The following is a 72,089-nucleotide window of genomic DNA, read 5'->3' on the forward strand; positions in this document are numbered from 1 at the left end:
AAAGATGACTTTTATTTATACTAACATGTTTGATGGAAGTGGTGTGCTTTTACTCTGGCTACTAGAAATACATACAGGTAAATGACTATTCTGCCAGCTTTCAGCTTTGTTTCTGATAGGCTAATAAATACTGATGGCTCAAAGGGGTCTCTTGTAGAAATTGCTTATGATCAATAAAGCAAGAGGAAATTTCACCACTAGCTGCTCCAAAGGGTGTGGATATAATGGGGAAGATCAAAGTACAGTCACAACATTCATTTAGATAAATTGCTTTTGTTTTAAAATAAAATCCAGTAAATGAGTAATGAAATAACTCAGAGTCAGATAAAGGAAATAATATGTGTTGTAGACATTTCATGTCAGGATTGGCTCATGTCAAACTTCATGAGCTAAATAGAGTTGAGCCTGGCTTTTGTCTGGTGTTTGACCTCCCAAGGAACATACACAATCGAAAGTGTTGTTACTGATTTATTGAATTAAACTTTTCTCACTGAATTCTAATGGATCCCCAGAGCAGGCAAAGGCAACTGTGAGGGGGCATCTGCTGCATGATGAAGTTACAGAGCATTTTTGCTGTTAGAAAACACTAGTGTCCATTTCTCACATTCCCATCCTGATATGGCCACGCAATATCCTAAGCAATTGTAGCGTTGTGTTGTAATCCAGCAGCAGCTCAGCACAACACAGCCATTTGTTCACTTCACCCCAGCAAATGGGATGAGGGAGAGAATGGAAAACAAAATAGAACTCATGGGTTGAGATAAAAACTATTTATTAAGGCAGAAAAGGAAAATGGAAACAAAAATGTGATTATATTTGTATCAGCAATATGGCTGCACCACTGACCGATGCCCAGCTGACAATACAACTGCTTACTGATTTACATCCTTCTAACAACACAACATCTCACCACCTGCCAAATGATGCCCAGACAACCTCCAAGCAGTGGCTGCCCATGGCCAACTCCCTGCAGCAGTATGGCCTTCCTCATGATGTCAGGTGGCATGGGACAATGCCTGGGGAGGAATATTTTATACAGGTATGTACCAGAAGTATGAAGGGAAATTATTTAAAACTGGAAGAGGGTAGATTTAGACTACAGTAGGAAGAAATTCTTTACTGTGAGTGTGGTGAGATACTGGAACAGGTTGCCCAGCAAGGTTGTGGATGTCTCCTCCGTGGATGTGTTCAAGGCCCAGCTGGATGGTGCTTTGCGCAACCTGGTCTAGCGGGAGCTGTCCCTGCCTACAGTAAAAAGATTGGAACTAGATAATCTTACAGATCCCTTCCAAACCAAAGTGTTCTATGCTTCCCAGGAAGTCAGCTTTTGTGTCCAGCAGGCGCAGGGTATACACACAACCAGTAAACCCAGATCATTTTAGTTACAGGTACAGACATGTTCACCTGTTTCATGGATTGTTGGTTTTGTTTGTTTGTTTGTTCATTTTTTGTTGCCCCTGGCTGTTTTCAGATAGTCATAAATTTGTTGCTTTTTTCCTCTTTCAGATTGTTGCTTAGACCTTGACATTACAAAAATGCAGCCACAAGTAGACTGAGGTGGCTTACAAGTGGATGAGGTGATTGCCATTCCACCTGATGCTGCCCATGATTTCTTTATACCCTTTCAACTGTCTGTACCTACTGTCTGCCTTTAGTCTAAATCTGCTAGCACTTCAGTGTAGGATCTATCCTTTTAGTTCTTTATTTTTATTGGCAGTAGGGCAGGAAGAATCCCTATTCATGGCTGAGGTATTGGCAGGAATTCACAAAAGATGAATCAACTGAATCCAGAAACACAAGAATTGAAATGGCCTATGAGAGCAATAGCATATAAATGGCCCATGAGTTCATTTAGTCTGGAAAGGAATAGAACTTATAATCTTAGCAGAGAGACTCTGGAACAGCCTCCAGGCCAAGTAATGAGGTAAAAAGGAGGAAGCTGTATGTTTTTTTAAATGAGGTTTTCGATGCTAGCAATGAGAGTCAGAACTTATCAGTTTCTACCAGATATACATTCCTACTCCTTGAATTCTATGTGTCTTAAAGACCTAAGAAAATTACATCTCCTAGTTTACATTCTCTTGCTGCAGATTGTAGCTATTTCTAAAATCAGACCTGAACTCCTGTGCTGGATCTACAAATACTAAAGGCTCTGATGTGAAAATGGTGTACTGGGAACTGCATGTGAGGTAACAAGCCTTGTTGAGAGGCAGGTTATATTAGCCAGGGCACTGACTCTGCATGAAGTTAACTATAAAGCTTCCAGTCTGGAACTGGCTTACATCTGGCCAACCTGAAGCGTGGGCAGGGTAGCTCTTGTCTGTCTTCACCCATTCCCACATCCACATTGGTAATGCAGACACAGCTTCCCTTTCCGCTGTGCTGCCAGTGGGGCATTCATTTTTATAAATAATGTTACACATCAAGTTCAATCTCTCTTTTCCATCAGTTCATGTTACAGAGCTTGGAAATCAACCAGATCCTGCTCTATTGTCTGAGGCCCCATATATAAAAGGGCTGTTGTTAGGAGGGGGGCTTTCTTCAGGACCATGTTTTTTGGTTAATGGAAACCATCAAAGTGAAAATGCTCATAAGCTTATTTCTGTTGAAAAGAACAAATTGCTCTTAATGGTTTTCAGCTTTTGATCAACTTATGAGGCATTTTTCAAATTAACCCCGTATGGCAAGGATTCGGTGCGCAGAGATCTAGTTCTCTGGCATGTTGTCTGAGTGAAAGAGTCATGAGACAGTTAGGAGTCACAGGTGGACAGCATTGAGACTTTCCAGATGTCTTTGAATATAATGACTCCTGAGAAATGAAGAAGTGATGTAAATTCACAGCTTAGTAGGGGTTCATTAGAATGTCACATTCATGTGGCAGATATGCTACAAACGCTTAGCATGGCAAAGCAGAGGAAGAGAAAATACTTAATTTTGATCCTTGGAGTGCTCAGAAAGACAATTAACCATTCTTAATGGCTTTGCTTAATTAGAACACTTCTCTCATGCCTGGCAGCTGAGGAACTTCAAATAGAGAGTTTTCTTTCCAAGGATTAATGTAATGATTATTGTCTTCTTTTTGCAGAACAGTTTGCATTACCAATCAAGTAGAGAAAGTCTTCACCACATAGGCATTACAACATGAAATACAAATGATACCTCTAGATTTTATTATAGCTTTTCCTATCTGGGTAACATTTTGAGCTGAAATATCTAGAATATTGGTCTCAAATATTGCTACTTTGTATTTATTAATAATCTATTAAGGTCTCATTCTTCCTGTGTAAGTATATGGAAAGCAGGTTTACTCTGCATCATTATGTACACAACCCATGACAAAACAACCACAAGAATTTTAAGGAATGTCAGAGTATTTGGTAGGAATTATTGTGTTGTACAATTTTATGAAAGAATATAAAAGATTCAGATGGTTTCTGAAAATTCAGAGATGCAAAACAGGAAATGAAGAAGTAAATTATTTCCTCCTTATAGTGCCAAATGAACATCACGTCTTTTCAAGAAACAGAGCTTGCAGACAGGGAAGCTAAAATACTCGGACTGTGTGAGATGGAACTGAAATTTATTCTGTTATTCCAGGAAATGAAAAGTGCTTTTTGTTTTATAAAGGGGAAAAAAACCTATGGATTTAGACTTCGAACTTTAAACAAAAAGATAGCAGACAAGTAGTCCTGAAAATTAGTGTTTATGAGGTGGCTTTATTCATCCACTTATGAATAATTACCTTTTTTATCCATATGTTGTCTCAGCTAACATTAGGCTTGAGTGTCAACAGTGACATTATAGGAAGCAATTTTGAACTGCTTCTAACCCAACCCATCTGAACAATAGGCTCAATGACCAATGACGATTATGAAATCTTCAAATGTTAATAAAAACAAACAGTTACTGTCTGCTTTGTGATCCAGACAACTCTGTTGTCACAATTCCTATGTCAGATGTTCGTACTTACTATATTTGATGGCTGTACTGAAAGTAATGCCTCCTATTTAATTATGCTGGCATAAGATAAATCATAGACAGGTGTTGGTGGTGTGGCAGTAGAGGCTGAACATTCCCTCCAATACTGTGTTCTGTTTTATTGCCGTGTGACAGATGGCACAAGAAGGGCAGCCCGACAAAATGGTGTCTGATGTGGAAATGCATATGAAGCAAAGGTGTGGAACTGAATTCCTCCACGTGCAAAGCTGGCACCCATTGACATTCATTGATCGTTCCTTGCTGAGCATTTATGGAATCCAAAGAGTGGATGTAAGCACAGTGAGGTGGTGGGTGGTGCCTTGCAGTGGTGGTGACATAAGTGTGAAAGACAAGCCAAGTTCTGGATGGCCATGCAGATTTTGTAAGCACTCATTTCATTGCAAAGCTAATGGTGGTGCATGTGTTGAAACCTAGTGTTTTGTAGTTGAGAATAGGCTCTAGCAAGTGGTGTTGTTTTGTTTTTATCTAAGTTTCCATGGAAATAAACAGAAGGCATTACTTTTGGATCAATCTATGTAGCGTCAGTATACTATGCTTTTTTCCCTAAGTAGTGCCACATTTACTTGTTAGCATGCACTGATCACTACTGACATGGACTCAGAGCACAGAAAAATCATTCTGAAGAACTGCTCTTGAAGTACTACTGTCATGGAACCTAATGATGATGAGAAGAGCACATTGCAGTCACAGTAAGCTTGCAATTAGACAGATAATACAGGAAAAGATAAAACAGAAGGAGAAGTCTTCTCACCTTGCGTAAGAAGAACAGCAAAGTTCTCAATGGGCTACATCTTATCCAGAGGATTTGCTCCCTTTGTTTTATTTCATCACACTTTGTATTTTCTGTGGGGTCAGAAGCTCAGTGTATTAGTAAGTAGTACCAATTGTCTGAAGGGTATAACCCCTGGATTATGAGGTGCATAACTTGATATGCAGGCAGAAGCTACATCTAGAGCATAGAAATGAATGAAAACAAAAAAGCAGTAGTGGGCACTGCAACTACAGCTGGAGCAGCTGCTCCAGTAGAACAAACAGAAAAGCTGGCTTTCCTATCCACCGCTTGAAATGTCAGTGCACCTGCTGTTATTTTTACCTCTAAGATTTCATTTTCACTAGGGAGAAAGAGTGCATTTTTAAATGAAGGGAAAGGACTCAGCATACAAAGATGAGGTAAAATCCTGAGGAAAATAGTTTAATTCAGGTAGATGTCAGCAGAGCTGATTAAAGCCTTGGGCAGCCCCAGGGTATGCTTTGACCCACTAACCTCTGTGAAAGCTATCAACTACTTTGTCTTCATTAGAGCTAAGCGTTGTGGTAGCTAATTCAAGTAAAAAATATATCCTTTCACCTAAGGAAGATACAAGCCTAAAATCTCTGATTACTTTTGATTTATAACTCCTTTGCCATCAAACGCTGCTGCCTGTCCGTTGGGGATCACCCCAATAACTGTGCTCAGTGAGGATTAGGAAAAAAAAAAAAAAAAAAAGTATAAATTCCACACACATTACAAGTAATTTGTTTTAGGTTAAAGCAAAAAACTGGATTCAAGAATAGCTGAGGCTTTGGATTTTCTTTTGGTCCCTTTTGTGTCTCCAGTTTTTCTGTTTGCTTCTTGGTGGTAGAAGTATGGTATGAGCAGAGAAAAGCTTGCAGCAAACAGAGATTACAGCAAAAAGAGTAAGGGAATCATCATCAATACAAAATTGAATTAATGTTTTTAATCATCTAACCATGAGCAATCCAAACCTTTTAGCAATATATCATCCTCATAGAAGGTTTTGTTTGTTTCTTTAATTTTTAATGTTCAGTATCCTGGGAAGCCGGCATTTGCAACACTGCAAGACAAGAAAGAAATTCAACACAGCAGAAAACAGTAATTTTCATTAAGATATGTACTGCTAAATTCCAGTTTTTCAGATGAAATCCAATGAAGAAACCTTTGGTCAGTTTTCAGAGCAGCAGGGGCAGTACCTGGTATGCAATCTTTCCTAAATGAAGTAGGTAAAAATGTCTTCAGGGAAGAAAAGAAGCGTAAGTTTTTGTTATCATTTAAATCTCAGTTTGCCTCAAATTAATTGTTCAAGAGGGACTAAAGGGGTCACTGGCAATCTGCTGTCCATTTGCCATTGATAAGCATTGTGTCCTTCCAGGAGCAAAATAAACACGTAGCATTTCTTTTTTGTGGTGCATCGAATCCCATTTTTCACCTCTGATTTTCCATGGGAAACATCTAGCAACCACTGCTCAGTGATGCTAATAAAAGGTGAAGCTGGAATCAGTCAGAGCTTCATGGTGCCAGTGTCAGAAGCAACTTGCTGCTGGAAACCATTTAGGAAACAGAAGCCCATTCCATACAGTCTGTCAGTCTCATTCGTTATCTCATTTGCTGGCTTCCTCACTTTCCCACAGTGGCATTTTGCAGCACAATTACAGGTCAGTGGTTAGGTTTACAAGTAGGACATTGATTTGTGTTTATACAACTGGAAAAAAAAAGTTGCTTTCTGGGTCTAGAAGAAAGCAGAACAGTTGTTGCCACCTTCCAGCTTCTTTGTTCTTTAGGACAGAAGCTGGGTAAGCAGAGCTGTTAAATGAAATCCCCAACCAGAAAAGTGTGAGGTTGGGAGCACAAGCTGACAGTGTTTGGCTGTGTGTTTGTCAGAGTTCTGCCTGTCTGTAAATTCACTGACCACCACAGGCTTCTCTTTATGCACCAGGTGCTTCATCAAGGAGCCTTCCCATGAGACAAGAACATTCTCTCTTCTGTTAAGGAAGGTGAATACTGAAGTAGTGGTGGGGTATGAGTGTTCTTTGCCTATAGTGCAATAACTGCAGATTGCAGCTTTCCTTATGCTAAACCACTTGAGGATCTATACACAGTTTTATTTGAAATGCCTAAAATAAGGAGGGAGGGAGCTCCAATAGATCATTGTGTACAGATGGCTTCAAGCTAGAGTTCACAATTTCTTGGCAAATAACTTTAAAAAATGATTTTCCTATGCCTGTGAAAGGTTGGACAGCCATGCTGTCACTGGGGAAGTTTGCTCTACAGAAGGCACACACTCCTATGGATATTTGTTCAGGGATCTGCAAACAGGGAAAGGCGGAAAACAGGTGATTAGTTCCTTCCCCTGCCCTGAGGTTAAGAGGAATGGTATCAACAGATGCAGATGGATGTTTACCAAACTCCGAGTATTGTGCATTGAAAAATGGCATGCAGCATGAAGAGGATGTGTTGTGTCTTTTTATTTCTTCAGCGAGCCAAAAAGATACGTAGGAACAGTTTACATAGGAATAAAATCTGTCACCAAAGTGACAAATAAACGAAAAAGGTGTGTAAAGTGCAATGACAGAAATCGTGACATGACCTCTGCTAATACTTTCATGAAAGAAGAGTTGCCATTCCACTGTGTGAAGCAATGAGCTGAAGCATTAACCTTTCCCCTATAGAGCAGTTACCCAGTACAGTGACCAACCTACCGAGCTGTGCACATGTAGACTTGAGAGCCTTATGGATGTTGGAGTCATCAGCAAGCTTGGGCAAAGGATAGAGGAAGGGTAACACACAGCTCCTTGTCTCAGGGACTCCTGCCCTTGCAGGCTGGATTTCTTGAAGCAAACAGACTCCTTCTACTCCCTGTTTTGGCAAACAAACCCGGATGAGAGATTAGCTGTGCAGTTCTTGTCTGGAGCTTGTATAGTCTGGTGATCATTGGAGAGCAGTGCTCCAGTGACCTGTCAGTCTTTTCCAGCCCACTGAATGACTTTAGAACATCTATTCTCCCTCTCCATGTAATAGGTGAAGGGGAATTAACTTCTGTTATTAAATTAGTTTGATTATCTACTACGAAGTGTGGATAAAATCTAGTATCATTACACAAAGTCTTCTGCTTAAAGTAAGTAGAATTTCACTAATTTAGTCCTTCTTAAATGATTATTTTCAGCCTGTGCATGAAAAATAGCCTTCATTTCTTCCTTTGTGTTTAGAAAAGGGTAAAACCTTCCTGCTCCCTAGCACAGGAAAACAAACAAAACTTCCAGTGTGATTGATTGGAAAAACTCAATTAGCTGTCATGGCTATAATTACTACATAAACACAGTCCTGTTGCAGAGACCAAGTGTGCTGGAGACCCCTTCACAAGGCCTCAGTAAACTGGGGCAGCCTCTATAGCCCACTCAGTAAGTGATAAATGCTGAAGTGCTAATGCATGGGTGCCCCTTTCTGTGAGGTCTACAGGCCATGCGACACAGCATGGGCTCCATAGGAAGAAGTTTAATCCTGAGGCCAGAGAAGGAAAGAAAACTGAGAGCCATTGCTAAAGGCAGTTTTTTTTTTTTTTTTTCCTCTGAGCGAATCCCTCTTCACTTTTCAGATCTCAGCAATGTTCCTGAAAAAGACTGTTTCTACCAGGCTTCAGCACATTATAAAACACAAATTAGGTTCTTATGAGCTTTTAATGTATAAAAAAATCTAAGGCTTTTTTAAAACAAAAACAAAAACCTTTGAGAACCAGTCTTTCCTTTTCCATTTCCATTTTTTCCTATTTTCCTTTTCATTTTCTTTTCTCTTTCTCTTTCTCTTTCTTTTTCTTGTTTTCTTTTTCTTTTCATGGAATAAGCTGCTAAAAAGATATTGGAAGAGGCTTGAAAGAATTTTATTATTATTTCATGGCCAAATCAATAAACTCATAGTGCAGCACTGTCACATGAGGAGGGGTGGTAAGATGTTCCAGAACACGTACGTGGGAGAGGGGCTGCAATGCTGGTTTGCAGAGGGCACCCTGTGAAGTCTTCTGAAACACGCAAGTGTGCTGAACTGGTGAGATGGATGGTTGCTCTGCAAACACCTGCTGTAAGTTAAGTTCAATGCCGAGCGCATGAGATTTCTTGCATTGGCAGCACCATCAGTAATTCAACAAATGCACAGTACACAAGATTACCCTGATTGATATAACAGAGGAGTAACTTCCTTGTAACTGAGACGTAACTTACTGTAGTATATCGGAAAGCACCAAAATAACAAACACAGCTGCACTCAAGCCTTAGCTGTTTCCAAGGCTACAATGAAGCCACAGATGATTAAATTTTGTTTATTTTTCAGTTCAGACTCTCCAAATGCAGGTTAACTTTGAATTTCCAGATGTATAATGTGGTAAAAAAAATGCCACGTATCTTCATCTTCTAGCATGCAGCTGTGTAGTGAGCACAGACCTGATGTTAGAAAACTCATTCTCAGGCGGAACTGTTAACTGGTGACAAATGATACCCTTTAGCTACCTGCTAATCAGCTGGTCCACTGAAGTGTTCACTAGCTAAAAGGACATCTTCCTTTATGATTTAGAAAGCTACAAACAGAGCATCTCCAAATAGAACTCTGAAGTTCAAATCTCACTCACCCTTGAAAGAAACCATTTTTGTTCTATGCTCGGCCAATACGACGTGCAATTGCCAATGTGTCAGTTGTCAACAATGGTTATGTGTGAGCTGTTCAGCATGACTACTTTGCGAGTTGTCTCAGGATGCTGATGTACGGATGGTGAGTTTATATGCTGTATGTTTATATGCTGGGGAGGGAAATGTGTCTGCCACTGCCTACATTTCCCAGAGAACTTAAGATACTGCTGGAGTCCTGGGAGCTGGGAAGTTCTCCCAGGAGTCAAGATGAGACACAGAGAGGTTAGATGAAGACAGCAGAAGGCTCATGATGGCCCACGCCTCACCTTCTCCAATGAGTACTTTGCAACAAAATTTCAACACAGTATGGATATATTAAAGAATAGATTAGCTATTGTAGTACCCAGTCCCTTCTCAGTCTGGTCAATGCATTCCTCATCTGGCTCAAATAAAATTGCTCCCTTTTATTCTGATAATGCTGATTTAAACTCCAGTGTCTTGACCCAAAGTGCATACACTGCACCTCTTTCACCTCCTTCAGGTACTGTCTACACTCTAGAATACCCCTAAATTTCTACTTTCATTGCCACATTTGACAGATGAAAATCACTATGCGTTTAGAAAATTTCCTAATACTTCTAAATTGTTAACATAGAAAATTCACACCCCCTTGAAAATACTGAGAACAGGAGGGAATTAATGAAGCCTTTCCAGTTTTCATACCGAACAAATCGCTCGCATGTCCAAAAGCCTGTCCACATCTTTACAGCTGTTTTAGCTGGACTAATAAAAGATATTCTTTTTCCTTGCAAACCCTGAGAACACAACTGCTGTTAGGGTTATTGGGGAAAGAATATTTGCTTTTGCAGTTCATTTTGTTTATTTGCTCTATGGTCCCTAGTTAAAGTAAACTGAAGCAGGAAAAGCCGGGGAGTTCTTTTTTATTCCTTGTTTTAAACTCCAGCGTGTGCCAACTCTTTTAACTCATTACAATTTTTGGAATGAAGAGTTTAAGGCCAGGTCTTGAGGATATAATTCCTCTTCCACTGAAACTGGTGTAATTAGTGGCTTTAGATGAGGTATTAGTAATGCTTACTGCTGTATGCTGGAAGATACTCAGCAATGAGGGTCAACGTTTCTAAAAATGCCTAGTTATTTCAGTTGTTGTCAGTTTTTGCACTCAATTGATAACTTCTAAAATTTTAGAGACTTTCAGAAAACAGCAGCATGTGTGCTTCTCTTTCCATTTATAAAGTATTTAAGGTTTGATGCTGAAAAACTGGAGAAGGTTAGTGAAGATTTGCAAGAATTATTCAAGGAGTAAGCACTGGGTTACAAACAAGACTCAAGGACTTCTGTTGATGTGATTGAACAGAATGCCACTGAATGAATTGGTTCAGGAGCACTCCATGCTTAGGAATCAAGGCAAAATCACTGGAAAACCACATTAAGCTTAGGTCTCCCTTACTGGATGCCTAGAGAAGTAACTGGCATTTTTCTGTTGGATGTGGTGTATTATATTCATACCCATGGAGTCTGTATGAAATAAATTGAGAAAGTTACGCGAAGTGTGACACTGTGTACATAAGTGGCTATTGGACTGGATGATCTTGTGCGTCTTTTCCAACCTTGGTGATTCTATGATAAGTGATTATCACAGAGTGCATCACAAGTTCGTACCATTTGTATGCCACTGCAACTGATTAATCTGTTTTTATCTTTTTAAGACATAGCACAAAAAGAGAAGATTAAACACTGCTGAATTGTATCAGTGTGATACTAAGAGAAGTACTCTGGTACTTAGGCTATTGTTTATTATTTAGTATATGGTTATTATTTACATAGGTAAGAGTCTTTGAGTGTTGTATTGCTGAAGTGGCAATAGAGAATGGAAAAGCCACATAAAAGAGCTGGGAGTGGTTTGGGACTTGGAGGAAAAAACACAGTTAGTTGTTTTCCAGCCTGGATTCCCCCAGTGAAATTGCTAATGTTGCAAACAAGCATTTATCCAAATCCAACTAAAACACCTTGGCAGTTGTAGAGAGTAAACAACATTTTTATCACCCTTATGAAAATGATGTTATTTAAGTAACTCTTGGCAAAGTTTTTATGGTCTGCCATGGGACAGCAGGAAGCAGAACAGAACTAAGTTAATTTTGCACGAATTAAGAGAATGAAGAACATCGTGTGACTTTTTAAGCGCAGCAGGGAGACCCCACTAGATTTCTCTTATTTGGCTTATAACAAAAACTACACATTTTTTGACTAGCAGGTGTCCTTGACCTTTATCAGCCTTAATTTGTAAATATCCTTTCTGCAGCTGTGTCAGCTTTGAAGTATTTAACTTCTTATCGCCATCCAAGAGATGGCTTCAGAGCTTTCCTCTGTTCATCTTTTCCAGCAGCCTGGAAGTGCCAGTCAAATTCTGTATTTTTGATTTGAGATCCTCACCACTGGACCTGCGCTGCAAAAAAGAGGAGGGGTTATTCAGGGAATTCACATTTCCAAGGGAGCATAGATGAGATGATATATTTACATTTGCTCTGGTGTGTGAAGTGAAAATGGTTTCTTAATTTATGAATTTGCTAATCTTTTCTTTGTTTAGAGGTGCTCAAGTAATACTGACCTGCAGTCCCCTTCATCACAGTTTCAGAAGGATAATCAATGGTTTTCTTTTTCACATCTTTTAAACCACCCAAGGTAACACTAGTATATTCCAAGTTCTCCTTTTATTCCAAAATTCAGTCAACTGAGAGTGAATAAGTATTACAGTCCCAACTCTTTCAATTTCTTTAGAATTAAGGATATAAAACAGCAGGAGCTTCATGACTGCACTGTGTGACACCAGCGTGCCCTCCCCATGATGTGGAATTTATTTAGAGGCACATATTTTGTTGTACATTATCTGTGCCATTCAATGGCTGGATCATCAGAAACGTGGGCAGGGACAAAGATATGAAGATGGTCAACCAAGTCAGCAGACATCTAACAAGGATAAATTCATTTCCTAACGTGCACACATTACAGCAGGCCATAGGGTGGTTACTGAATTAAAAATAACCTAATTTATACAGCTGGCATGTTCTTGTCTAAATCTGTGGCTTCCAGGAGCCAGCTGCCATAGAGCTCATGGATCATCTCTCTACTCCAGAAATAAGGCATTTTAAGTGTCCAATCTCATTGATTCTACAGTCTAAGGGAAAGTGAGGGAAATTTTTGTGGCCTCTGAAACAAAGGAACTGAGTAATTAGAACTGCTTTATCACTTCTCTTAAGAAGCCAACCTTTTGCTATGTTGAAGGCAATGATGCACTTGAATTTCAGATATCCTTCAGGAAGCATAAGCTCAGTGGAAATTAGTATTGTTAATTTTCTCTCTATCATTTTTTGATCTGTCTTGGTGGTAAATAATAACGTTTTCATCATGTGTTTTGCCAGAACTGTGTTGCATAGCAACCAGAAAATGGCCTGGGCTATCTAAAATGATAGATTATACAATATCTGTAATATACGAATTTGTCACATTGTGGCAAGAAGAGATTTGGCCTGGCTCAGAATAATTCACTGCTAAAATTATGGGTGGTTACCAGATCAGATGGTAGAAACTGCCACCACCAAACTCAGCTCTTATCAGTGCTGTGCCCTAGCCCAAGAGCTGACCCAGATACATTTAATTTAATAGAAATTTCCTCTTTCTCCCTCCCAGCCTGTTTGGAAACAGAAGGAGATATCCAGACTGTGGATTGGAAATTGACAGCTGCACTTATCCTGTCCCAGGTGATGGTTTCTCACCTCTGGTCCCTGGACTAGTTGACATCTGTCAGCTGACATCTGACTAGAATACCACTGTTTCTCTAATAGAAAATAAATCTGTTAAGGAATACTATACATAGAATTCTTTGGAAAGGAAATTTAGGAGTTAAGTGCCAGGGGATACATTTTGAAATGGATAAATATGTAGCTTTATTGATGTGTTTTTTTGTTTGTTTGGTTTTTTTCCCAATTTGTGTTATTTCACATTTTTGGATGTTAATCCAGTGCACAAGAAACCTAAGATGCCCACACCCACTTATATCTCAAATCAGTTAAGTGTGCAAAATGCCTAGAGACATGTATTTTCATGCAGTAAGTCAAGTATGAATCTAAATGATACAACACATTTTTCATGATGAAGTTCCTTAACATATTGAAGCAAAAATTCTTATGTGGGACTGCCTGGTATGTAAATGTAAAGTTTTAGTAGTCTGATACACATTTGAGATTGAAAATATTTAAATGTATTTGTTTTGTTGCATTCGTGTATCCAAATTCTGAACAATTCTTTAATGTATTTCAGATGCAATGTCAGCAAATACAGTAACGGATATTAACATGAAGAGCTGAATGAGAGAAAGAAAAACTGTAAGCTGCTATAGTGTTATGAAGGTTCATTATGAAGGTTCACTGTTCAGTTCATGTATGTTCTGTGGGAAAGCAAGTCTGTAAGCACAAAGAACATACATTTCAAAGCATATGTTCCAGAAAATACATGTTAGAATTTGTTAATAATTCTGACAGAAACTATGATATCATCCCTGCTGGGCAAAGCAATAGTAACCTTTCTACATAGACTGTCCCTGGAGGTTCTATTTTCCACATGAACTAATTTGTGCAAAGAAGATTATACTAAGTTCATCTTTTTTCCCTTCTGGGATCGGATGGAATATGCCCATTTCAGTGAAAAGCAGTTAGGAAATTAGTCATTGAGATTTTTTCCAAATTTTCCATCAGTCCTGAATGTGGTCATTAATAATTAAGATGATTTATAATGTCTTTGATGAAATCAAACATTCCATTTCATGAGATTCATCAGCTAACTGGACTGAATTTGATTCTCACTTTGCATTGAATAAAGACCACTGAAGTTTTGTTTGTGATACAGCCCCATCTATCCTTGTTCTGTGTAACAAGAAGTTTGTACTCATATGAACCTGGAACCAAAGGGCTCCTGTGGAGATTGTTCCCAGCAGGTACACTTGACCAGTTTCATTCACACAGGAGTTTATCTACTCTAAGCTTTTGCTACAGCCAGTGGAGACAAAGCGCTTCCTTTAGAGAGTATTTAATACAATTGTAAATTAGATGTAAGAAATAACCTGAGTGCATCTCATTCTGGATGTATTTCTCTACACATTGTGGTGTGAAGTGAGTCTAGAGGGCTAGCTTTATGCGTGCATCCACACATAGGTCAGAAGAAAGTCTGAAGGTCTGAAGATCAGATTGCAGTCTTGCAACTATGGCCAACATAGCTTGCTCTGTCATTGGCTAAGTACCAAACAGTATGTTTGATATATGCAGCTATATACTTGCTGCAACACATGAAATACTTCTATTTCAGCTGCCTTTCTGTTTGTGACTTGTCCCAAAATTTGTTGAATACAAGCTGCTAGTTGTGCCGAATTCTTATCCCACTGTGACCTGTCCTTGATCTTCATTCTTCCTCCATACGTGAACTCAGATGTGCCTAGGCACTGTAAGTACAATACAGATTCTGCTTTGATGGTAGCCTTCATATGTAATCCACCTTGAACCATATCTGATCCTGAGCACTAAGTTGCTTTATAACATGAGCTGTAACATATGCAGAAATATGGCATATAAATATAGAAAGGGTTCTCAGGTTCTAGTCAAATCCTAAGATGGTGCATCATGGTTGATTAGTGTAAGCCTTGCATTTACATCATCTTGACAACATGTTCTTACTTATTATGCTGGAATGAAAGGGTAGATCCAGCATTCACATATGGAGTGCATATGCTATAAAAAGAGCAATTTTGCTGAATCGGCTTCATTGAGTAAATTACTAAGGCATGACGCTGATTATCTAAACATGAATGCTAGCCTGAAAATTAATAATTTAACTTTACAGGCTCATTTGCTGCCCAGGTGAATTTAACTACAGGGGCTTCAAGCAGTGAAAGTACATATGCACATGATATATAAAATGCACCTGTTGAAATAATGTTTATTTTCCTAGATGTTATACTGTGTAGGCATGGACTAATTTCACTTTTAAAAATTCTACCATAAGTTAAATGCCTTTTCTTCCCCTGCTCTCCTGTTGATCTTAATAAAAATCTCTTCATCCAGAGGTCTGGTTATTAGGGGAACAAATAAACTGCGCATAGTCAGGAGTATATATATGGCCCTTTTCATCCATACACCTCACAACAGTTTACAGTAAGAGGGCATATATCTCACTTTGCACGTGGTGAAACAAGAAATACAGAGACTCAGAAGAAAGTCAGAAGAGAAGATGTAAAATATAATATTGCTTTTTCTCAAACATTGCTTTTATGCAGGAGGTGTGCATAAATGCAATCACGTAAGCAGAGTCTACTTAAGTTGTGATATGTACAACTAGTTCTGGAAGGAGTTAGGAAATCAGGAGAGAGTCAATGACTTTTCCTTAAATTTTGATTACTGTGAGTTTGGGGACAAAATCCATTCCTTCCTTCTTCAATTCCTTTTCGTGACTCTCGCACAAGACTTTAAGAACAAGCAGATCTCTGTCAGCAGCCCATAGAAATGAAAGGGTAGCAGGACAAATTATTTTTCCACTTGATCTTTGAAAATAATTAATGCTAAAATTTTATTGCAACATGTACAGTCTTTGCTGGAAATTGTAATGCGTCACATATGGTTCAAACAACAGATGTTGGCTCTATCATATTAACATTTTAATTGGTTTCTCCTCAGGGCTGACACTGAAAGGATTACCTCCATGTGCAGAAAAGGCTCCATCTCACCACCAATCCCAGGCTGGTAAAACACCAAGCACGTGTTAGTGGATTTGGCTGTGGGAGGGCAGGTGGAGAGCAATGGGAAGTCTCTGCTTGTTCGTGCACAGTGATTTGCTTCAGTCACCAAGCTCTGTTAAATAAACAGCCTGTGAACCAAGTAGGAATTTCACATGTACAAGGAGGCTTTTTTCTGAACCTTTCCAGGTGGGAATGTTTTCTAGTACACGATTCTTATTTAACATCCACACTGCCCAAGGGCCATAGTCAGTACCTCTGTGCAAACATCAGAAGATGTCTGCCATAAACACCTCACAGTCTGAGCATGCAGAAGGCCTGGAATGATGCTGACAGGTGCCACCGAAGTGACAAGTGCTTGTCTTTCCAGGTCCAGTCACTTTCCTTAATAATTCAGTGAACTTGTCTGTTTAGTTTGGGTCTATGGTGTCTGGCAGAGAAACAGCTGGAGGTAAGGGAACAGCAGGGTATGTTCCCTGAGGACAGCAGGGAGGAGAGCACTGATGATAGAAAGATAGTAAGGACAAACAGAAGAGATGAAATTGCTGCAGAAACCCTTCTGCCAGGAAAAAATACCCTTTTAGATTCCTAGTTTCCACCACTCCTTTTCAGATTCTGTGACATTCATTGGAGCAGAGACAAAGGCGATGAATGAAGGTTCATTCTCATCCTGAGCTATCTTTGGAGATGACTTTATTTCCATCTTCTTGGAGATCTGAGGTTTTAGGTCTTTTGGAAAGGCTGCAAGAGCTAAAAGAGAGCCCCAAAGAACAAGGTAGCTGAATCCATCCAGCACTGGAGGTATTAGGACACCTGCAGACACACAGAAGCATAGAAACAGAAGCACAGAATGGTATAGTTCAGGAGGAACTTTAAGATCATCTAGTTCCAGCCTCCCTCTAGACCAGATTGCTCAAAGTCCCATCCAGCCTGGCCTTGAATGCATGCAGGGAGAGGTCATCCACAACCTTGCTGGGTAATTTGTTTCACCACCCTCACAGTCAAGAATTTCTTCCTACTATCTACTCTAAACCTACCTTCTTCCAGTTTAAAACCATTTTCCCTCATCCAGTTGCTACCTGCCCTTCTAAAAAGTCCCTCTCCAGCTTTCCTGTAGGCTTTCAGGTACTAGATAGCCAGCTCATGTTGAGTCTTTCGTCAACTAACACACCCAAATCCTTCTCAGAGCTACCCTCAAGCCATTCTTCACCCAACCTGTATTTGTGGTTGGGATCACCCCAATCCTGGCGCAGGACCTTGTACTTGGCTTTACCACATTTCAGGAGACTGGCATGGGCCCACCTCTCAAGCCTGTCCAGATCCTTTTTGATGGCATCCCTTACGTCTAGTGTTTTAACTGCAACACTCAGGTTTGTGTTGTCCATAAGCTTGCTAATGGTGCACTGATCCCACAGTCTATGTTGCCAACAAAGATATTAAATAATACCAGTCCCTGAGCTAATGAGGATGTTTTATTTCCAGTTTGTAGGAATAGCTAACATATTTATGTTTACACATAAAGGACATCGTACATCTTCTTGAAAATGATATTTTTCAATATACCTTTTGTGCGAGGTGCCACTCAGTGATTTGGGCGTAAAGCAAAACAAAAAAAATAAGGAGAGCTAAGGCAAGGAAGTGTCTCAGAACTGAGGTAAATTCTGAAGGCAAGTTGCCAGCTCTGACTATTTTAAATGGATAACTCATCTACAGATTCTGTCTCCAGGGCTATCATGGGCACTAGGTCATGGAGCCAGTTAGGGACAGCCACAGCCACATGGATATGTGGTAGGCATGGCAGCCCAGCCCCCTGTTAGCTAGTCAGCTTTGCACTGAAATTTGTGAGATCTGGTTATAGAATCATAGAATTGTAGAGTCATTGAAGTTGGAAAAGACCACTAAGATCATCTAGGCCAACCATCCATCTAGCACCAATACTGCCCACTAGACTATGTCCCTCAGTGGTACATCTCCATGTTTCTTGAACACCTCCAGGGATGGTGACTCCACCACCTTCTTGGGCAGCCTGTTCCAATACCTCACCACTCTTTCTAAGAAATTTATGCTAATATCCAACCTGGATCTCTCCTTGTGAAACCATTACTTCTCCTCTTATTGCTAGTTACCTGGGAGAAGAGACCAATTCCCATCTTTCTGGTGGTCCACACCAGTTCTCCATTCTGATCTGCATATCTTGAGGGTGGTCTTTGCTTGTATCTGCACAGCTCTGAAGTACCCAGTAGAGCCCAACTTGGGATCATCTGCTCCAAACAGACAGAGCTGAGTGGGATTCAGCCTGGGAACTCCATTCACCTCTCCACCTTTCCATTTTTCCTTCCTTTTCTCTCTTCTGAGGTAGGATTTATATTGGAAGCAAGAGGTGAAGGAAAGGAGTGAGGACTGTCTCATATAGGGAGCCCCATTCATTACTGTATTGCTGAAAAATTTTAGTGAAGTGGCCAGCTCCAGAGGGTATACAAGGATAAGGATCTTAGCTGGAAGAGTGATTCCTTACGAATTCCCAGAAATTAACAGAATATAGGGAGTAATCAAGTACATTCAGTACCTTATGTCAGAGCACAGCTTGCACAGCAAAGGGGAGATTGTTGTGCTTTCTGCTGCAGTGTCAGAAGCACTTCAGTTCAACGCCTCTCTTTGCTTATTCACATCACATCAGAGAAAGACCAAGCTGCTACGTCAGCCTGAGGCCAAAAGTTGTTGGCACTGATTTGAGTGCAGTCCTTTTATGTGGGGAGGGTGGGGCAGTCTATTGGAAAAGCACTGGACAAGCCTTGCAGACCTGAGTTCAGCCTTTCAACACATACACCACTTTCCCTCTACCCTTTCTCCCCATCTGACTCAAGCATAGGAGAGTACCTGGAGTAAAGCAGTGGCTGCCCAGGTGCTGCCTGTAGCCTGTCCTGCAGCGTTGCCTTCTGAACTGGCTGATGTTGCTTGATGGGTCACCTGGGCTCTGTTAGAGCTTTGACTCATGTTGTGCAGAACATTTTTTACAAATGCTAAGCTGTCTCCTCATAGTAATATCCATCTTTTACTTCTTTGACATTTGTTAAGCTGCCACAGAAGATGTTTTGTCAGGAAATTTCAAGCATTGAATGGAATGGGAGCTTTAATTAGACTCTTCTTTGCTAGATGCTGGGATCATATCTGGGTTATGCCGTAGCTGGACAGCGTTGGCTGCTTTTTGTGGGAGACTGTATTATGTTACACAACCAACAAAAACTGTGCAGAATCTGTGTGAAACTGGTTTAAGGTACACCTCAAACAGGCTGAATTCATCATGCCCAGGAAGAAGAGACTGAAGGTACAGATGGTCCAAAGATGAAATCTGGATGCTCCTTAGACTTCTTTTGGCAACTAATTCTTAAAAGTGAAATCAGGTTTTACTTTAAGGGTGACTTGTATCCAGAGGAAAACAACACCTACATAAGTTCTGTTAGATACTTCCCCTTCAGGAAACAATCTCTGAACCTCAGGTTGTAATGCTTAGATTCCCCAGGGCATTTGGTTGTTCAGGGTACCATCCCCTCCACCTTGCACTTGACTCTTGGTCTCTTGCAGGCTCCATGTAGTTTCTCCTAAAACAAGAGTATGATTTTTATTATTATTATTTTTTTTTTAATTTTCCTTTTTTTTTTTTTTTTTCTTTTTTCTTTTTTCACCTTGTTGAATTTTCCATAACAATGAGAGACATCCTGGAACTTGCCAAAAATATATATGGGATGTAAAAAAGAGTTTGTGCTGCATTCCCTACAGTGTCACATGAAAGTACACGACCAGCTGAGAAGCATTGCAGGACTAACGGGTTGCCTGAAGAAGCTGTGGTTGCCCCATGCCTGCAGTGTTCAAGGCCGGGTTGGATGGGATCCTGGGCAGCCTGAGCTGGTGGGTTTCAGCCCTGGCCACAGCAGAGGTTTGGAGCTCAGTGGGTCTGTAAGATCTCTTCCAATCCAAGCCATTCTATTATTGTCTGAGAACAGGGCATGGGAAATGAACTTCCTGAAGCCTCATCCATCATTCTGACTGGGAAGGGTTACTAGTTCCAAACATCTCCATATTTACAACCCTCATGCTTTTTTCTGTCTGTTTCACTGCAAAAAAGAACAGAGGATGAAACAATAACTTACGAAGTTTGAATAATCAGTGGCTAGGTGTCTAAGAAAGAAGCGGGGAGTTCTCCTGCTTGCTCTTAAGAGCTATGCAGAGTGAGCACGGATGCCTCCATCTTGTGCTCCAGGCAGTAAATCAGAGCTCCTGCAAGTGAGAACTAGTTTCAGTTGTCACATTCACCATGCAACAGCACACATCCCCACCAAAGCGGTGTCAGCAGCAGATCTCGTGGCTCAGCCTTGCTGCTGTGGAAACCCAGTTTCTGCAGTCAGCAACGGCTCTGGATAGAGCATCACTCAGGCATTCCCTCAGACAGACAGAACTCAGTTTAACCAGTGGTCAAGACTCAGTATAAGAACAAAAAAACTAGATACACTGAGCCACAGAAAACAACAGTCTAGTTCAGTTTTTTATTTTGGATGGTGGCAAAAGTACACAGCTAAGAAATTATACAAAACAGGGAAAAATAAATATATTACTTCAAATGTTCTTCCAGTCTTCAACAGTTCACAGCTCATGGTCCCTCCAAGCCAGAGGTATTGTCTGTATATTTAGTTGCCTTTGATTCTTAATCTCCTTAATCTCTTAAACTCCTTACAAGAACGTGATCATCAGTGACACCCATGGGAAGCTGATCCAGAGACTGAACATCTCCTAGTATGAGGAATAATGTTCTTCACTTGATCTGAAACTGCTTTCCACTCATTTCATGTACTCTATGTCTTGCAACAGGCAGTGTGTACTCAGCTCTCATTCATGCTCTTCCTGATTTTCTAGGATGCCATTATATCTCCCCTTATCTTTCTTTTTTCCAGGATGATGCCTCCCACCTCACATTGTCAGTGTTCATAAAGAAGCTGTTCTGTGTTGCCCAAACATCTTTTACTATCATGTTATTATTTTCTGTACCTTTTCCAGTCTACTATATACTTCTATGGCTGGGATGTCAGGAGACCATATTACACAACATTCCTTCCACAGATGTGCAGGCACATACAGTGGCATAAAGATGGGCTCTAGTTTGGTTTTTCTCAGTAATCCCTAAAACTTAATTTTCTCCTAGCCTGTGGCACCAAGATCATATTTTCATGGAACTTCCAAATATATCAGAAAGCTGCTGTCTGCTCTCAAGAATTAAGAAACTTCTGCTATCAACTCTAATTTAAATGCCCATTGCAAAAATGTTATTTTGACACAGAAAATACAAGATAACTCGTTAGTAAATTCATATATATATATATATATATATATTCTATAACAGAACCAGATGACTCAGGTAGAAAAGAAAATGTCCAGTCAACCATGAATGCAAAACTACAAATTGCTGTAGTGTAGATACCTTATAACTGAGGTTAATCAAGCAGCAATTAATCAAGACAGATTTCCTTGATCGTATTTCTCTCATCTTCTTCTAGGAATATAAACTTTTGAAATTATTTAACTTGAACAGGAGTGGTCTCCCGAGTGTTTAGATGTCAACTTATGACACATGATTTTCCAACAAAGGCTCTTTATTTTAAACAGATGTACTGAAACTAACAGAAAGTAAACTCACAGACCCTGTTTGTGGATGTGCTCAAAATTCTGATGTGGTTCCTTCGAACAGCTTTACAATTGCTTTTCAGATGTTCTGCTCTTGAAGCCTCATTTCAGCTCTTCCCTCCTTCTGCACACCTACCACAGCAGGCCAGTTGAAGATACCTAACCCTGGGCTGTATTTTTCTAAATTTTGAAGAATCTTTATTTTCTTAGTAATGGGAACACTGTGCATGTTTGATGACAACAAGCTGACAGTCGAGTATGCCTGTGCTGCTCCATTTGTGTCAAGAATGAAGACAGAAATCTTTTAGAGGTTAACCATGATACAGCGGCTTTTCTTTGCACTCAGCGGGGCGGATATAGCAGAGCTACATCTAGTTGGCCAACTGAAATGCACATTGTAGTTTTGCAAGCTTCAGTAATAGTCTCACAATATACCTCAGGGTGTTTGCCAGCAGGAAGTTGAGCAGTCACACATTAACAGTGTGCTCAACCTGAAGCAATACAGCCATGCTGAGAAATAAGGTATAATAACTAGAGGCCAGCATTAGGATAATTCTGTAGGGCTTCTGGACCACAGCTGGCTAGTATCCAGCTGGCTCACAGTGTGCACAGAGGTGCACACAGCTGCTACCTTTCTTTACACATCACTTGTTTAAAAGGAAAATCTCAAAAAGCTAAAGCTCAAATTAGCTAAAGCTCATAGTAAAGGCTCTAATCAGAGCTAGTTATAGTCTGGCTTTGTATGAACCCTGCTAGTTTTAGCTCATAATCTCTGAGTACTAAATTCCCCATCTGTTCAGACATTTTCCACCTTTCCCAAGGGTATAGGGTCCTTTAGTTTTAATACACAGGACACAGCTCTGCTGAGAGTGTTTCTTCCCCTTTATGAGTTGCTTCTGTAGGTGGGTTAAGCCCAGGGGCATCTGCTTTGCATCATCAGCCTGTTTGATAGGAGCTTTGCTCTGTTTCCTTAAGGATACCATCTCCAGTGCAGGAACAGGTAAACTGAAGTAGGAAGGAGAGAACGATTGGGTGATTTCCAAAAGGAATTAGTATTCTGGCACTCTTGAAAAATCTCTTCATGTTGTCTTCAATTCTATTGATTTTCTCCAGAAAGCTTGAGTTGAGGGCTCAGAAATTCTGGTAGCATTCAAAATCATTTGCCATATTTGAAAGATAATCTTGATGATGTTTTGGCTCTGGATATATATCAAGCAGTGCCAAGCCTGGAAGAGCCCTCCCATGCCATCAAAAGGTTGCCTTTCTGTATGGGATATGTTCTGTAAGGTGTGATCATCTTTTTTTTTTTTTTTTTTTTTTTTTTCCTTACTTGAAAGCTGGTTTTCTGAGGAAAAGGGACTTAGAGGTATATATTACCTGGTTCTTCTGTCCCTCTCCTCCCCTGGTACCATCCAGTCCCTCATTTTCATGAAGTGATTGCCCTGGCTGGCTTCTCCCTGCTCTGGGGACAGGGCCACATCACACCAGCCCAGAGCTGGCACTCCTGCCATGCTCACTTTCAAGGGAACTTCACCTCCAGGATTTTCATGTGTATGTGCATTCAGCCTCATTTCTTCATCCTATGCAAACTTTTAATGAGGAGAAACTACTAAAGGTGGCACTTAGGGGACACTGATGGAGATGTGCCAAATGCAGGTCATTCTGCTAGAAAGCATCAACTAGCTTGGCTGTGTCCCACCTTCCTGGAGATCAGCTAATGCTCACCGGGTGTCTTGGGCAGGAAACCTCTCCCCAGACTAATGCTTATGACTGAAAGGGATTGTGTTGAGCATGTTTGTAATTGATTCAGGACTGTTGTGTGACAAAACACAATAGCTTTGTACGAGGCTTTAATATAAATCTCTTGCACCAGCAGAGTGCAGTAATTGAATCAATATACAAGCAAGGCTGGAGAAGAACTATGAAAAAGTTTGGTTCCAGGTTAAATGTGAAACAGATGTTCCCTGACCCTCTCCCCTTCCCACCCTGTCACCTCCCCCTTTGTTCCTGCCAATTGCAGGCAGATATGCTCCTCATTTAAAATGAGAGGGGGAAAGGGAAAAATAAAAAGCAATTGCACGATTCTTTGGCAGTGTTAGCAATGAGCTGCTGATAGTTGAGAGTAAAGCATCACATGTGTTAGGGCAAATGGTGGTGACTCAGAAAAGGCTGGAAGGGGGTGGGTGAGGCAGTGAAGGGGGCTAGCAGAGTCCCTTGGGAGTGATTCCTATCACCCAAACTTTGTAGAAGGGTTTGGGAAGACAATGAAGGCTGTATCCTGAGCTGCAGCATCAAGGTGCAGAAGGCAGGCTCCCATGATGGGCACATGTCATGAAAGAAAATATAAAGTAGAGCCTTGAAGTATGAAGTATCTCCTGTGATGGATCTGTCAGAAAGTGTTGGAGGTGTGGAAGGTCTGAGGGTGTCAGGCTGGGCTCACCTCTCAGAGGAGGGGATCTGAGTCCAGTGACTGCTGCCCAAAAACAGGCAGAAAGCATTGATGATGCTGAACATGAGTGGTGGTTCCTCTTTTGGAAACGTATAAGCAGATGAAATTATTCATCTGTCGATATCAAGGAGTGTGAGTAGGAAACCTGTGTGCCATGTTTTGGGTATGAAAGAAAGCCAGCACTTTGGAAGTTTTTGGTAATGTTTCCAAAAGCACAGGAGCAGATGGTGGAAGATCTGTAACTGAATGGTTTTCTTTTCCCATTTTCTGAGTGGCATAGCCTTGATAAAGCAGCCCCTGCTGGATGGTCCCCAGGCTGCTTTACTTGGCTTTCACTGAAGCAGAGGGATTTGCTCTTAATTTTCTCCTTGTCTGAGTAGCTCCCAACAATCTGTATTTTTCTTGGTTTCTTCTGCAGCCTAACATCAATCTATGTCACCATTGCCATGAAGATGAGCCAGCCCTCAGAGTGTAAGAATTAAGGCTAAATCATTACTGTGCCTTCTCCCACTGGTGATCCCTACTGAAGTTAGAGTAGTGAAAGTTTTCATCAATAGTAGGGAAAGTGTAAGAACAAACATCTCTTCTGCTTGAAAGACAACAGCTACTAAAGGTTTAGGCTTGTATTAAGGTGCTTAGATCTATGGCCTATGGCCTGGAGGAATACAGGTAAAACTGGTTTATCCTGTGTTCACATGTGGGGTTCAGGACAGACTTTCTTTGCTGCTTCAGACAAGTTGTTTTCCTTGCTAGAATCACTTGTCCAAGTAGAATGGTATGACTCTATGGCAACAGGATGCTACCTTGGGGTACTTACCTCCCAGAACAACCAGGCAGATTCATCAGTATCTGTGAAGGGCTTTGTGAACTTCAGATCTGTACATTCCTAGGATGTTTAAGCACTGCTTGAATTTTGTCTTACATGGCATAAGTGAAATGTTTCACTGGTCTTTGTTGGATGATTTACATCCTAAAATACTCTCAGAAATAGTACGTATCATTTGTAGACTGATCATGGTTAAACTACTTTAAAACAGATCAGATACCTTTTTTATCTGTGTGCAGTGAGAAGATGGGACCTGTGAAGTACTTAATGGATTATCAGAGATAAGTATCATCCCTCTTCTTATTTTGAGTGAAATTTCAGAGCCTTATGTCTCCTTCTGAGTCTTCTCAGACAAGATAAAATCTCTGAATCCTATTCAAATGCTTTTCTTGTTGTATGCATTGGGATGCTGTTGTTTTGCACACAAAAGTAGCACAAATCTGTTAAGAATATACCTTTCATTCACAGTGTCCCATCTCAAAATATTTCTAATGCTCTTCATCATATCTCAAAGTACTTATAGACTGATCTTCTGCTCTGTGAAAATCAGTGATTGAGGGGCTTGGCTCATGCTATTAGTGAGTAAACTACCTGCAGAGAGCTGTACTGTATTGCCAGGGCACTGAGGCTTTTGGAAAGCCATGAAAATCGGAAGTCCATCATGACAATGTGAACAGTATGAGACTCACAGAACATTCAGCCTGATGACAATATCCAGAATAACTAGTGCAGGGAGAACTGTCTTAGTAGGACATTCTCGTGCTGTATGTGTTGAGAGAAATGATGCATTTTTTGAAAAATCACCATGAAATTGGAAAGCTGCAGTGTTTCTGCCTCCTGGAGAAAATGTCAACATTGGATTTCCATTAAATCAAATGATAACAAGAACTACAAATACCCGTTCTACCATAACTACCAGAATTACCACCCTGATTGCAGTCCTCACTGCTATCAGAAGGAAGGTCTCAGCAGATGTGCCATTTTATAAGAAACTCACATTTCGTAGAATCATAGAATCATAGAATCATAGAATGGTTTGGGTTGGAAGGGGCCTTTAAGATCATCTAGTTCCTACCCCCTGCTACAGGAAGGGACACCTCCATCTAGACCAGGTTGCTCAAAGCCCCATCCAGCCTGGCCTTGATGTCTGTGTTTCCTACATATTTCCTGTGTATTTCACCTCAGAAAAACACACTGCTGGTTTTGCCTGCATTTGCAAGACAACATGATTGCTTGCTTTAACTTTTAACCTGCCTAAAAAAGTGCAGAAAACAAGCTGTACCACACAGCCCCTTTTTAAGTTTCTGTTTCAAATCAACTACCTGAAGATCTGAGGCATGGCTCCAAGTTGTCAAGACAGAAGCTAGAATTCCATCTCACTACTTAATGGGCTAAGAGTGTGTGGCTGGAAGTGAAGAAATGCACGTGGAACATTTTTCAAAGTTTTTATTTCTGTCTGCTTCCCAGACCTGAGCTGAGACATTTCCTGGAAGGACAATGCTCCTGCTCCAGGCTGACTTCATCACCACAAAACTGGGAAAAGGAAAACCCCTCAGTTTCCATCTCAGAAATGACATCGGAATCAGAAGAATCCCAGCCTTGTGTCTTGTGATCTTCTTTCACTTCGTCTGCAGCCACAGCAGTACTAGAATTTTCGACTTTTTCCTCTAAAATTTCTCATTATTATAATCTTTAACATTCCAGCTAGATAGCAACTGGGGTGCCTTCCTATTACATATATTGTGATAATCTCCACCAGATGACCACAGTCATTTTCAAAATCTTCTGCTAGATGCATAGCTATGAGACAAAACAGTAAATATATTTATTTTCAATAACATGAAAAAGGAACTGGGAAAAAAATATTTAAATTAATAGTGTTTGTACAATATTCAAACCTCTGCTCCTCTCTCAGGAAATGAGAACACCTGTATAAACAATTGATCCGGAGAAGTTAAAGGTCATATTACCACTATGTAGTCTGTGGCCTCTGAAGGTTAAAATATCCTTTTACAAACAAAATATCCTTGCCTTGAAGAGGTTGGGCAGGTATTCCCTTGGCTGCTGTCTCAACCTTTGGCCTCAGTCTTACAAATACTTATACACATGCTTAGTTTTAAATGTGCAAGTAGCTCTACTGTACAGCTCAGAGCAGTGTGATGAAGTTTCAGTAATTAGTGTCATTATGTGCCCTCATGTTGTGATATGGAATACTTGTTGCTTCTCAATTCCTTGGTTGCTGGGATTGCTATACATCCAAAGAACGTCAAGACAGTCCATGGGCTCACTGTAACCGCAGAACCCTCCCCACAGTTCTGAGTTGTAGCCTGAAAAAACCTCAAGGGATTTCTTCTTAACATGTCTTACCAGGTTCTTAGCTCTTTAATCAAAGCACTAAGTACTGTAATTATGAATTAGTCATTTTTCTATTGGCTACCACGCACTATATTTTCTCATATTTGCTAGATTTATGTTTCTTTCTGTGGTATCCTTGATATGTTGGTTTTAGCTTCTGTTTGCTTAGAAGAAGACTTGCAGCTGCTAATATTCTTAGAACAGTACTTTCCTGATTCCAGGTTAATTCAGGAGTCCAAATTCCAAAAGCGGCTTAGGTATTAATGCTATTAAACCATATTTAAAGTAAAATGATTTAAGAATACTTTTGGATCTGATCCACATTTTGATGAAGAGTGTTTTCATCTCAACTGTTTAATGACCCTTCCAGTTACATTTTGGTTACCTTACACTGTTTCATTTGTAAACTCTTCTGTAAATGTTATTTCCTGTTACACATAACAACAATACAAGACCACTGAATTTCTGGAATCAAAATGGTTCTGATACCTACACTGAGGTTCACATCACTGCTTGCAATATGAGTTGAGCTTCCCACAGGAAAGCAAAAGAAATCAGCAGTAAATTGTGTCTCCTGGTGCAGACTTGCCCTATAACATTAACCAAGATGTGTGGTTGAATATAGGCCAAGAAAAAGATGATTCATTTTACTGGGAAAATCAAACTCACAGCTGACGTTATTCCCCCAGTATTTGGAAGACCCCATTCCAATGACTGAGAACTCATTTTACCCACGCATCAATTGTATTAACAGGGCATACCAACTACCTGGAGTGAGCTGTAGGTGGGAGCTTGTTGCTCCAACAGTCTTATACCAACAAAGGATTTCTGGGACAGACAGGCTGAGCAGTGATTCTTGTTGAATGTCATGAAGTTCAGTAAATCGAAGTGCAAGATGTTGTACCTGAGTTGAGGCAACCTCCATTACCAATATATGCTGTGGGATGAAATGATTGAGCACAGCTGCGCCAAAAAGGACTGGTGGATGGGAAACTGAGCTAAAAATCACAGAATCAGCCAGGTTGTAAAAGCCCTACAAGATCACCCAGTCCAATCATCTACATATCACCCAATAGTTCTCACTAAACTATGTCCCCCAACACAGCATCCAAACATTCCTTGAACACTTCCAGGGTCAGTGACTCCACCACTTCCCTGGGCAGCCCATTCCACTGCCTGACCATTCTTTCAGAGCAGCAGTAGTATTTCCAAACATCCAACCTAAATCTCCCCTGTCGCAGCTTGAAGCCATTCCCTCTAGTCCAATTACCAGTTACACGAGAGAAGAGGCCAACACCCAGCTCACAACCTCCCTTCTGGTAGTTATAGAGAGCAATGAGGTCTCCCCTGAGCCTCTCCTCCTTCAGACTGAACAATCCCAACTCCTTCAGCTGCTCCTCATAAGGCCTGTGCTCCAGACCCCCTCAATGTGACCTTGCAGCCCAGAAAGTCAACCACTTTCTGGGCTGCAGAAAAAGAAGTGTGGCCAGCAGGGCGAAGGAGGAACTGGAGCTGTTCAGCCTGGAGAAGAGAAGGCTGCGAGGTGACCTGATTGTGGCCTCCCAAAGGGGAGCTACAGGAAAGAAGGGGACAGACTCTTTATCAGGGTCTGTGGTGAAAAAAACAAGGGGAAATGGTTTCAAACTTGAAGGGGGGAGATTTAGATTGGACATAAGGAAGAATAATTTTACAGTGAGGGTGCTGAAGCACTGGAACTGGTTGGGCAGAGATGTGGTGGATGCCCTGTCCCTGAAGACATTCAAGGTCAGGCTGGATGGGTCTCTGAGCACCCTGATCTAGCTGTGCATCTCCCTGTTCATTGCAGAGGAGTTGGACAAGATGACCTTTAAAGGTCCCTTCCAACTCTGAGGTTTCTGTTTCTATGGTTAACTCATCTATTAAATTGGAAAAAAATAAAAACAAAACCTATCATGCAAAATGCTACAGATTGGTTTCCTACTTTTTGGCACCTGTGTGGGGTGAATTTTTTGAACATCATTCTGGCAGAATGATGCAGAGTTGGTTAGGACCAAGTGTCTCCACAGAGCAGCTGCTGAAGCAGGTGGGCAATCAGAGTTGGATGCAGTTGCCCTGCTGGAGAATGGAGGTGAGATGACTGGCTTCATCACTTAATAAGATACTGCTATGTGGGAGAGAGGTGAATGGCAGTTGTTCTTGGCTCTGCTGCTAGTCTGCCTCTGGATATCCCCCTTCCCCTTCCCAATTAATTTTTTCATAATTTCTCTAGTTTAAATTTATTGTTGGCGTTAACTTGTTCTGGGCCTTTTTGTAAGTGCATCTGTTACTGTAATCTGCACATTCAGGATGAATCTTACTATTATTTTTTGTTGTTGTTTGTAGTTCTGCTGCCTTACATTCACTGCCAGAAACAAAAGAAAACAGTTACTCTGACTGCAAACATCTGCCTATTCCATGTCTCATAGCAGCAATCGATCTTCAGAGCTCCACATTCAGCTTACAGGTGCAGCGAGGATCATGCTGGTTCCTTCTTTGATATCTGAAAGGGGTAAAATCAATTTATTTGCCCTGTGGGTCATAACTCTGCGTTATTTGCATGGAGATTCCCTTCAGCATGTGAAGCAGCATTTCCCCTTAAAATCATCAGTTCCAGCATTAGCTGGTGTTTTTCACTTTGTAAATCTGGCAGTGAAGATTTCCTGTAATGCTACAGTTGCATCTGAAAAAATACCCAGTGTAGCTATCAGAAGACTATAACTGTCAAAAGAATATCTTCATTTGGAAGACAAAGGCTATCCCTCAATGTCAAGTTGTAAAATAGACATCTATAGCTTCTAGTCCTCTTCACATATATGTGTATATATGTGTATATATGTGTGTCTATGTATCTATTTCCGCAGTACACTTAGATGGCAACCATCCTCTACTGGTGGTTTAAGAAATATGCCCATCTAGTTCAGATCTCTAAAACCAGCAGATGTTCAAGCTTGCTTGTGTTTTAACTCCTCTCCAAGAATTTTTACTTTCTTTCAGTTCAGTAGAATTAAAGAATGGAAGTTAAGTCAACCATTTTCTCAACCAAGAGAAAACAAAAAAAACATTGATCTAAAAACATGTATAAGAAAATTTTAAGGGGAAAAGGCAGATTTTTAACTTTTAAATTGACAACTAATTCCTGAAAATCTGAATCTTGAAAAACCTTTATCACCCTTAGGTAGCAGAGTTCAGAATTTAGAGGTCTGCAGGTATTTCTGATTATTTGAAGACTCAGAGAAGTAAAAACTGTTGTGGAACCACAGAGCACCAGTTTTTGACAGTGAAGATACAGCAAAGAAAAAAAAAAGTAGTAAAGTAAATACAAGATAATTCTTTCAGCTTTCCAAATATTAACATCCTTCTCAATGGTGACAGATCTTCCCTTGCTTTTGTAAATCCTGGACAACTGTCAGACACAAAGGAGCAGAGATACGCATATGCATGTTGCACCTGCAGGATCAAATAAGTAGCAATGAGTAAGGGAGCAAATATTTCTTAGTAAATAAGTCTAATTGGAAAGTCAAACCTACTGTTGTGGTGTACTCATGCCCTACTGGTTGGTCACAATCATGCCTGACTGATATAATGTAATCCTTAAGACTGGGGATGTATGAGGGGCGTAAGTATGCATGAATAGTGTCTGATCCTCCTGCTGTTTCCAGACCGTGACATTGATAACAATAAGGCAGATCAGACTGCTAAACATTATGGAAACCTCCACTTTTAGTATTAGCTCCATATCATTTGGTGGACAGGACCACAGGGAGTCATTATTATTAAGTACCTACAGAGAGGAAAAATCTGCTCTTCATTAAAATGACATGGAATGAATTTTGTGGGCAATGATAAATTCATGTTGGGAACTTCAGCAGTTTCTCTACTTTGTAATAACAACAATGACTTAAAATGCTCTCTGAGCTACAAAGTCTTAAGAATCAACCACATCAGCACCTGATGCTCCATGACATCTTCCTGGGCATTAATAGCTGGCACTGCTGGGCTTTGTTTTCTCATTTGTATTGGCTGGGAGTTATTTTGTCAGAGTGGTAAAGCCAAAGTTTATTCCACGTTACAATTGCAAAAGCACTGTCACTGAACAAAAAAATCTTGCTAAGAAGGGACAGCACAACTCATTTTCTTGGTCTTCCTGCTTTTGCTAGGACAGCAATATTTCAGAAATGCTAAGCAAAACATACCTTGAAAACAGGATTTATTGAAGAAGTAAAAAAGCAGCCTTTTGGCTCAGTGCACCTCAACATTATAGGTCTGACAGTCAAAACATGCACCTAATATTCTCTAACATGCAAGAGCACTGTGGTCTGAAAAGCCAGATAAGCCCAGACATGCAGTTGGCCAAACATCTGCTCAGAGGCTGATTTCCTACATGACCATGTCTTCTCCATAAAAACCATGTGCCCTGTGAGGAATTAGCAACTGGCTAAGGCAGATAATTTTGAAGAAGTCTGGAAAAGTGAATATATTTAAATAGCATAAGAAAGTATTAACACTGCTAGTTGAATGCTGCATGCCAACTCTGGTCATCCTATTCTACTGGTTGACAATCCTGACTATAGCAGGGTGTTGGACCTCGACGGTCCCTTCTAACCTAAGCCATCCTATGATTCTCTGATTCTACAGATGTAACTCATGCATCTCCATCATGGCTTTACACAAGTGGTGAGCCAATTCATACCAGCTCAAACCCAATAATGAATTCATCTTCTTTACCTTGTGGATGCAGGGCTTAGCAGAGAATCAGAAGTCCACAGCGTTTAAATTGTTAATATACATCAGTTTATGCTCTCAACTGCCATCTGCCTGCAGATGTCCTTCCTAACACACCTTCCATTTTAACCAGGGACAGAAGATCTGGTCCTTCTACCTCCAGTGGAACTTCAGGGAGAGAAAGACTCAGCGCAGCTCAGTAAGACCTCCCTCCTCCATCACAGAAGGACCTTTATCTGCATCATTTTGTCTGAAAAGCATAAAATGCTCATCTCAACACACTGGAAAAACCTGCAGGATAAACTGCAGAGCTCCAGAATTTGCAAGTGCTTTGCAAAATGTGGCACTTTGAAAAATGTTTTCCTAAATATGCAATTAAAGTGATGACAGCTTCCTAGAGGTTGCAGTGTTACATTCTTTACAATGTTATGATGTGTTTGTGTACAAGTCTTTTATGTGCAGCTAAACAAACTGTGATGGAATAGATTTAACTGTTCATTTGAGAATAGGTCATTATAAGTACATCCATACTTATGATCAAGATGTATAGGACTGCATTTTTTTTCTGGCTTCATGGCTATTATTCATTTGCAAAAGTACAGCCTGCCAGTTTTGCTTTTCAGTAACAAGCCTTAATGGGGCAACTAATCTGATTTACCTTTTAAAGGCTGAGAATTCTAGAGTTCTTTTTGTTGAACACTTTTCTGTTTGAAGTATAATTTGTGACAGTTACTTTTCATGTATATTGATGATTCCACAGGAGTTTTGAAGAGCTTTTACTAATAAAAGCCATTCTTTCAAATACTGCAGTACACTTAGAATGCTGTCCACTAGCTACCCCTTAAAGTATACCAACTGAACACATAAGGGCTCAATATTAATAAAAATCATCTCATTCTCTAGAGCAATCTTTTATTCAATACACAACAATAGTTAAGCTGAGAAGTATAAATAGAAATCCTACTATAATTCCTAAATTCATAACATATTGCCATTTTCTTTTCAAGTGCATTGTACCTTGCAAGCATGTTAGTTCTGAGTCTTGAAGAAATCCAATGAGCCAAGTGTAAAGAACTACATCATCTAATGTCATTAAGAGTATATATTCTCATGCAGGTGAGAATCAAGAGGTCAGTGTTTTATAAAGACTCAAAAAGACTGACTTTCTGCTTTAAATGTCAGAAATAAATCTGAAGGGAAAGGGTAAGAGTAATATAAGAACACTGTCTTTGTATTCTTCTTCTCTTTGTATTCTCCTTCAAGTTAAGTGATTAGATACAGGGGAGCTATACAACGCTTAGAGCCACATACTGCTATTCCTCCAGAGAGAGACAGAATCTGGATCATACATAACATAACATAATTTCTTATTACATGTGACTGTATTAAACAAGTGGAGAAATAAGTTTAAAGTATCCATATTGTATATGCACAATAGGCTATTCAAGTATTTGCATGCATAGTGGGAGGAATACAGAGATGCTGCCTGGGCACGTAGGGATGGGATTAGGAATACTAAGGCACAGCAGAAGCTGAATGTGGCAAGGACTGTGAAAAACAGTAAAGGCTTTGGAGCCCAGAAGTCCAACTGCATCCTGGGTTGCAGTTCCTCCCTCCCTCTCCTTCTCCTCCCTTCCTTCTTCCCTCCCTCCCTTCCTTCCTTCCTTGCTTCCTTCCTTCTCTCTCTCTTTCTCTCTCTCACTTTTTCTTTCTCTCTTTTTATCTTTCTCCCTTTCTCTCTTTCTCATCCTTATGTCACTACAAATTCTTGCACTTTTCCTTTCAGTTCTCTTTCCCAAGTCCAGTGGTGGGGAGTGAGCAAACAGCTGTGTAATGTTTAGCTTCCTACTGTGTTAGACCACAATAATACTGGTGTTTAAAAAACTGCATATGAGTCTTCAATGTGTTCTTGCAGCCAAGAAAGCCAATCATAATCTGGTGTGCACAAAAAGAGATTGGCCAGGAGGTGGAGGGATGTCATTCTCCCCCTCTACTCCACTCTTATGAAACCCCTTCTGGAGTATTGTGTTCAGTGCTGGGGCTGAGAAAAGCATGGACTTGTTGGAGCAGGTCCAGAAGAGTATCCCAGAATTAGAGATCTGCAAAATCTTTCCTTTGTAGAAAGATTGAGAGAATTGGAGTTTTTCATCCTGGAGTAAAAGGAGGCTCTTAGGAAAACTTGCTGCGGCCTTTCATTAAATAAAGAAGTGCTTATAAGAAAGACGGAGAAAGACTTTTTATCAATCAAATGCCTGTAGAGACAAAACAAGTGGCAATGACACTGAGATAGTGTAGCTTTAGATCAGAAATAAAGAAGAAAGTTTTCATTTTGAAGGTGGTCAGACATTGAATTGAGTTGCCTGGGGAAGTTGTGGTTGCTTCATCCTTGGAAGTGTGCAAAATTGAGCTGGATAGGACTTTCAGTAACCTGATCTGTTGAAAGATGACCCTGCTCAAGGCAGAGTGGTTGGAGTAGATGATCTTTAAGGTCCCTTCCAACCCAAACTATTCTGTGACTTTATAATTTTATGGTTCTGTGATTCTATGATTCATGTTGTCACCACTCTTAAATACGATTCCTAATAATGTCTGCATACTGTAAGTGGTATTAATCAGTTTTATTCATAACTGGTATGAAGAGGCCAGCTTTTTGACAAACAGCCACAGAGCATGTGGTAGGTTTTTTAAAATGCACAGTCATGAGTGATTGCTGTATTTGCATGTGTTCTCACACTTGCAGAGGTGACAAAACCAGAAATGTCAAGAACACTGTTGGAAACGTTAGTATTTAAATGGTGAAGCAATTATCCTGTAGTTAGAAAATCTTACTCTTCCTGACACGCTAGAAATAACTCGATGTTAAATTTGGAAGTACTGTAAAAGATATCAGAGGATTATTCCTGTGTAGCCTGTTTTGTGGCCACTCATTTTTTAGGGATGATATTCAGTGTGTGAAAGAATCTAGTGAGGACAATTTAATTAAATGAAAATGGCAGCCAGCTCCTCAAAGCATTTGATTTTAGACTAAATTTCATCTGCATCACTCTTGTTGAAGGATTTCTTTGTACTACTGAGCCCAAAGAAAGCTTGTCAAGGAGTCTCAACAGTTTTGTAGCAGATATGGGAAATGGCTGGATTCAAGTGGCACAAAAGAAACAGCTACTGTCTGCACTCCTCATGAAATCTTGCAAGATACATGTGCAAGAATAAGGTTTCAATCTCTTCCAGTTCTGCTTGGGAGCAACTTCACTGCTGGAAGTTTTATAAACTATGAATTCATAGAATAAAATCCAGAAGAAGCAAACCACTTGCCAAATCACAGCTGTTCTGTATTTCCTCTGAGATAGAGATTCCCATGAGATGGACTTCTGCAACAATGTGGAATTATACAATAGAAATTTCTGCAGAGAGAAGGAAAATCTACAAATTTTGCTCTGCCAAGTTTGAACAGTTAATATCTGGAAGATCCCATGGGATATGCAATAAATAACCTTGAGAAAGAGTCCCTTAGGGCTAGATCCAAAGGAATTCCTTGTTTTGGAAAAAACAAACAAACAAAAAAAAACAAACAACAACAACAACAACAACAAAAAAAAAAAAAAAACAAAAAAAAAAAACAACATGGAAAGTCCCTTCACTCCTTTGCTGAAGGGACTGGGAATGCTGATTTTTAGAGGATAACTGTGACTAAATTGTACTGAGGTAGTAAAATCCTTCCCCTTTATTCAAGCCCAAACAAGTTCCCAGCTGGAGTCCATCAAATTGGAAAGTGAATGCAGTTCAGAAGAAGCTGAGGAGTTAAGGGGCTTATAATTTCCTTTCCTGAAATCCTGAAAAAAAATCAAGAAATATTTTTTTCGTCAAATAACTCATTTACTGTCTTTTGTTATACAATAAAGACTTTAACAAAAATACACGTGAGAAAAATAATAGGGGAAGTATAAAGTGGGAAGAAATCTTTTCAATGATGGTTTCCTTTATTTCCAAGCTTCCAGATTGTGCTGGGAAGAGTTCTGAACTTGCTTATTCTACCAAGTGCTATTCTTTTATATTAAATTTACACACGCACTTTGAAGAGACACTTCTTGAAAGAGGAATAAACAAACGTTTCCTTCATGGCGTTGCATGTTTGTGCACACACAATGTACCGTTCCTGAGTGATGTGTAGAATAAACAATGTCCATCTGTTTGGAAGATAATTATCAGCCTCTTTGATACTGTCTATTTGTGCTTTTGCATGCACTTCTTTGCTTGTGGAAAATGTACAGCACTGAAAAATGAACTATTCTGTTCATCTACGTGGCAGGACACATGATTAGAAGGAGGATGGGTGTCCTTGTTGTGCTGTGAAAATATGAAGGTGAAAATATAAGAAAGTGAACTTAGAGGAGAGACAAAATCCTGAAAATGAAAACAGTCTGGAAGCTCTTAAGAGAGATTCAGTGTACCCTCATCTACACTGATCTGCTACAGTGATATGCTCATCTGTGTGTGCAAACAGATAAAGGTGTGTGTAACCATCCATCTACAATTAAGGACAGTATGTTGAATACCAGGAATTTTATTTGCCTAACCTTAGACATCTAGAATAACCTGAAATGCTTTGCAATATTTTGACTTTCAGATCCAATTGGTAGATGTGACAGAGAACTCCATGGAGATTTCATGTCCTTCTGGGCCATCATCTAGAGGTCAGACAGCAAACCTGTGTCCATACAAAACGTTAAGTTTAATCAGTCCTTCAGAATGTGACTGTGAAGAAGACCCTGGTCTCATCTTGGCAACACTGGAGTGAATGTGCTAAAATCAATAATACTTCTTTAGAAATAGAAGCACAGATTTTTGTCTTCCCACTTTGTGATTACGTTCTCTGTTGCTGTACTCTACATTTGATAGAACAAGTAGACCGACTTGAATGTAAATCCCACTTCTGTCATCACTCTTACAGAGAATTGAGCAGAAAGGTGATGGCTAACCTGCAACTGATTATTTTCTTATCCTGCTTCTAAACAAGAGAAAAGGAAAGTGATTGAGAGTAGGAGAACCTCCTTGGGACACAAGTTTTTATAACCACTTGTCAACAATAAAATACCCATGCAAGCATTTAGATCAGAATGTTTCCAAATAAGTATTCCATGTCAGATGTGCATATTGCTGGCAAATGACCATATCAAAGAACACTGAGGAACACTAGAGACTTTTTGATTTTGAAATGATTGTTGTGGAAACCTACTAGACTAAGGGAAGTGTTCACTCTCCTACTGAACATAAAGGGACAAAGCATCATCTAGATCCTGACTGTAGCCTATTTTGCTCCAGCCAAATCATATACTGAGAATTCCTCCTGCCACAGGTATGAGGGTGAAAAGCTCTGTCAGTGTTCTACTTGCCAATGATTACTTTATAAATACTAATAAAGCCTTTGTGATCTAAGATTTACTATACAGCAGCCTCCGTGTTAGGTTCAAAGTAAACAAGGAGCTATCACAGGGGAGTTCAGTGAAGGGATTAAGGGCTCAGTGAACATGGGAGGTGGCCGAAGGCTGTGGTGAAAGCTGCATAGCTCACAGTGTTCCTCACTCTTCTGTCAGCAGTGTGCAGACATTACTTTTCATGTAGTTATTGCAGTTGTAACACAATATAAACTTTAAAGGTGCTTCAAAATACAATTCTTCAGGACAAGTCAATTATATTAAAAAAAAAAAAAATATATATATATATATATTTTTCTGAAAAGAATTTTTCACCCTTTTTTTTTTTTTTTCTTTCTTTTTCTTTTCTTTTTCCAGAGTAGCTTCAGGCACTGCAGATTCTATCCAGACTTCTGCTTACAAATTTCATAAGCTCATGTTGGTGATGCCAGTGAGATTTGCCTTCATGAGAGCACTGTTTGTTCACACCAAATGATTGTCTCTTTGTTGTCTGTGATGCAACGTATGAAGATGGAGCTGGGGGATGAGGATAGCATACTGACTACGGTCTGCTAGTACTGTTCATATATTAAAAAGTCACAACAGCTTGAATGGGATACCCTGGCTGAAGCACAGTATATCATCAGAGAGCAGGAGTCACTGTAAGCACTGCATGGCCAACAAGCCAACATTTCCTCTCCTGCTGCTCAAGCCATCTTCCAGAATAGCAGTTCTTACTGTCAATCTGTGGTCGCATCAACAGAGAAGAGATTCTACATATTTTTAGCTCTAAAAAAATTCCCTGTGTATATTTTAGGTAGTAGCACTCTGCATACAAGAGGTGATTCCAGCAGTCTCTTCAGCAGAGCTGGCATCATCTGCCCCTACTCTTAAAGCACAGGAATGGTGGAAGTACACTGACTCAAAATGATAAGCTCTGAACACTAATTTAAGTCTTGTTCCTCCCAAGTGGATGACTTATTTTCAAAGCTCCCAAACATTAAATTTGATGTTCTTCTAAGACCAATTATTTTTCTTTATCAAGATTTTGGTAAATTCAACTCTTTTTTGAAGTCAACATTATTTCAGAACTAATTTCAGCTGCAGCAAGGCCTGCTGTTAGAGAAGCCAGGAACTGACCACATTCTCCCCATCTTTCTGTATGAGAACTGAAAAAGTGAATGACTCTGTGTACCAGGTCTGCAGAGTTTAGGTTATGGTAAACTAAACGTCAAGGAGTAATGGCTTTGTTTTCAGCCTTTAGTATGAAATAAGTGCTTTAAATTAAGATTCAGAGGCTGTACTTAAGGTTTACAGAGATTATGAGCTTGCCGACTGAGGTGCTGCTGCATCTTGACAGTGTGCGAAGATCAAAGCCAGTTATTTCGGCAACCAGACAGAGGCTGAGGAGCCCAGATTTTGGCATGTGCTTCTGAAAAATCTTGGCTTGTGTTAAGTATAACTGGAAAGAATAAAGTTTTATGATACACAACTCCTTGCACGTGGAAATAGAGTTTTCCACATGCAGGCAATGAATACATACAGACTCATGCTTAGGTGTTCTTACATGCACAGATACTTGATTAATATTTAACTTCTTTTTTTTTCTTTTTCTGTCCAGAGCATCATCAAATTTCATTCTGGTATGTATTAACCCAAGCAATCTGTACCAGAGGTCATTTTTCTTCTCTCTGCATGGCACCAGCCATCTCTCACCTGCATGGCTTGTTTCAACGCCCAAACTTCTAAGGGTTATGGACACATTGCTAAATGGCCTGAGAAGCATACAAGAATGACAACAGGTTTGAAAAACATGACCTTAGAAAGAAAGTTGAAATAATAGAGACTGTTTAGTCTAGAGGAGCAGATGCTACAGCAGATGATAATGGTCTCTGATATGTATAAAATTATTATAGTGATAAATTGTTCTGTGAACATCTGGGATTCAGATAAGATGGAACTGACCTTTCAGCAAGAAAATTCAGGTGAGATTTTGGGAACATACATTTTTATAAGCGGAGTTAAGCATTCTAACATACTACCAAGGGAGCCAATGAAGTACACTTGCAGATTTCATGACAAACATCTGTTGGGGATGGTCTTGGCAAATGGGAGACTTGGCTTCCAAACAAGGGAATTGTCTAAATGGCCTTTGAAGTCCCATTCCGGTTTACTTTCCTGTGCCTGTAAATTTTCTTTGTGCGTGTCTCTTGTTTGCACACTCTAACAAGTACGATGGTTATAAAGAAGGTGTGCCTTTGGATAGCTTCAGCTTGTTCATCCCCTGCCACGTTTCTTCATCTGGCACTGAAGCCAGGATTGAGCTGACACGGCAGGAACTTCACAATGTCTCAGCAAGCCCAGGAGCATCTCTTCAAGGCCCTTGAGCCACCAGAGTCCTTAAGGCTAGTTTCCAAGCCTTTAAAAGCAGTTTAAAGCAGTCCTTTAAAGCTGTTCTTTGCTTCCCTGTGTGCTACAGAACAAAGGTGGTCCTTTGTGCAATTCCTACATAAAAGAAACAACTACTGCAGGACTTGTACTGCAATAAAGCCAAAAGATTTCCTTGCTTTTGTAGGAGAGCATGGGTTGAGGTAGGTAGTATCTGAGGGCATGTTTTTTTTTATCCCCTAAGTTTTAACTGCTCTGTGACTTAATAATTGCAATGTAATAATACAAACCGTTACTTCCTGCTTTCTAGGTTGCTGGACAATAGAAATAATCAGATCAGTATTTGTGTTCCTTTGACACTGTAAACGATTCTATGAGGTCCTGGAAACATCAGCAATAAACAAATACTGTTGGTTTGGTTTCACTTGAGGCTTCTGCAGAATTCAAGCAGCAAAAGCAGACAAAAAAACATATGTTTTTCATTTAAAATCTGTTGTTCATAATATGTACTTCTTCAGAAGAAAAAATTGCCCATTCTGGAACTTTTCTGACATTTCTATTACTTTTACAGTTTTACTCTTTTTAACAAATAAAGAATCTCTCATCTATTCTAATTTTCTTAGTTCAGTGCTCTCCATTACTTCATAATTCCCTCCTGCTCCATCTTCCTTTTCCCCTCATTTTGCCATAAACTTTTCAGGACTTGCAATGGTCGGAGCTGGTGATGGGAGAATATGTACATGCACGTGTGCTTACGTTGCTCCACTTGGCCCTTTAAATTGTTTTGTTTCATTTTTGTTTGCTTGTTTTGTTTATTTTTGCCTTTGCAACCAACTCTTGCATTTTGCCTCTGTTATTACTCTTGTTTTAGAACTGGATCCCATCTTTTGTTCTGGTGGAGAGTGACTGACCAGCAAAAATGTGTCATTTGCTGATGCTTTTTATTTCCTTTGATGACAGCACCTCTTTCGCAGTCCTCCTGGATGTGAGCATGGCTCTGTATTTCTATGCTGTGTTCAAATTCACATCCAGCAAATCTGTAGTTAGCTCAGTTACCAGCTGTATCTTACTTTTGCTCTGTTTCAAGACCAGGCTCAGTCTTGACAAGCTGAGTGTTTGGCCCAGTCTCCTACATTCTCCTAATTTTTGTTATACTCCCTTTCTTACTGCTCTTAGAAATCTTACAGTCAAGTAGTTAGGAGAGTACATAGCAATATAAATCAGTATTCTTTATTCTGTGTATTTTGATTTTGCAGTCAGGTTTTCTTAGTATAGTTTCTGCTTTAAGACTGTTTTATTGTTTGGCTTGTCTTGTGCTCAAATACCCATTTGGCACTAGGGAGTTTAATTTTGCTGTGCTGTTCTCTGGCTTCTTACTGTTACAAAATGATGTTGCAAAACTTGCTCTCAGTTTTCCAACCACAGCTGATACCTGCATACTACCAGTGGTCCACTTTCCCAAAGTGGAATTGTAGTAATATCAAGTCCTGTCATACAGAGAGGATGTGCTGATTCTGATCTTTTCTCACTATAACCACTTGAGCATTCAAAAATCTGCCCATTTTTTTGCTTTTCCTGTTAAATCTCTTTGCAAATACACATGATGGGTATACAGTGTTTGCTTACAGTCAGATATTCAGGACTAGATTGTATGCACACCCTGATGGTGTAGTTCAGTCATTCCTCTATCAACAGGTATGACGCAGTATTTGTTCTATGATGTTAGATCTCAAATTTGGTGGGATTACTACTAAATCACCTTGAAACAAGTCATGCCTTGAACATACATCCTTATCTCATGGTCTCTGCAGTATAATATGCTGCTCTAGGCTAAATTTTCTTACCATGCAGCTAGGCTCAAATATTAAATTGTTAGGTCTGTAAAGCCTTGTCCTGGAAAAATTCCTACTGGTATCTCTCCCCCTCCAGCCTGGAGAAGCACCATAAAATGTGGTCACTTGTAGACTCTTGTGGGTGACTTCTGTATGGTACTTTAGAACAGTTTGTGCCACTCACCTAATAACTGTAAGCAGAGGGACTCCTTCTATTCTAAACATTGTGACTGATTTACCTATCCCATTATCTTTCTGAGCACTTTTCCCTTCTGTGGTGGAACCATGCTATCAAATGCTGTGAGCTGACTTTACATAGCCTACACTGACTGTAGTCTGACTTTACATAGTCCTACACAACTAAATCCTAAACTCCTTCTGAAGCATAACGTGTTTGCACAAATTGCTCAATAAAGATGCCACATATTGTGATAAATGCCTTCATTTTGATAAGCTTTATTCTTCCAAACTTCTGTTCTTTGATCTATGACTTTCCCCGTATTTCTTCAATTTGATGCTTCAAGGAGTCTATGGTGAAGGACTGGTAGGAGATGTAAAGGTTGGGGACTATCTTGGGCAGAGGAACCATGAAACTGTAGAATGCTCTGTTCTTGGAGGTGTCAGAAGGGTGACTAGAAAAACTGCTATCCTGAAATTCCAGAGGGTGGGCTTTGACATGTTCAGGACGCTTGTAGCATGGGTCCCTTGGGAGTCACTCCTTAAGGGTAGAGGGGTTCAGGAAGCCTGGTTGCTCCTCAAGATGGAAATCTTAAAGGCACAAGAACAGGCTGTCTCTGAATGCTATAAGGCGAGCTGTAGGGGAAGAAGACCGGTGTGGATGAACAGGGAACTATTGTTGAGAGTCCAGAAGAAAAAGAGAGTCTATGTCCTCTGGAAAGAGGGATAGGCTACTAGGGAGATTACAACGAAGTTGCTAAGGTATGCAGGGAGGAAGGAAGGCAAAAGCCCAACTTGAACAGATTGGCTGCTGCAGTAAAGGAGAATAGGAAATCCTTTTACAAATATATCAATGGTAAGAGAAGAATCAAGGTAAATTTCCATCCTTTAGTTGATGCAGTGGGGAATGTGACCACTGAGAATAAGGAAAAGGCTGAGGTCCTCAATGCCTTCTTTACATCTGCCTTTAATAGGCTGATCAGTTATCCTCAAGGCACTCTATGCCCTGATCTGGAAGTCTTGGATGCTACGCAGAATACACCCCCAGTGATTCAGGTGGAGACAGTTAAAGAGCTCTTCCTCCACCTGGACAGTCACAGATTCATGGGACTGGATGGGCTCCACCCTCGGGTGCTGAAGGAGATGGTGGGGGTGATTGCTGAGCCACTCTCAGCCATCTACCAGCGCTCCTGGTTAACTGGAGAGGTCCCAGAGGATTGGAAGCTTGCTGATGTGACTCTCATCTACAAGAAGAGCTGTAAGGATAATCTGGGGAACTACAGGCCTGCCAGCCTGACCTTGGTACCAGGGAAAGTTATGGAGCAAGTCATCTTGGATCAGATTGCATGGAACATGTGTGGCATCCAGGGGATCAGGCCCAGCCAGCATGGGTTCATGAAAGGCAGGTCGTGCTTGATCAACCTCCTTCTACGACTGGGTGACCAGACTGATAGATGAGAGTAAGGCAGTTGATGTAGTCTACTTAGACTTCAGCAAAGCCTTTGACATGGTCTCTCACAGTGTTCTCCTGGAGAAACTGGCTGCCCATGGCCTGGACAGGTATAGCCTTCTCTGGGTAAGGAACTGGCTGGAGGGCTGTGCCCAATGGGTAGTGGTTAATGAAGTTAAGCCCAGCTGGTGACCCATTTCAAGTGGTGTCCCCTAGGGGTCAGTACTGGGGCCCATCTTATTTAATATCTTTACTGATGATACAGATGAGGGGACTGAGTAAGTCTGCAGATGACACCAAGTTAGGAGTGGTATCAATTTGCCTGAGGGTAGGGAGGCCCATCAGAGGGACCTAGGCAAGGACCTAGGATCACTGGGCTGAGGTGAATGGGATGAGCTTCAACAAGGCCAAGTGCCAGATCCTGCTCTTTGGCCACAACAACCCCATGCAGCACTGCAGGCTTGGGGCGGGGTGGCTGGATGACTATGAAGAGGAAAGGGACTGGGGGTATTGGTCAGTGCTCAGCTAAACATGAGCCGACAGTGTGCCCAGGTGGCCAAGAGGGCCAACAGCATCCTGGCATACATTAGAAACAGTGTGGCCAGCAGGAGCAGGGAGGTAATCATCCCCTTGTACGCAGCTCTGGTGAGGCCGCACCTCGAGTATTGTGTTCAGTTTTGGGCCCCTCACTAAAAGAAAGACATTGAAGCCCTAGAATGTGTCCAGAGAAGGTCAAAAAAACTGGTGAGGGTTCTGGAGCACAAGTCTTATGAGGAGCAGCTGAGTGAGCTGGGATTGTTTAGAAGTAGGCGCAGGGGAGACCTTACTGCACTCTATAACTTCCTGAAGGGAGGTTGAGATGAGGAGGGGTTTGGCCTCTTCTGCCAGGCAACAAACAGGACCTGAGGAAATGGTCACAAGTTGTACAGGAGGAGATTAAGATTAGATATAAGAAGGAATTTTTTCTTTCAGAGAGGCTGCCCAGGGAGGTGGTGGAGTCGCCATCCCTGGCAGTGTTCAAGAGGCGTCTGGGTGAGGAGCTATGAGGTACGGTTTAGTGGCTTGTAGTAGCAATGGTAATGGGAGGATGGTTGGACTAGATGATCTTGTAGGTCCTTTCCAACCTTGTGATTCTAAATAAATACGCACAAAATCCATAAAAATAAATGACTCTTTCTGTTGGTTGCTGGGTTTGCTTCACATTTTCTTATCCAGGCATTTCTGAATTGTTTGTGTCTTTCAGAATACCGTTAGTGTCCTGGGGACCTTAGATCTGATGGACTCCATCAGCCTTCAGTCACTCACTTGCTGGCAGCTGGTCAGGCTTCTCAGAGCTGGATATCATGGTCTCCATTTACCACAACACCAGCCTCTTGCCCAACACAGAAAAGACCACCTCTGAAGTCTAACTGATCCCCTTAGTCTGTGTAATGTTCTGGTATTCTTTCACTCGTTTTCTGACAGAGTCCTTAATGGTATCTGAATTCTCAGTAGGTATCTCTCTGTCTGGCCATCAGGATTGCTCACAAGGAGCATGAACATAGCTCTTGGCTGACTGCTGTCACAATTCTGTGCCTTGGTTAATTTTGGTTCACCAGCACTTGCATGTTTCAAGCACTTATATAGGAATAGATCTGCTTGCCTCCCCAGTCTCTCCAGGTGTCCTCTCTCCTAAAAGTTAGAGCTTTATTCTGCTCTGCCTCAGGACTGAAGCTACAGTGATGTGCACCTGCTGAAGTGCTAGATTCAGGATGGCCTTTATTGCCATATGCACAGGTATTTTCTCCAAACTTCTCCTTCCTCCAACAGCTACTCCTTTACCCACATTCTATGCAAGCCAGCCTGTCCTTTTTGCTTTCTGCCAATGACTTCTCTAATGGATCTTAACGAATATTTTCCCAAGGAAGCTGTGCATGTAGTCTATGAGAAATAAGGTCTTTAATCACTTACTGTATCAGGAATATAGGTATCTTTTGTGGGGAGTGATGGGGCACAGTGGCTTGAAAGTCCGATTTGTCACTTCAATGCAGCATAATGCTCAAATTGATTTCCTTCTCTCAGCCATGAGAACAAAACCAAAGACTACTGTAAGAAGGAACAGTTCCCAACAAATTTTCAAGATCACTTGGACCTGAAGTTGTCTCATCTCTTCTGTACCTCCAGCTTAGAAAACTATCATGCCTTCAGATGCCACTTGAAATTGTGATTAAATCTGTGCATGGATTTAAATGCTTACTCTGAAAGTAACTTATTTTTATTTTATTTTATTTTATTTTTTTATTTTATTTTATTTTATTTTATTTTATTTTATTTTATTTTATTTTATTTTGAGGCAGACAGCATTTTTTGAGGCAGCCACATATTTAAGAAAGGCATTTAATGACAGCTACATGCTTCCAATTTGCAGAAAATTCCATGCAGCAGGTCCCAGAGCCCAAGTGAGAAGCGCTGGAGTCAGAAGGACTCCATGTAAGTGTGGGATGTTTCCCACAAAATGCTCTTAGCAGGACCAGGGCCTACATAAACACAGAATGAATTTTTCTGCATTTCTGTCTTGCAGTAATGTGTTCCCAGCAACAGTTTCAGAGAGCGAATAGATCCAAAGAATGAAGAAAAGTATGCACTTGATGCTTCTTTGCTGATTGGAGACATGGGAATATATGTTGATATTCTGGAAACTGTGAAGCATGCTTTCTAACCTAAACTGTTTCCTGATTCTCATATGACTCAGGGACAAGAAAGAAGATCTTCTCTGACTTGTATGCGAGTGGTATTTAAATTACTGAAACTGCACAGGATGGTTTAAATTAACTCTGAACAATGGAGTCTATTCAGGCTTTTGGTGAATTCACTAAATCCTTTTTGACTGAATTTAAGAAGCTTATATTTGTAAAGGAATTAATTTTCCTGCTCTTTTGATAATGCTAATATCTGAAAATACTTTCTAAGAGCATATTTTCCTATGGGACTGATCTGTTTTCTTCAATTGTTAACCTTCCATTAAATATTTTTGTTGAAATAGAAAATACGTTATACTAATTGAATACAATGCCAGAATTGCCATCTACTATAGCAGAGAATATACTGCGGTTGAACAAAGTCTGCTCTGTTGTGTGGGCAGAATATGAGTTTCCAAATGAGATTCTTGCTTTTCTGTTTCTCTGCAGTCTGCAGTGGAAGTCATTGTCTATTCTGGCTTAGCAGTGTAAATGATGAGAGGCAGGAAGACTTCCTTTCCTCACTCAGCCTTTCTTCCAGCTGAGGTGTAAGAAAGAAGTTGTTTTTGCGTACCATGCGGTAGAGAAAAAAGGGAGCCCATGTGTGTTGTCACGCTGATAAAATCACTGCCAAAGTCTCATTGAAATAAACTGACCAGGCTGAAAGGCAGCGAGCTACGTGACCATTTAATTCATGAAACCCCAAGAATCAACCCTGTTGGTACACAGAGGGATAAAGGGTATTTACACACAGTGGATAATTCCACAAACAAATGACAAGTTAGTCATTTGTCTAATTGCTTGCATGTGCATTCCAGTCATTTGGACTGAAATGAAATTGGAATAGGTTCCAATATAGTCTTTCTCTGATCATCTTCTTCTCTTCCCAAAGACGTAGATGGTTGTGCAGTTGCTGTCCTTTGCCCCAAAACTGGCTCTGTTGTTTGATGACCATATTTGGGCTGTGGAAAATTTCTGATTTGTACCAGGGATTAGTATGTCATGGGGAGGAAAAAAGACAGTAAAATGAATTAAATGTCTTCCTTTCAACAAAACTGTTCAGTAGAGAAACATTCAGTCTGCTGTGAGTGCAGGTACATGAAATGACTGCCCAGGCTCTCAGGCCACTGCGGACATAAAGTGGAACTCCAGAGGACATGGAAGAACCAAAAAAAGATGTCACTTATGTCACTTATATCACTGATATGTATTTAAAACCCGTGTAATATCGATTGCTCTTTTCCAGGCTCTAAGCACCGCCTTCAAACCATTGCCAACCCACCAGGGCTCCCAGAAGACCCTGGGGGGAAGTCCCAGCTTCTTCCTTACTCTTCCTCCTGATGCTGGCGCCGCTCCAAGGCAATGATCATTCCAATTGCATGTTTCATCGTTCCAACTGATGCCACAGTGGGAGACTGTTAGCATTTGGCACTGCTGAAATCCCCGGCCTCTTTGAGGACATTTTGGAGTGCTTTGTAATGGGCAGAAAGCAGTCGGCTCTGCTGCAGATGTTGTGGCATCAGATGCTCCCACTCAGCAGCTGGCTACTGCTACTGATGCATTGTTACTCTGCCAGAAAAGTCTCCTGCTGGAGACACAGCTTGTATTAGCAAAAAAGAGTTCTTTTATGTCCCTTAGCACCTTCATAAATACATGTGCTCTACTACTAAAGTGGCACAATGATGGGGAGAGGAAGAGATATCTACTTGGAAGTTTTTGCTGGCATGAATATATTGGACTGAGATGGTGAATGACTTTGCAGTGCTAAGCAACTGTGAAGGCACAATGTCATCGTCAGAGAGAGAAACTTATTATCAGGCCTACAAACAAGTATAAGTGTATATATCTGTACATACTTATATATAAAAGCATGTTTATATCTATTAAAATACACATGTATAAACACAATATGCATGCATATATGTTTTAAACTTCCTTGAGATCCTCCAAAAGCACAAACCTCATTAGGAAAATAGAGAAACGGGGCATAATAGCATCAGGTATCATGTGCATGTAGAGTATCATGTCATATGTAAGTCCTGAGAGGGCAATTAAACACTGCTCATGCTCAACAAGACATGCAAAAACACAAGATTATTATGTGCAGAAGCAGATGTTGTATATAGCCAGTGCACTTGATAGAAAAAATATATAGCAAAGAAAGAACTCTTAAAACAGTTATTTTTTTCTTTTCTTTTCTTTTCTTTTCTTTTCTTTTCTTTTCTTTTCTTTTCTTTTCTTTTCTTTTCTTTTCTTTTCTTTTCTTTTCTTTTCTTTTCTTTTCTTTTCTTTTCTTTTCTTTTCTTTTCTTTTCTTTTTTCTTTTCTTTTCCTTTCTTTTCCTTTCTTTTCCTTTCTTTTCCTTTCTTTTCCTTTCTTTTCTTTTCTTTTCTTTTCTTTTCTTTTCTTTTCTTTTCTTTTCTTTTCTTTTCTTTTCTTTTCTTTTCTTTTCTTTTCTTTTCTTTTCTTTTCTTTTCTTTTCTTTTCTTTTCTTTTCTTTTCCTTTTTTTAATTATTATTATTATTTTTTTTTTTTTTTTTTTAAATTGGGGTCAGTCAAATGAACTGACACACATTTAAATACCAAAGAAAGGGAAAAATTATCTAAAGTTTTTCAGGAAATTTATTTGTTAGTGTGACAGTGGAGTCTGATTGAAAGCGTTCAGAACTGTCCTTAATTTAGTTTGACTGTAAACACAGTGTGTCCTTCTGGGACTATGAATGACTTTCCGAAATGTGTGTTTTCTAATGACCGCTTTATGAGCTAGAAGAACATGTCAACTTACATTTTAGCATGAGTGGCTTGTAACTCAGCCTGGGAATGGAAGGGGTTTTTGCTTGTCTCTGAGAGAACTGAGAGAGATTTTAAATACTGCTGCATCTGTAAGTTAATTAGTTTCTGTTTGTTACTTGTCTGGGCTGTGAACATTAATACTCATGTGGAGTGGCAATGCAGCTTGGTGAGACAATCAGCTGACTTTATCTTCCCACCATTGCCAGCTCTTCGACACTGATTGACATCCTGAAACAAGGAGCAGAATGGCCGGACAAGAAAGTTGCTTATTGAGACAATTAGTTTCCTGAAATAAACAGAGCAATTTTACATCGGCGGGCCTGTTCCCGTCCCTAGAACAATACTGGGCATTTGCATCAACTAAATGAGGTTAGTGTTTTGCAAAGTCTTCTGGAAGTCTGCGTGTCACTATGGGCACCAATAGATAAAGGCAATGTGATAAAGGCTGAGGTCATGGAGAAGAAAAAGGAAGGAAAGTAAGATCTGAACCAGATATTTTTACTGCTGTGATGATTAATTAAAATGATGTAATTACTCCTATGTTAATTTCCCTTTCCCTTGTTCTGACATTTACCTCAAACCAACTCTTTGTTATCCAGTGTTTTTATTCATTTTCTCATACCAATGTAGTAGCTGAGCTGACACACTGAAGCTACTCTAACCATCCTCAGAGTGGAGCCAAACATCTGTAGGCTTCAAAATGAAAGGCGAAGGCACGGCAGGAAAAAATTTAGGAAACTGTACTGGATTTTATTCCAAAGCTACACAGTGTTTTGTTCAACACAGTGTGGCAAAAACTAGATTTTTTAGTTTTGTTTCATGTTGGATTTACTCTCTTACTGACTTCTAAGTGACAATGTTGAATTACATTCAAGAAATGATATATTTTTTATTTATTTGTTTATTTCTTTCCATTATCTTTATTGTTTATAGCTACTATTTGAACACATACAAACATACACATACTTTTTTCTTTAGGGGTTGACTGCACGTGTCCCTGGCTTACAGTGCTTGAGCTGAGTTCATTGGTAGCAGGAGTACTTGTACATGCAGTGCTCCCCTTCCCCTGAGCTCACCAGCACAGACATGCATAAACTTTTGACATAAACTTTTGTTCTTCTGAACAGTCACATAAGCCTAAATATTCTTTATAAATTTTAGAGAGAGAAGGGAAAAAGATGTTGTTGGTAGGTTTGTTTTCCAAATACTCACCTGTTTTCAAGACATGAACAAAGCCATCACCTGAATGTTCTGGTATTTGGGCTGCACTGTCATTTTTAGTGGCCAAGAGCTTACTGCATTTGGCATCACATCCACTGCTGAAATGTCCCTGGTGTATCCCATCCTCCACTGACATGAAGCAGAAAGACGGGGGTATCAGGCAACTCTCTTCAGCCCTGAATATACCCATGGTGAAAGAAGAGCGTGTAGGACAGAGGGCATATCATCTGTTATTGTTTTGGTCCTTCCTGCCTACATCAATTTGTGTAAAATATTAACTGCATACTGTCATTTGCCTAAATAATTCAGCATGGACAGAGTATAAAGAGACTTTAAATAGTCTGGTGAATCTCATGCAATATTTTTTTTTTAATATATATATATATTTAATAAATGCAACAGCTGGATGTGATAATCTTAGAAAGTGCAACAGTGTGAGTAATTCATTTGCTGTTTTCAAGAGACAATTATCTTTAATTACCTGATCCAAAGAAATGAAGTTAATGTGGTGCAACAAGGAAATACCATGCCCCATTAGCAAAAGATGTTTTCAGTTAAACCGATGTTGTGGTGGCACATTCATGGTTTGCTTACGTGAATAAGCTTTTCTTAGGAAAAAAAAAAATAAAAATGAGCTAAGATCTCAATTCTGAAATCCTTGCCGGAAAAAGTAATTTTACTCTCATCTGAATTGTTCTTTAGGGCAAGATCTGAGCAAGTATCTTTGGCTAAGATGAGGTGTTTGTGGAGTCACATGGACTTTAAGTAAGCAGTAGGCAACTTTAAGCCCTAATTCAGTGTCAATCATTATTAAACAGCTTTGAGGGCAAATATGCACAATACTCAAATCTAAACTGATTATTGATAAATATTTTGTATGTATTACATAGTGTGGACATGAACTCTTCGTTCTTTTATTTATATATATACAGATATGTGAAAGTGAAAAGTTCATGTTTCTTTCACAAAGGGAAAGCCAGAGAATGATGTAAATGAATCATGTTTCATCATCCTTTACCTTTGGCTCTGTACTAAAGGAAGCTAATAAACACAAAATAATGGCCAGCATCAAACCACAGAATTGGACTGGATGATATGATTTATTACACAGATCTCTATTCTCCTTAGATAGTTACACAGCATATGTGGCTGTGGAACTGATGCTTTCCAAACACATTGCAATTATTCACAAAAAAAAACAGGGTCTGGAGAACAGTTGATTTGTCAGCCTCATATCTTTCCACAGGAAGGTGATAGAGCAAATAATCCTAGAAACCATTTATAGAAATGAAGGACAAGAAGATGACTGAGATTATTCTGTTGAGATTTCCAAACAGAATCAGAGTTAATTAATCTGCTAGCCTTCTGTAATGATAATTTTCCTCAGTCAATAAGGGGAGGGTAGTGTAGGGTATTTAAATTGATGTTAAGCTGACCTTTACTGTTATCTCCCATAACAGCCTCATAGATAAATTGAAGCAGTACAAAGTAGAGAGCTGCACAATGAGGAGGCACAGAAGTAGCTGAAATTCCAGTATCAAAGGATTGTGATCAGTGAGACTATATTCAGCTGGAAATCAGTCACTAGTGGTGTATTCAAGGGATTGAGACTGGGGCCAACACTTTTTAACCTCTTCATTAATGACCTGGTGAAGGGAAAAAGCACACTTTCAGCAGTTTTTCAGATGATACAAAATGAGAAGGAGTGGCTGATCTGCCAGAAGGCTGTTTTGCCATTCAGAGGAACCTCAGCAAGCTGGAGAAATGAACTGACGGGACTCTTTTAGAGTTCAGTGAAGGGAAATGCCAAGTCCTGCCACTCGGGAAAAACAGCATCAGGAACCAGGACAAGCTGGGGCATACCAGCAGGAAGGCTGCTTTGTAGAAGAGGTTCTGGAAATCCTCAGAGTTTATCCAGAAATACAGCCCTGTGATGAAGCTGACTTAAAGCCTCCTAAGCTGCCTTAGGCAGAGTATTGCCAGCAGGTCAAGGGAGGTGATCCTTTCCCTTTGCTCAGCCCTGCTGAGACACATTTGGGTTCTATGTCTGGCTCTGGGCTCCATGGTACAAAAGATACATGAATGTACTGGAGCATGTCCAGTGCAGTGTCACAAAGATGGTTTAGGCTTGGGAAAATCTGTCATATGCTGAAAGACTGAGAGTGATATGTCTGTTCAGCCTAAAGAGCTGAAGGCCTACAAGAATCTTATCCTTGTTGATTAATTTGTGTGGTGTGCCCCCAGTGGCGCAGTGGTTTAAGCTGCTGCCTGCGGCACTGGAGGGCCCGGGTTCGAATCCCCCCCCTGTGGCGCAGGGGTAGAAGTGCCGCTTCGCTACACAGGAGGCTCGAAACCCGGGAGTTGGACTCGATGATCTCTAAGGTCCCTTCCAACTCGCACGATACTATGATACTATGATGATGAATTTGTACCTTATGGATGGAAATATTAAAGGAGATGGACCCAGACTCTTCCCAGATGTGCCCAATGACAGGACCAGAAGCAATGGGCACAATCTGAAACAGAAGAAATTCCATTTAAAAATTAGAAAGTGTTTTTCCCTATGATGGTGGTCAAACACTGGAACAAGTAGTCCAAAAGATGCTGCAGTTTCCATCCTTGGAGATATTCAAAACAGGACCGAATACAGACTTCAGTAATGTTCTTTTGTGAGGAAATAAAGTTGAACACTAAGAAAATTACCATACAAGGCATGTATTGAATAGATTCCCTTGAGCTGTTATCACAGGATTGGGTAGGAAACATCCTTATCTTTCTTAAAAGATGAGTACTACATTATGATGCAGCTCATACCATCTGAACTTGGACATGTGGAGGACAGAAGTTCATATGCAACTTCTGTATTTGTCTTGCATCTTACTTTCTTTTCCTGCATCGGATGTAGAAAAAGTAGGCATGTTTGCTCTTTTCTCAGTCTGATCTTCAATAAAGAAGACTTTATTGTACTAAAGTATGAACACACTTCCCTGGGTGTACAGTCTGTTCAGAGAAACTGGTGTTGTAATATTAAAACCACAGAGTTTACCTCCTCTATAAGGACCTGTTCTGTTCTGACGTCTCACCAGAGTAATATTTACTGTTTACTTTATTGCTTGCCTAATGCATAAGCTCAAATATAAACTTAAAGAGGTAATAGGTTAAAGTCTCTTTTCTACTGAAAGCAATGAGAATTTTCATGTTCATTTCAAAAGAGCCAATATTTTACTCTGTGTACATGGCATAACAACCTGTAGGATCTATAAAAGGATGCTCTCTAATGCATTATTGATATCAACAGGATTCTGAGGAATATAGCAGATGCAAAGTCCAGTTTTACGCAAAGTGCATTTAAGTTTCTATATTGCAAGTGACAGAGCTCTTTCATAACCGCAATATCTTGGTCTTCTCCTTTTTCCCCTTTGTTTATTTTGTGGATATTTACAGATGTGGAAGCTACAGAAATAAAAAAAACAACATAGATGTTTCGAGCTATAATAAAGTTGTTTTCACTCAGTGAAAAAGCAAAAACCTTACACTTATGAAAAGGACACTGTAGTGTCACATTTATTTATTCCCTGGGCAAAGAGTGGCTCCATTTTTTGCTTTTCTGCAACATTTTTTTTTTAATTTTTTTTTTTTTTAAATCCATTCTGTGAAATTAGGTTAGCTGTATGCAGAAAGTACACCAATTAATCTCAAACCAAAGTGAATTTGGTCATCTTATTTATAAACTTGTCAGGACCAAAACCTGTGGAGAAAAGAATGATTTATCTAATGCAACACTACTGCATAGCTTTAGGCAAGACAGGGTTTGTAGTACTGCAGTCAGTTCTGGGAATGCTGTTCTGTGTCCATAATCTTCTTCCCTTTGAGTTCTTCTGCAAATAAATTTCTGTAGAGGAGAAACACTTTCTCTCTTCTACATAGGTCCAGTAAACTACAACTCAACTGTAACTCTAGCTGCTTTGTGGATACCTCAAGGACCTCAGATTGTTGGCTGCCAGCTCTTCCCCGTAGGTTGCTGTGGTTTTCTTCCACCAGCCCTGCTTATTGGGCTATCTCCTTTGACTAACTACAATTTCTGCAGAAGCTTTAAATACAGCTTAGCAGCTGCAGTTCTCTTCTCTAGGATTAAATCAGGGCTAACCATTGCTTCTGTACTGCACTGGAAGAGTCTGAGTTTCCTTTGCTAGTCAGCCAAGCTTTGAAATATGATTTTCCTTTCCATAACGAATTTACAATTGGATATGCTGACAAATGAGAAAGGAGTCACTTAAGACTTCCCAGGGGGGAAAAGAGGATGTTCACGTCATGAAGATTCACATCAGATTATCAGCATAGGCAGGAATCCTTGATTTGTCCATGGTTCCATGGTGACCTTCATAATCCTCATCTCCCTTCACAGAATCATATCATCATAGAATCATTAAGATTGAAAACGACCACTAAGAACACCTAGTCTGACCATCAACCCAACACCATGATGCCTACTATGTTCCTCAGTTCCCCACCTATGCTTCACCAAAAGTGAGAATTAATATTTTACAATGTGCTCACTGAGAACAGAATTACCCCATCTGCAAAAGAAATTAGACCACATAGTCTTCTGCATGGAGCCCATCTTGGTACACATGAGCTACAGTTAACAGATTAAGTCCTCAAACCCCAGCTATTAATGCTATACCAATCTGTTAATAATAACAAAAAGGCTGGGGATCTAAGTAGTCTGCCAAGTTCCACTTGGTATGCACTGATCAGCCAATAGCCTCATTTTTAGTGTGTTTTTGCTCAGTTTTTCCATCGTGCCCAGCCTGTACCCAGCCCACAGATAACAGCTAAGTCTACATAGATCCGCCTTTCTTTACATAATTGCGTTTTCTATTCACAGAAGATCAAACATAGCATAGACGCACACACGTTGTTCAGATGATCTGAGCAGCAGATTATTCCTACTTAAGCAGAAGCTAAAACCATTCAAAAATAGACTAACGGGATGAAAAAAAAGGTAGAGTTCCCTGTGCTTTGGGAAAATATTGAGGATATTGAACATGAGACAAAATATCTCCTTGCAGAACATGAGTTAAGAGTTTCCATGACCTTTGTTCCATGCTGTCAGTCTTCAGCGCAGGTTTTGTCTTTACAGGATGGTGTTATCTCATGTCACCACTATGTTCCGGTCAGAGCTGGCCCCTTGTGACACAGCAGAGGAGGCAGCCTGACAGGTCACCACTGATCCTCAGTCTCCGTATCACCTAGCACTCTGTCTCTAGCTTTGTTTATGCCGGTTTACAGATACTAGCTACATGTTTCCATCCATTACCACCCCCACTGGCTTTGGTGACAGTGTTAAGCACTCCAGTTTCTATCATTCATGCTCTCAAGAGGACAGAAGGCTTTTGCCTTGGTCATGCTTTTTTGCATTTTGAAAAAGGATTAACAAAATATAGTATCCCAGATAGGATATACCGGACATGTAAAACTCTAAGTCACACTGGTGATGCACACGTGCATTTCTGCATAGCTAAAAATGTTAGAAGAGATAACAGGGAGAAAGAATTTTGTTGTAAATGTCAATTTTGTTGCTTAGGTTTTGCTTTTTCACACTAATGGTACCCTCAGGTTTAGGATTTTTTTTAGACCCCATTGATCAAATGGGTTTAGGTTTAGAGCTAGGTTCTATTTTGGGCTGGGAACTCAAAGAACGTGAGACTGGGGCTATTTAATATGGGACTTATCATACCTGATCATTGTGGTCCCTGTTAAGACTGATACAGCTGTTGTTTGCTAGCATTTTAGGACTATGGTGGGAATCAAGAGATCATAAAGGGTTTCAAAAAGCCTGTGAAGTCCTTGAGATGCAGCTGACAGCACACACTACCAAGGAGTTATTTGTGTGCCAAAATGCAGGATTGCTACATGGAGATTAGGGAATCAGCCTTTCTGCTGTTTTCTGGTGACCTCTGAGATTTGTTGAGAACTGGAAGTATAAGGAAGCCAGTTGCAATGCTTGCCAACCTGCAGCAGCTGCAATACTGATCCAGTTTTTGTCAGTTTTAAGGTGCTGGATCTGTGTGAGTTGCCTGCAGCCCTTTGCCATCAGGACTTGTTCCAACACTTGCAACTGAATGTGCTGGGTGTATACCTGTGGTCACTCCCTGGCTCCCATTTTGAGATCTGAAAAAAGATGCCAAAGAGGCTGTTATACGATCTGTAGGTTTTCTAGGGATGCTTTTCAAATGGAGGAAACTCTCTGTGCTCCAGCAACTGTTTTGTTTTTGCTTTGCATCTGTCTGAAGCTCCTCAGCCATATGAACAAACATCTACTTTGAAAAATATATACTGAGCTGCAACTCTAGGATCCAGTTGTGATGGACAGGAATTTCCTTGAGAACTTCTGAACAGAGATCTCTGAGAAATCAGGTGGTTTGAAAACTTGAAATTTCATCCCTATTGTGTCCCTATTGTGTATACTAAGTCATATTGAAATGTTATTCATATTGATGGCAGTGCAGTCTTGTTATTTGAAGCATGAATATTTGAACATTTTAGATACAGCAAATCCAGCAAATACAGATTCTGTGGATTGGTTATGTGATGTTCATTAATTTGCTGGGTTGTGTTTTAATTTCATGACGAGTAGCTGACATACATCTTTATTCATAAATATGTAGGTCTATATCAGTAATTGCTTGGCATACTGAACATCTGTTTAAAGATGGGATTCAAAGGCATGAATAAATAGAATTTTTTAATCTGTTTGTTTTTCCTTCCGCCATTGCCTAATGACAGTGTTGGTATTTATTTAGCTGGTTCTGAATGTACAGCCAGGGTAAGGTAATGTCAGTGAATTACTCCTGTGAACAGATGGCAAAGGAACAGCCCCACACAGCCAGAGGAGCAGTAAGTGGGTAAAACCCATTTTTAAAGTGTACCAGATTTTCCAGCTTGTTTGTAGGGTCTGTGTGCAAGGACTTAAATAAACTGCTTGAAAACTGTAAGTTCAAACATCTGACTGAATTCAGATCTAAGAGTTTCTGGTCTGTTGATTCAGCCTTTGAATCTGTTTTGCTTCACTACTGCTCAGAAGCAGATGTAGAAAGTGTGTTTATGCTATCAGATAACATATCTGCCTAGTTTACACCTGGTCCCCTGCTGAAATGTTAGTTCACTCCTGAGGTTCCTTTTCCAGTGAACAAAGCAAAAAGTTGGTGTGTTTCTGGAGGGAATTTTTTATGTATTTTTATGTATTCTGGAGGTCACACCTTAGATCCCTTTGCACTGTGCGAACCTCCATCATTCCCCCACAGGCTTTGTTCTCTGCTCCCCTGAGCTTCTGAAAGGACACCTCAGCCTACTGTATCACAATACTGCAGACACTTTGAGATCAATCCTTCCGCTACTCCACTGTGACTTGAGTCCAAAACAGATGTGCAGTCAGATGCTTTGCAACATGGACATACCCAGTATTGGCCTGAGATGTAGGGACTGCTATCTGGGATGACGTGTATGTGGTCATGTAGTAACATTCACCGTTAAATGCCCCCACAAGTGTCATTAGGAGCCACGGATGCTGTTACAATTGTATTACTGACATCAGAGCAATGTAGTCCTACCCACCAACTGACTTGGCAGAAAGGATGTGCTCCACAGCACCTCCAGAACAGTGAGCAATATGGATCATACAATCATAGAATGACTTGGACTGAAAGGGACCTTACAAACCACCCAGTTCCAACTCCCTGCTATGGGCAGGGTTGCCACCCAGCAGACCAGGCTGCCCAGGGCCCCACTTAACCTGGTCTTGAACACCAACAGGAATGGGGCATCCATAGCTTCTCTGGGCAGCTTGTGCTGGTGCCTCACCAAACTGGATCAACTGGACTAAACACTGTCAGTAAACGTCAAAGGCATGGCATTCAAGGTAAATCTGATGTGGATTTTATGGATGTCTAAGTTTGTAACAGTCATGGTAGACCACCTGTATTTATTCACGTTGCGCAACTATGAGACTTCATGCCAGACAGGTGCTCTCTTTCTCTCATAAGCCCCTTCTGTTTGTATTGCAGCAATAACCAGATGAATCAAATAAACTCAAGAGTCCACTGAGTTGGGCAAGTGATAGGTAGTAGTACCAAACAGTCTCCCTTTCCAGATAAACTCTCTGAGTGCTACTCTACAACAACTGTAGTACTCACTGTAGCTTTTGATTAGAAAATATCATTATACAAAAAAGAAATAAGAAAGGAAGGATAGGGAAACATAGTGTTTCACTGGTGACATTTCAGTTTTTTATACCTGAGATGTTTACAATGAATGTTCAGCTTTCAGAGGGGTGAATTTATTATCCTCATCTTTGGAGACTGGAAGAGAAATTCTCCTCCATAGAGCCATCCCTCACTGCTCTGTATCATCCAAGTGCATGCAGTCAGATGCCTCTCCAGAGACTACTTAAATAAAGTGCCAGTTTCAGAGGAATGTTGCTGAAATCCATATTGGGTTGGGCAATAGTTCAAGAAAATATCATTCTCACTGTGTTTATATCTGCTCCCTTCCTACTAGGCTTTGAAACTTGTATGTGAAGACTGACATAGAACATACAAATGGACCATGGTTTGAAAAGCAAATGGCATAATTCTTTGCAACTTTTGAAGGATATACTTTAACTCTGCAGCACAGCCCCAACTTAGAACATAATGCCATAGATCTAATGTAATTACACTAATGATTACTTGAGCTAAAAAGAGCTGGCAGAACTGGGGAAGAAAGAAAATATGGTTTAAGCCAGTTCAAATGGAAAATCTTGCAGTTTTTGTACTCAGTGCCTTAATGCCTCTATAACAAATGGGAAAGTGAGAAGTGTTAATATGCTGCCTATATAAATAACTTGCTAGAATTGAGAGGATGGGGAACAAGTTGCTACTCAGAGTCTGGAATAAAATTAGACAGTGTCTCATGTTTGTCTCTTCTCCCTCTGGCTTTTTGCAAGCTTTTCTCATTGCTTTTTAACAGCACTCTTCATTCTTACAGTGCCCCTCCTGTCTATGCTGCTCTGCTCCCTCGTGCATGGCCTTGAATGTTGGCAGCAAAGTGGGACTCTCTGGAATGATAATCTTGGTGCTGCCTGGATGAACAGCCCTCAGGATCAGCCTCCTGCTCTTGTTCTCTTTTCCTGGCACCATACTCCTCCCCGCTATGCAATGGGGTAGAAGCATGAGGAAAGGGACGGGGAGCAGCACATCGTCACTGTCAGTGGATTGCCACCCAGTTGACAGAGTTTGGGGTGACTGGGTGGACACATGCAGTCCTGACTGTCCAAACCACCAGGGCTGTGAACCAGACCCAATCTGGGAGCTGCTTAGACGCTCTGCACAGGACACTGTGTGTACTGTAACTTTTAGGACTTAATTAGAGAAGTGAAGCTTGGATACCAGTCCAGGCATGCATAACACTCAGTCTCTTCTGTTCAATGCTGTCTAATGCAGTCTGTCTGCTCCACACTGTGGGAAATTGGCAGTTCCTTCACCTATGGCACAGCTGAGCTTGGTCTTCTATTAACAGGTCTGTGAGAGAGGAACTGTCTAATACTCCAAAACTTTGCAATAAAGGGAGCTGCCAGCCTGCTTTTCCCACCTGACTTCATAAATATATGTAAAGGATCTTTTGTGAGTGCTTAGAATTTGGAGGCCAATACCCTGCTTCTTCCCTCACTTATAAGCTTTCCACGAGGTTAACCAAGATAAACTTAATAAATTTGGGCATCCACAGTATGGGACATAAATGATTGATATTGCTGTCTCTGTTCATTGGCTGTTGTATGTCACTTTTCAAAACTGTCACTTCTCCTTGCATTCTCCTACACAGCTTCATAATAACCTAGATGTCCACCAGATGTACTTCTGGAAAGTCCACCCCAATATTTACACAAGGGCCTTACAGAAAGTGGACAACAGCAGCCTTAGAAACAAAGGTCCTGAAATATTTTCTTTCCTACACTTAGTATTATAACCAGAGTCTTCCACTGAAACTCCTTGCCTAAAGATTTTAAAAAAGATACTAAGATAATGTTGCCTTTTTCCTGCAATGGAAAGTGATTGGTTCAGTGAGGATACTCATATTCACCACTGTTTTTGACTTGGTAGCTCCTTGGTCAAACCATCAAACTATCTCACACGCTGGTGTGTCCTAGTATCCATTGCATGCCTATTGCTTGCAAAAAATGTTCATATATTTGTTCAAATATACAAAGTCTGTGATTTAATTGTTCCAAACATGGAATAGGCAGTCAGATATTGTTGCTATCAATTTCTTCATTGATTGCTTTACCACAGACACAAACACAAAGTAAAGACATACAGAGGGCAAAATGATTCATGTGTGCATATACATGAATGTATAAAATAAACATAGGAATATATATATTTCTACGTACATGTATATATACACTTAGACACAGAAAGGAGACAGACAGAGCAAGCAAGAAAGATATACAAAAGCATCATAAAAATGTCTTGGTTCAATTTTGCACTTCTTCCATGTTCCCTTCTTGTTTCATGACTTGAGATTGTAATAGAACTTGGACTGTGTCTTTTGGCAGCATTATACCTAGCAATGGCCAGACTGAAGAAATACAGTAAAAGATTATTCTGAGTAACAGGAAGCAATAATTCACACCAATGTGAAGTTAAAGAAACTTCAACCAGACTTAATTCTACAAAGTCTTACTCTATTTCTTTCTCTGACAATTGGATAGATTTGGCTAGTAAGCCACAGTGTCTTGCCGAATGTTCAGTGTTGTATTTCTGAGAGCAAAAATGAAGGCATTCTGTACATTTAAAAAAAAATAAAAAATAAAAAAATAAAAGAAGAAGAAAAAAGAAAAGAATGAAGAGCTGTCGTGTGGAGCCAGTTGTGCCAACACAGCTGATATTTCATGGAAGTGTTGATATAATCCTGCACAATTATTTTTTGGGATATTTCCTTAGTAATTTTCTCCAGGAGATCACGTGAAATCTCTCTTCAACATATTAAGAACAAGAAAAAATACTTGTATTATTAAGACTGCCAAATCAAGGACTCACTAAAAACGTCAGAATGCAGGTTGCTGTCCATTAATTCTCTCCTATTGGGCTGAAGTGGGCAATTCTCGATTTTCTTTTTACTTTTGGCAAGTCTGTCATGTGTCAGAAACAGAGCCCTGGGGAGGCCAAAAGAACTCACCCAATCTGACTGTGTTATGCCTGAAGCAAAATATGACACAATAATAATAATTAAAAAAAAAAAAAACACACTTCTCTAAAGAATTTGGGAATATCTTGTTGGTACAGAAAAGGTTCAATGTAGGTACCATTTCCTGAACTGAGTTCCAGGAATAATGGCACTCTTTCTTTTATGGAAAATAGTTTGCAGAAAAGCCATATCCCAAAATGTTGTTAGAGCTCAGGAACTGGCCTCTTCTTGAGCCTGAGTAAGTCAAAGGGTGACACAGCTTCCAGAGCAACTGTTGCAATTGGTCTTTTGGTTCCAAGAAGTAAGACTGAAACTTCTCTACCAGTCTGAAAATGGTGCATGAGTCTCCGTGTAGAGGCAGACCTAATTTTTGTGATTTCCTTGCGTCCAGCAGCTACTATGCCTGCAAATTTAGATGCTCTAATATTCAGTTCACAGTGCTTAAAATACTTTAGTCCTCCTTTTAATTAATTCTTTTTTTTTTCACACAACATCCCACTTTCTCCTGAATAATTTTGGATTATTCCAATACTTACTTAAATTGAAGAATAAATTGAAAAATTATTCATATGTACCTGTAGGGAATCTGTGTGTGCTTTGGTTGTTTGTACAGCATAAAGGCTTTCAATGGACTTCTGTTTGTTCTTGCAGAATCTCCCCCTTAGTACTAGGTGACCCAGTGTTGTCTTTCCTGGAAACCTCATAGGATGAAGACAGCATTCATGGCATTGGGGGCTCTTCCTCTTAGACAGACAGAAGACCTGAACAGGGGAGGACTGGAAAGCATTGCTCTTGTACGTTTGACACAGAAATCCTCCAATATGTACAAAGGCTAGTTTGTCTCTTTTGAATACAGCCAAGCTCCCTGGAATCCTGCACAGAAAAAGTCAATAGTGATAAATGGGGAAAGTGTGGAGATAAGGGTGTGGGTCACATCCTCAGTCTGACAATAATGAGGTAAGGGTTTAAAGCATGGCCTCTTGACAGTAGGTAGAAGTTGCATAGCAACCTAATTTTGGTTCCCATGAAAACAGTAAGCAAAAGCAGCTCTCTTGTTTACTTCAGCATTAGCCTTGCTACCCTTCCTCTCCCATTTGAGCCGGTGTCTCTGAATCCTCCTCCTACGTACAACCAACAGAGTGGTTACGTCTTTAAGCACTTTGGCAGCTATCTCCTAATCTTTGGTTGCAAGCTTCTGTACACACACTGTGTCTTCATGAAACACAACCATGCCTGAGATAAACACAATCTGAAAGCATGTCCCCACCTCCCAGTGCACTTCTGTGTGAAGTGAGATGGGGCCTCTTGTAGCGTCTGGATTTTGCTTCCTAATTCCTCTACTCTGTGGAGGGGAATGCTGTTAAGATATTCCCTTCTGCCAAAAATGAGCCGATAGAGCGGGTGTTTGTTATCTTCTTGTAACCGTGGAAACAGACAAAAATTAGTGGGTCAAATACAACCAGACTGTTTTCAGTTTCTGGAAAGCTGAAGGGCTCCCTTTCATCCTTGTCTTGGAAATGACAGTGTTGGTTCTACTGTTGGTATGGATCAAAGTTATGTTTACTGCAGGGAATGTTTTCACTGGGTTATTGATCACTGCAGTGCACCTAACTTAAGGAAAGTGTTTCTCTTGACCTCTGGGTTTCTTTTCTTTCATTTGTTTTCTACAAAACCCCATATTTAGCCCTCCTCTGTAATATACTTGCCTTATTAAATTCGCAACCTGTCTATGACATCACTGCAGCATACATCTGGATAGTGCATTATGAATACACTCCAGGAAGCCCAGAGTGCAATTTATGGTAATCATTTTGTAATTTTTATATTCTACATTAGTTTTACATTATTGTAAATAAACAGCATGTAAAATATATTATAAACTTTGTGCAAATTGTGCTAGTACCTCCTAAATGAATGTATTCACTTGCAAGCATACAGATCACAAATCATCATTAATGGTCTGTACTTTAAAACTGACGGCATAAGTACTAACAACTGAAAACTTACATCCAGATGACAAAATATGCTTTCCTGAGTCTCAGACTTTATGGTTTATGTACAACTCTCTTGGGGCTCTCTATTCTTGGGATTAAGCTATATAAAAACGTAGGGATAAACTAGTAACCATCAGAGCAGAGCTCTGGTCCGTGGTGGAAGGTCACAAATACCACAGAATCACTCCTAATGCCCTGGGCCAGGTGACGTGTCCAGGCAAACACAGGATTCAAAGAACTTTACCTTTTCCCACAACAGTTTCAGAGCAGCAGCTGAGGCTCAGCTGTATTGTGGTCAAATTGAAGCAATCTTTGGTTACTGTGATTCATGGAAACAAGCCCTGGGCTTCATATGGGCTCCACCTCTGCCAAAAATCTCCAGAGGGCTGAAGTCTGTAACTGCATCCCACTTGTTCTGATAGGCTCCTACACAACTTCCAGCCATATCTCTTCCACTATGATAATGTGTGGAAAAGGTAGAGCGAGAGTGTGTACATAAGAACCCACACCAGTGCCATCATCAATCATTTCTGACTCTGCATCTCTTGAGCATGACAAATAATGTCTAGAATTAGGTCTACATGTTTACAGATGTGGACGGTGAAGGGCAGCACAACCTGCATGCTGTGTCTGTGTATACAAATAAAAGGAATCAGTATCATGCAAGATAACTGAATTATTTTATGAAGTATTAAATGTAAACATCTTCAACAGTTATACATATCTTCAAGAGTTATACATATCTATATTTTAGTATATATGCAAATATAATGTATATGTGCATATATAATATGCAAATGCATATATATACATGTATAAGATATGTATATACATTCATATACGAACAGGTAGATCTGTGTTCTTATACATGTATTTACATAAATGAATATTTGTGTATGTATACATGCCTAAATACATTTATATATTATTCATATATCTGTGTGTGTATGTGTACATGTACACATCGTGAATCAGGGAAAATACTGCAGACTACCTCTTGGTTCCCACATCTGTTTCCCTGCAGGCCTCTCTGCTAGCGTGTTTTATCTTGGTTTCCCAATTTTGTGGCACATCAAAAATCTTCCATAGCATTTACTCAGAATTCATACTGTAATTGCTGTCAGAGCCTGGCCTCTTGTAAGGAGTCACTTGGAAACTCTCCACATGAATGTGAGTTCAGAAAGTGAACCCTAATGAGCCCTTTCCTCCTCAATTAACTCAGCATGGAAAACAGTCTGGTGCTGGCTGCTTTACCCACACTTCTGCAGTCTGAGATGGGGGGGTGAATGCTGGAAGGTTTGCACAGCTTTAGTAAACTACAGAGCTTGGGAAAGCTCTCTCTTGGGGTAGGTAAATGCTCAGGATATCCGTCAAAGTTTATCTTTCCTCTGCAGATAGACATATTCCTTCTTTCAAATAATCTCTCCCTCTGATAGGGGTAGTGAGTGCCTCTAACTCCTGCTTTTTTGGGTGTCATGATTCCAACAGAAGGGAAAAAAGCACTTAAAGAACATTTTTTGGCAGGATTTGTTACTGTTAGTTATTAAATAAGTGTGGTTGATTGAGCTCTAATGGATCTTTGCACAAATGTCAGAAGCAAATATCCTGAAACACAACAAATTATTTTACTGAATTCTTTTGGATCCACAGAAGTGGAGAGAAACAGATAAGATGCTCACCCATAGAAAAGGGAAGGAAACTGAAAGAAATGCTCAGCAGCTGGTAGGGAGTTCATTTTGTTGTTGTGTTAAAAAAGAATCCAAAGAAATGAACAGATCTGTAAGGTATCATGAGGGCTCGCCTAGTTTCCTCCTCTTCCTGAATGGCAGCAGCAGGTCAGCCTAAAATATTGTCGGCAAATGTTGTCTGCCCTGTGATGACAGTTGAGGAAAGCCTACAGTCTCCCTGGACAGCTTATTCCAGTGTTCAATGAATCCTTACCAAGAGGTATCCTTACCAAGAGAAAGCTTTTTTTATTATTTATCCTTAATTTTCCACCTTTCTTTAAGCATATCAGATACAGAGCATAGTGGACTTCCTGCTCTGTTGCAATAACTTCTATTAATGAAGAGACTGTGAGCAAGCCTTCTGTGTCCTTGGCGAAACGTAACTGTCTTTTAAAACATGGAGATACAATAGCATAGAACAGCAGGCTACCACTCAGTGGTCTGCTACTCAGCTTGGTTTCAAAGGCCTGATGTGCCTCATTGTCCATGTAATGAAGTCAGTAACTCTTTTTTAGTTTACAGTGACTTCTGCTTTTTTTTCACTGTAATGGGAAGGAAATTTGGACACTGAAATTTGCACAACTGAAGTGCTCAACATTTTGAGATTTGCGTGGATGGTAAATCTTCAGAATCATATTTTGCAGTTACAGTAATATCAATATAATTAATTTAGATAAATCTTTACAGTAGAAAGCATTTTAATCTTGTATTTAAATTGTTAGCAGAGATTAAACACTTCATAACACTGACAATATCATCAAAATGATGGCTTACATTTGGTGAATGGTGCATCACAGATCTGAGATACCAGATTATTTATAGATAATAGTATAACTGAGAAGCTATTTGAATAAATTTGAGTTTGCAGTTCTGTCTTGCTCTAAATATGGATGTTCTGGTGGAAGGGTCTCAACCAGTTCCTTAGTAGTATCTTTGTTGCAATCATGATATCCTTAGAACTTCACTTAGGTGCTTTATTTTCAATTCATGAGTTGTTTGGTTACATTATTCTTTGTCCTTTTGTGTGTACCAGTCGATTTGGGGTTAACAAATCAATTAATAATTGTCTGATTGGACTGAATTGTCTATCTCCATGTCTTCTTGAAACGACCTGGTGGCAGGACGGACACTGATCTTTTCTCTATCCATGTTAAATTTTATTAGGACCATTAGAGTTAATAATGTTTAACGTAGGTTTTGCATCTCATAGCAAGAATCATTTCCAAATCCACTTTGACTGTTAGGGGAGCAGTAGTGTAAAAATGGATGAGGATATACACGGAGCTGACTAAATGTTGTTAAGTCATGAATATTGAACCAGGAAAATACGTATTGACTCTAAACAGTGTATCTTGAATTACCATAGGATCAACTATGAGGAATCTAGGATAGATTAGACGGGGTGCCAGAAATACGAAGTTTGAAACTATTCAGACCATAGTCATACAGCAGTACTATTCTTGCAGCAAGAGAAAATTCTCTCTTGGGTCCACATAAACATTTTTTTTTTCTTTAAATCTATCTGACAGAAATGTTTTCATGTCTAGAATTAAATCTATCACTTTATGGGCTATCCAGGAGACTTCCAAGGCAATGCTAACTGCAAGGATGGAAATGTGATTGCTTTAAGGCCTTTCAGTGGTGTGGAAATTTGCTGACATATTTCTGATGCAAATGCAAGTCCACATTTATGTACATCACTTACAGTTAATCAAAAGCTTTGTGTTACTTGCTGTGGATAGGACTTATGTTAGGATGAATCCTGTTCAATATATTCAGAAAAGATCTAAAAGGAAGGTGATGTGACAGTTTTCTGATAAGGACAGCTAGAAAGAGTAACAGAATTATCTCACACTACTACTTTTCTGGATGATGAAATGACAGATGAAACTCCATGTAAATATAAAGTGATACTCAAGAGAAAATGAGTACTGTATTTACATACCCAGTACTACTACTACCATGAAAAAAAAAAACATGAGAATCTGGAGCTGTCGCAGTCAGTTTTATGTACTCATAGCAGCAGACAAATCAGAAAATAAAATGTAGGGATTCTTAGTATGAATTATGGAACAAAACAGACATAATTATTCCTCTGTACAAACTCATGATGTGCCATCATCTTGAATATATCATATAGTTTCTCATTTCTTCACTCTCTTTTCTTCCACAGGATAAAAAGGTGTTTTTTATAGATACAGATATCTTAAATATAAAAGTTCATCAGAAATAGTAAAAAATAATGTTACTCTGTTGTAGAAGAAACAAAGATTCACCAGCCTGGAAACTCCTCCAAGAAGTATATTAAATCATCAGATACATGCAAAATGGCAGTATGAAATGAACTCACTTAACACAATCAGTAAAGGGTATCAGATGTAACATATAGAAGTCTTTTCAATACAGTATCAATAATAGAAAGGAAGCATTTCATCAATAAATGTGATGTTACAGTTGTGCTAATTATGAGAGTTCAAATGGTGACTAAACAAACTTATGGCAGAAAAAATCATGGCAATCTATTCAGCATAGAGATTCCATCTTTGGCTCTGAAAGTTCATGAGCTATTTAATAGTGGAATTTGGTGAATACACTGGGGAAATATATCCCTGCACTGTCCTTATATTCTGTGTTACGCATTCATGACTGACATAGACAAACACTGGAGCTTTATATCTTAGCTCAGCTTGGCTGCTCAAAAGCCCTTATGGTTTATCAAGACCAGTAAGGTGACAATAAGGATGAAAAGAAGCCACAAATATCTGTTAACAGCTAAGCTAGCAGCTAGCCTTCATCTATGTGATGTTAAGTACCTGTCTCACAGCAGGATAAGTCACCTCTGGGCAATGTCTATCTCTACACTGATCTTGAAGGAACCTGGAAAATTAGCTTAGACTAGATGCTTGCAGCTAAGAGAAAAAATATCTTGTGAGAAGGAGAGACAACTTTCAGGATCTAAGAGCTCTGAATTAAGCAGTGTTGGACTGTGGCTTTGTGCTGTTGCCTCTGCACAAATAAGTATGGCTATAAGGAAATGCAAATAGCCATGTAAGTCAAGTGAAAAGCATTCAGTATTGCTCCTTTTCAATTTGTTGAAATGAACTTATTAAAATCTCCCTTGACAGCAGTCTGTTTACAGCATATTCCTTCATCGCCATATTAGCCTTCCTTGCAGTTATCTTGCTTCAGCCTTCTATAACATTTCACCCATCTATTACCCATCTACTAAAGACAATTTAGCATCTTTTGTCACCTCCAGTCCTTTCTGGAGTGCAGATAGTGACAGTAAAAGTTCTGCATAATAAGTGAAAGAAACCTTTTCACTGCTCTTGGAACCTTCCTGAGAATTCCCATTCCCTTTAAGAAAGATCCCTCAGACTCTTTAAGAACTGATGACCACATCATCCAGCTTGTGATATCAAGCTGCCCCAGCCTAAGATTTGAAACCAAAGTGAAGTTTACCTTCTGTTGGGTAAAGGCTCCTTTCCTAACTATATGACTACTGATCACCCTGCTCAGGCAAATGGATCCTTCTGTCAGGGTCTGATCAGAGATGTCTTTAAAACGGGCACATTCCCATGCAAAATTATCTGACCCACCACAATGTCTTTGTCTGAAGCCCATTTATAATCCCACATCCAGCTTCAACTTTTAGACCTGTGTTTTATTATTGGGTCTCCAAGAAGTGATTTTAATACAGTTTTATCATAGGGTGCTTATTTTAATTCCAACACTTCATCATTTGTGATATGAGCCAGAACAACTTGGCTGAGACGCTTCTCCTGAAGTCCCTATGAACTTACTCTTTCCATCTCCATCTCACTGACATATGTAGTCTTTGACTACATTATATATGCACTTGAATTTTAAACCCTTTGAAGTAGGGACTGCTTGAAATATTTTAATATTTTAAGACACAAAGGAGTAGTCACAGCAACCAACAAAAAGACTTAAAAAATATAACTGGTGGTAAGCTGCCTCCTTGAAATGTGTAGGAGAACACTGTTTCTCTGCCCTTTACTGGACATACAGATCACAAATGCTGAACGAGTAAAAAGAAACCTCTAATATCCAGAGCAGACTATTTATCTGGTTGGGAAAATGCTACCATCATTACACATATCTGCAAAAGCAATTCACTTAGCATGTAAATGGCTTTTTCAAACCTTGTTCCTGTGTGGCTGCCTTTTTGCAGCATGATTGCTTTTTCTGCCATCTAACAGCGGTTAATGGAGCTGCAAATTGTTATCAGCTTGATATTACTGCAGAGCCAGCTTACACAAATACCTGATAAGCACTGTGACACAATTCAGTGAATGAAAATTCACTGTATGGAGTTGTTTCCTTTTACCTTAATGCGTTCCAGACCACTTGGACAGCTCACTTAATGAATCCCATTTTGTGGCGGACAGCTGCATTTGATAGGCTGCCAACCTGGGGCCCCTGTATGATGACCCAGGTAAGATCTTGTGACAACCAGCCAGGTCACGATGACTGTCTCAGAGCATAATGCAAACCAACCCCGGAGGGATGATAATTATAACACGGCTGAAGTGCTTAAAAATCTATGTTTTGTCAGGCCCTATGCATAGTGCATTGAACAGCAGTGTAGTAAAAAGTGCTTCTGTGGCAGCTGCACTGGCTGCTGATCTGTTTCTTGGACTGTTACTGGCATGTCTCTTACTCTTTGTAGGCAGAGTCACATAACAGCAGCTATTTTTTAAGTGTTGAAGTATCTCATTGTATGCAGGGTGGTTTTTTTTTTCACATCCTGCATGTCAGATAGAGAAAGGTTATCACTGTTTTAACAGTGTAGAGTTGAGATGGAGGCATCTCAGCTGTGTCCGGCCACCTGAATATGTTGGTTTTTCAGCCTCTCTGGAGTAAGCCACAGACTCTTCTGAAGACTATACACCCCATGATAATGTAGACATCTGCTCTGGATGGGATTCACTGCCTTTTGTCTGTGCTTCTCTCCCTACTGATCATGGCTGGGATGAGTACAGGGGCACTAAGAAACCTGGGCAATTTCTAAAAGCATTTACACATCCAAAGATGAAGACCATGAACTTAATGGCTTTAAACCGAAAGAGGGTAGATTTATTCTACATATGAGAAAGAAATTTTTTACTGTGAAGGAGGTTACCCGGTGAGGCTGTGGGTGCTCCTGCTTGGGAGGCATTCAAGGCTAGGCTGGATGGGGCTTTGAGCAACCTGGTTTAGAGGGAGGTGTCCCTGCCTATAGCAGAAGGTTGGAACTACACGATCTCAAAGGTCTCTTTCAACTCAAATCATTCTATGGTTCTATAACTTAAGAAAGCTTTACAGGTATCTCATACAAATCCATCTCTCAGGGAAATGAGTGCTCCATCAAGGCTGGGATGGGATGCAGGACCATCCTGCTCTGGGATGAGTCCAGGAGACCTTCTCCCTTATACTGCAGCAATGACTGGAGTGATTCTGGGTGGACGCCCTACACTGTCTGACCTTGTGTCAGTGGCTCCTAATCTCATCAAGTGGTGCCTGAGATTAAGGGGTGAAGGATCTCTCTCTGGCAGGAGAGGAAAAGTTCACAAGGAGTTTTTCCAGTGAAATTACTGGGTTTTAGTTAGACATTATTGAATGAGGTTCAATGGAAGTCTGAAAGTTGTACAACTCTTGAGATGATTTTAGGCTTTCTGGAGAGTCAAAAGTTCTGAAAATTTGAGGCTTTTGTAAATAGCGTAGACAAATTGCTGGAAAAGTGTAATTTTGCAAACCAGTCAGCATCAGCAAAAAAAAAAAAGGGAGGGGTGGGGGGGTCCTGTTTCCAATCCATGTGACAAATTAATTCTTTTCTGCCTTTTTTTGGGTACTTTTAATTGCCTTCTCTTACTAACTTCTTGTTTGTGTATAGTATGTATACAAACTGTTAAACAGAATCAGTGTTTCACTTCAGGTATTACCGTTCTTCTGTGGAAGCAATGTGACTCCTGCAGAGGTGAGGGAGGAAAAGAAACTGGAAGAAAAAAAGAAATCTGGCAAACAACTTACATAGGTTTTCCTTCATGGCAGGGCGTCTACCTGAACTTTTTCTCTTTGAAACTTTTCTGTCGTAGTTACTAAAGTTAGTTTGTAAATAACTAAAGTAAATACGCATGAAGGTACTGTTAATATTATTAGTTTGTTTTCTCTTTTTAGGAACCTTGCAGAGCATTGGATTCTGATGCCATTCCTGGATTATAGACTCATCCTCTGGACCACCTTTCAGTTCTATTTGTACAGCACCTAGCACTAAAAGGATCTACTTTTCCTTTAGCCCTCAAGCCATGTAAATACATATAAACAGTAATAACTGGCCACCAATGCACTTCAAAAGAGGACCACAGAGATCAGCAGAGGTCATATCCTCTTTAATGCCATGAAAACAGCAGTAATACCCTTGAAAATTAGTAATAGTGGAAAGTGATAGATATTTATTCCTGAGAACCAGCTTTCTGCTTCTGGAGAAGAAATCAATCCGCACTTTGTGAGAGAAATACACCACCTCCCTAAATTTAGACTGAAAACAGGTAGCCTCTCTACTCATGAAAGTGTGCATTCACTGCCAGGGTACACAGTGGCCAGATGAAAATTTGCATGTCATTATGCTGGTATTTAATTTACCTCTCTCTTGTAAGTCTCTTGGAATTAAGATTCAGTAATTTTTAAGGGGAGACATGGTAAGTACATACTGAGGATTTGTAAATTCAGTAAACTCCGCCTGTCCCTTGCCTGAATAAATTTGGACTTAAAAAAACCCCTGTATTTATTAATGATGGATGTGTAATAAAAATAATCATAGAATCATAGAATGGCCTAGGTTGGAAAGGACCACAAAGATCACCTAGTTTTAACCCCCCCACCATATGCAGAGCCAACCAACTACCAGACCAGGATGCCCAG

This window comes from Excalfactoria chinensis, chromosome 2 (genome assembly GCF_039878825.1).
Source record: "Excalfactoria chinensis isolate bCotChi1 chromosome 2, bCotChi1.hap2, whole genome shotgun sequence".
Taxonomy (NCBI): domain Eukaryota; kingdom Metazoa; phylum Chordata; class Aves; order Galliformes; family Phasianidae; genus Excalfactoria; species Excalfactoria chinensis.